This window comes from Bos grunniens, chromosome 3, assembly GCF_055505025.1.
Source record: "Bos grunniens cultivar Pamir isolate PY7600 chromosome 3, Bosgru_T2T1.0, whole genome shotgun sequence".
NCBI classification, from domain to species: Eukaryota; Metazoa; Chordata; class Mammalia; order Artiodactyla; family Bovidae; genus Bos; species Bos grunniens.
In genome coordinates, this window is record NC_141167.1 from 20141526 (window position 1) to 20200908 (window position 59383).

Consider the following 59383-nt stretch of genomic DNA (forward strand, 5'->3'; position numbering starts at 1 on the left):
TGAGAACCACTGGACACCTATTCTGGCTAAAGTATGGAGATTGTATGGTGGACAAGAAATTTGGAAAAATGATTTAGGACTGAGCACTAAAGCCAGAGAGAAATAAAAGGCAGCCTGGACCAGGGGATGGTCAGGACTGCTCAAGGAGAAAGAATGTAAAGTAAGGAGAGAAAACAAGGCTAGAATAAGTCCCTAGAGAACAGTGGCCTAAAGGAGGGGTACAGCAGAAACAGTGAAATTAGGAAGGCCAGAGGAAAAGCAGCAGTGTGGAAAGCATAGTCATCAACAGCAGAAAAGAAGAAATCCATCAGTTCCGTCAGATGAGTGATCAAGTGAGGTGGGGACTGAAAAGTTCATTTAGTAGGGATAGGGTTAGTTAGCTCAGAAATCCCATTAGGGCGTTTTGGATAGGGAGGGAAATTTAGGGGGTTTTGGGAGACCATAGTAAGTTAATGATCACTTAAGAAAGCAGGTTTGCTTAACCTTGAAATCAAGCAGGCCTGCTTAGCAACAAAACCATGGAACAGAAGCATGGGACATGCCCCCAAGCAATAAAACAATGGTGGCCTGAGACCCACATTCTGCCCAGTGAGCCCAGTAAGTTACTGACCCCTAGGACATGCTCTCTGCATACATGAAAAACAATAGCTTATGGAAAGGTGACATTTCAAAGTAAAGACCTTCACTGTAACTAAGATCTGAAGTAATTTTTCCATAGTGCCCATTACAGTCCTGGCTTAACCATGTAGGGACAAGAAAACTCCCTTGCCCATCCTGGAGGAGGAGCTAATGATGGAAGTGTGACACCTACTCAAGAATGAGGAAGAAGCTGTTTTTTCCCCTCCCCACTTTTCCTTTGGTTTTAAAACTGTAGCCCACTAAGTTCCCAGGGCCTCTCGCCCACCCACTTGTAAGCTTCACAGGAGTCCTATTCTGTTCATAGGAAGTCACTTCTTATCTATCGTTTTGCCTCGCTGAATTTTTTCTGCCCTGAGACATAAAGGACCAGAGTTCCTCAGAGCTCCCAAAATGCCACCTACTGGTCTCACATTGGATCCAACAGCAGGGCAGTCGCTGGTGACCACAGAGTGTGTAAACAGGGGCCACTGATGGAAGTCCAACGGCAGGGAGCCGTTGAAGGAGGCCATGGAGGTAGAGAAAGCAGGCAACTCTTCCGAGACATTGGCCCTAAAAAGCCAAATAGAGACTGTAGCTGGAAAGGGTTTGGGATTAAAGATAGCCTCCCTCCACCTCTTTTGTTAATATTATGTGTGGCTTGGTCACTCAGCTATGTCCGACTCTTTGCATCCCCATGGACTGTAGCCCACTAGGCTCCTCTGTTCATGGGGATTCTCCAGGCAAGAATACTGGAGTGGGTTGTCATTTCCTCCTCCAGGGATCCTTCTCAACCTAGGGATCAAACCAGTGTATCCTGCATCTCCTGCATTTCAAGCAGATTCTTTACTGCTGGGCTTCTCTGGTGGCTAATGTAGTAAAGAAACTGCCTGCAATGCTGAGGACCCAGGTTCAATCTGTGGGTCAGGAAGATCCCCTGGAGAAGGGCATGGCAACCCACTCCTGTATTTTTGCCTGGAGAATCCCATGGATAGAGGAGCCTGACAGGCTACAGTCCATAGAGTCACAAAGAGCTGGACACGACTGAAGTGCCTTAGTACACACGCATGAGCCACCAGGGAAGCCCTTTTGTTAATATTAGGAGAGTGTTAAACATGATTAAACCCCTTGAAAAGGAGTCAGTACAGACGGAGAGAGTGAAGATCCCAGAGAGAGGAATTACAGGACAGATAAGGGGGGTTGAGGAGTGAGAGGGGATGAGGATGGAGGTCCAGTTAGGTAAGATGAAGGATCCCGATGCCCTGGTGGCAGGAAGAGGGGAGCGAGAGGGTGCAGTATTAACTCCACCACAATGAAGATCTTTACGGAGTCGGTCCTCCACCCAATTGCTCACCAGCAGTTCCTCCTCGCATCACTCTGACCCGCAGATTCCCCTCCCTTTTCAGTATCTACCCTGCCACAGCTGAACTACTGGAAAAATCACACAACTGAGCCAGGCCTCTGATGAAGGTCCTGCTATTACTCGACAAGTCTCTACTTGGCTCTGCTTCCCACTCTCTATGTACCTTCTCTCACCGAAACCATCCCACACCTCCTCCCCAGCTCTGGTGCTCAGCAGATGACCTCACAGCAGAAGTTGCTGAGAAAGCAGAAGCCATTGCCATATCTTCCCATCCTCAACCTAGCAGTGCCCATCATCTGCCCCTTCCTGAGCCCTCCTCCCATCAGAGACCATCCCCATGCTGTGCTTCTTCCTCTCGGTCCCCCTCAGGGCACCAGCTGTTTCCTCCCCACCGGTTCATCCCTGCAGACCAAGTAGCCTCCATCAACTCCTAGCTGAAGAAGAAAGTGGGGGCAGGAAGTGGGGAGGAGGAGAGGGGAGGACGAACCTGCAGCATCCGCCAACGGCAGTCTCCTTTTGGAATATAGCAATCAACCACAACAGAGAAAAACTTTGTATTTTTTATTTCAGAGAAAAATTCTGGCAGAAATATTTTTTTAAAAAAACAAACTTTTCTACCTCCGCAAGAGAACAAGTGGAACTTTCATTCTAAACAATTAGTTTCCACTGAGCCTCATCCTCAAGAAGCTTAATAACACTTTACTGTGGATGCATTTACATCAACTGGTACCATTTTCAATTAGTTAATTTTCACACTAAATTTTTTAATGACTTTTGTAATTATCTAAACAATGCTTCACAAACCTTGAAGTTGATTCAAATGACAGAGACACCAGGTTACACTTAGGTGAAATAATTCCTGTATTAAAAAAGTTCTTAGTTTTTCCCCTTGTCTCTGCTTCCTCACTTCTTATTCTTTTTTATAATTTTATTTATTTTTGGCTGTGCTGGATTTTCTGCATTGCTGCACGGGATTTTCTCTAGTTGAGCAGAGGCTGCTCTCTAGTTGTGCTCAGGCTTCTCATTTTGGTGACTTTTCTTGGAGAAGGCAATGGCACCCCACTCCAGTACTCTTGCCTGGAGAATCCCATGGACGCAGGAGCCTGGTAGGGTGCAGTCCGTGGGGTCGCTAAGAGTCGGACACGACTGAGCGACTTCACTTTCACTTTTCACTTTCCTGCATTGGAGAAGGAAATGGCAACCCACTTCAGTGTTCTTGTCTGGAGAATTCCAGGGACGGGGGAGCCTGGTGGGCTGCCATCTATGGGGTCACACAGAGTCGGACACGACTGAAGTGACTTAGCAGCAGCAGCAGCAGCTTGTTGTGGGCAACAGACTGTAGGGCTTCAGGAGTCATAGCACACAGCTGTGGCTCTGGAGCACAGGCTGTTTTTGTGGTGTGCAGGCTTAGTTGCTCCAAGGCATGTGGGATCTTCTGGGATCAGAGATCAAACCTGTCTTTCCTGCATAGGCCAGTGGATTCTTTACCACCTAGCCATCAGAGAAGCCCTCATTCTTTATTATTTTAAAAATTCATCACGAACTATTTCTAACTCCACAGAAAAGTGTAGAGGACAAAAACATACCTGATACTCAGACTTGATAGATATAAACATTTCTTCAGGTGTGCTTTAGATATGTTTGGAAAGTAAAGAGAACCTTACATAGCTCCCTTTCCTCTGTTTTGGAGGCTGTGGAGCCCTCCTGGGAACAGGACTTTAAAATGAATAAGTCCGGAAGGCTTTGTGCAAAGCCGTTTTTGCTAGCTCTAAGCATGGTCTCCAATCAAAGAGAGCACACAGCTCTTCAGAAAACTGAAAATGTTTATGCTCAGGGTGAAACCAAATTCTCCTTAAGCAAGAGAAGTCCTTGTGTGTACAAAGCAAAGACAGCACAGTGACTCCTGGTGGCAAACCCAACGAATGAGAGAAATAGAGGAAACACAGTTTGTGCCTATGAAATCTTGGTTCCTGCCAAATTCTGAGGCAACCTTCCAGCTAAGGCCGTTAAACACAGAATTTGTGTGATGCTGTACTACTCAAGAATTTAAACTTATTAAAATAAATCAAAGTGTGAATGTTCTCTTGTAAAAACGAAACTAGAACCAAAACCTTATCTATATACAGTTGAAGCCTGCATTTGTTCCCCCCCAATCCCCTTTGCTCCCCTTCTATCCATGATACCTACTATTCTGAACTTGGTATGTCTTCCATCCACCAACAATATCAGTCTTGTGTTTTTAAAATTTGTATAAATATCATACCTTCCCATCCTTCTCTAACTTCCTTCCTTTTTTTGCTGGTGGTGGGTCGAGGGGCCGGGGGGCTGGGGGTGGGGGGGGGGGGCAGGGTTGGTGGTGGTGTGCTGTGCTGCAGGGCTTGCAGTATCCTAGCTCTCAGACCAGGGATTGAACCCAGTCCCTCTGCAGTGAAAGCACGGAGCCCCAACCACTGGACAGCCAGGGAATTCCCTGAAACTTCCTTTTTTTATTCCACATTACATTTTTAAGATTTGTGTTGGTATCTGTAAACCTAGTTTCAGCTCATCCACTTTATTTTCTGCACAATATTCCATTGTTTGAGTATACCACAATGCCTGGGACATCCAACAAAGGGACATATACTGACATTACTATATATATTAAAAAACAACAACAACAACCTCTCTCCAATCCCCATCTATTTATTCTAAGGTTTCTTAGATTTTTTTTAACTTTTATTTATTTATTTAATTTTGGCTGTACTGGGTTTTGTTGCTGTGGGGCTATCTCTAGTTGCTAGTTGCCATGTAGAATCTTCCTGGACCAGGGATGGAACCTGTGTTCCCTTCATTGGCAGGCTGATTCTTAACCAATGGACCACCAGAGAAGTCTGATTTCTTAGGTCTTTTGCTTGTGAAAACAAAAACAGGACTAGAACTGGTGACAAACTGTCTCCCTCTATGGAAGCCAACTGAAAAATAAAAGTTTGTTCATCTCATTAAGAGATGTATTTCCAATCAATTTTTACTTCTTAGGTTGAAAATTCTTGTTTCGATCAATCATGTACTTGGGATGATAAATAATTCAACCCAGAAGATGTGTGTTAACACTCAGAGACTTAAGGTTACAAGTAATCTTTTGAAACCTACATAGAGAGAAATACATGTGAGTATCGTCTCATTTATTGGTAATTCATTTCTCACCCCAGGAACTGCCTGTTCTGGTCTTTTATCCGTTTTTAAGTTGTTTTTGTCTTTTGCTTATTGACTTACAGGGCTTCCTTGATAGCTCAGTGGTATTTCTTACTCTTCATATTCAGAAAACTAAACCTTTGACAGTTCGTATATATTGCAAGTTATTTCCTGTAGACTGTCAGTTTTTTAATGTTTATCATACAGAAGTTTATTTAATTCATGAATTTTCACTTTATAGTTTTCCATATTTTAAGAAATCTTTCCCTACCCTCATGTTGTAAAAATATACTCATATTTTCTTCTAAAAGTTTTAAAGTTTTTACAATTGACTTCCAAATGACCTAATTTTTTTTTTTGTCTGCATGATGTGAAATAAGGACCTAATTTTATTTCATGGAGCATTACCTGCAGCATCCTTGGTGAGTGCAGGGGGTTGGAGACAATTTGATATTCATCACTAGGAGATTAGTAGGTAAAATGTACTATTATACACCAGTTGGAAATAATGTGTTAGATGTTCATATTGCATAAAAAACAGAATGTTTAGGTACTTCCAGGGCAGTCCAGTGGTTAAGACTCAGCACTTCCAGTGCTTCCACTGCAGGCGGCGTGGGTTCCATCCCTGGTTGGGGAACCAGGATCCCACATGCCTTGAGGAGTGGCCAAAATTTTTTTTAAAAAGAATGTCTAGTGACAAAAATAAGATGCATCATACAATATCATTAACATAACTTAAAAAATCCATGCACATAAATAATTTGTTGTTGTTCAGTCACTTAAGTCATGTTCACTCCTTGCAACCCCATGAACTGGAGCATGCCAGCTCCTCTGTCCTCCATTATCTCCTGGAGTTTGCTCAAATTCACGTCCATTGAGTTGGTGATGCTATCTAACCATCTCATCCTCTGCCACCTCCTCTCCATTTGCCTTCAATCTTTCCCAGCATCAAGGTCTTTTTCAATAAGTCTGCTCGCATCAGGTGGCCAAAATATTGGAGCTTCAGCTTCCACAAGAGTCCTTCCAATGAATAGTCAGGGTTGATTTCCTTTAGGATTGATTGGTTTGATCTCCTTGTTGGCCAAGAGACTCTCAAGAGTCCTCCAGCATCACAATTTGAAAGCATCAAATTTTTAAGCACTCAGCCTTCTTTATGGTCCAACTCTCACATCTGTATATGTCTACGGAAACTCAAACAAGATTTCAACCTGGAGGGGTGGGATGGGGAGAGAGATGGGAGGGGGTTCAGGAGGGAGGGGATAAATGTATACCTATGGCTGATTCATGTTGAGGTTTAACAGAAAACAAAATTCTGTAAAGGAATTATCCTTCAATAAAAAAAAAATAAAGAGGGCTGGTTGCCTGGGAGAAGAAGGCAAATGGGAGAGGGATATAAGAATAAAAGAAATAATGAAAGCTAAACAGATAAATGAATAAATAGCAAGAAGAAACTTCTACAGATCACTGATGATAATGTCATGAACCCAGGAGTATAATCATCTCATGGGGGCCAAAGATAATAGACAGATAGACAGACAAGCAGAACTGCTGTGAAATGTGACAGAAATAGAGGAAGAGAGGAGGCAGGCAATAAGAAAGAATGGAGAGTGAAAGAAGGAGGCAGGCTGACAAATCAAACTGAGTTGTCTTCAAAGAGCACACAATCCAATAAACAACAAGGTCCTACTGTATAGCACAGGGAACTGTATTCACTATCCCGTGATAAACCACAATGAGAAAGAATATGAACATACATACATACATACATACATATATGTATAAAACTGAGTCACTATCCTGTACAGCAGAAATTAACACATCGCAAATCAACTATACTTCAATAAAACGTAAAAAGAAAAAAAAAAGATCACACAGTCTAGAGGAAATTATTTGTGTGCCCAGAAAGATATAAATGCTGTAATCATCACACAAGCAGTGGAAGAGAGTGGTGTAAGGGCGTTGTGGAATCTGGAGTCGCAAAACACCTCGGAGGACACTCAAGACAGTGGAGAACAGTTTATTATGCCAGCGGGTCCAAGGGGAATCTGTTCCCAACAAGGACCCTGATGTTTCTGAGAGGCCCACTTTTATACCCCCCACTACATGACTGGTTACATGTTAGCAACCTCTTTGTTGCATATGATTGAGTTTTACAACAAGTAGGTGCTAGGAGAACAAACAGTTAAGGTTAAAGGGTGGGAACAATGATTATACATCAAGCGGGGATGTCTCCATGGTTAATCTAACAGGGGCAGCCTGACCTCAACTACAATCTCCGTTTGTCATCTTCAGGGAGGGAAGTCTCCAGGAGACCTGGTTTTCATTATCAACAGTTTCCTCACTCTTGGGCAGCGTTCAGGCCCAGTTCACATCCTGTCTTTAATATGGATGACAGGCTTCAAGATGGAGTCTCTCCTGCTTTCTCACACTTGCCCCAACAAGAGAAGGTGCGGTGCTGAATGGGAGCTGAATTTCTTCTCAGGAGTCCTAAACTGTAACACCTTGACTTGTCCCTTCATAGGCTCTATCAACATCTCCAGAAGCAGTAAGTGTGGTGGTTCAGATGGTAAAGCGTCTGCCCCCAATGCGGGAGACCCAGGTTCGATCCCTGGGTCGGGAAGATCCCTGGAGAAGGAAATGGCAACCCACTCCAGTACTCTTGTCTGGAAAATTCCATGGATGGAGGAGCGTGGTAGGCTACAGTCCACTGGGGTCGCAAAGAGTCGGACACGACTGAGCTACTTCACTTCGCTTCACCACCACCATGAGCAGTATTCAAAGCAGAAGGCAGATAGTGCTAAATAGCATCAAAAAACAAACAAACAAACAAAACCTGTTACTTTTTCTCTGCATCCCACCTCACACCCATTTCTGTTATCAGAAGCAACTATTGTCAACTCTCAGCTATTTCTTCTGCTGGATATAGGCTGTGTTTCAGAATAACAACTATACTGTTGCCTCTTAGATCACTAATTGTATTTATGTTTTTTATTTTTTAAAAATTTAAAATTTTTTATTGACATATACTTGATTTACGTTATATTAGTTTCAGGCGTACAGCAGTGCCTCAGTTATAAATATACATTCTTTTTCAGATTCTTCTCCCTTATGCTGCTGCTGCTGCTAAGTCACTTCAGTCGTGTCCGACTCTGTGCGACCCCATAAGACGGCAGCCCACCAGGCTTCCCCGTCCCTGGGATTCTCCAGGCAAGAACGCTGGAGTGGGTTGCCATTTCCTTCTCCAATGCATGAAAGCAAAAAGTGAAAGTGAAGTTGCTCAGTCGTGTCCGACTCTAGCGACCCCATGGACTGCAGCCCACCAGGCCCCTCTGTCTATGGGATTTTCCAGGCAAAAGTACTGGAGTGGGGTGCCATTGCCTTCTCCCCTTCTCCCTTATAGGTTATTACAAAATATTGAGCATAGTCCCCTGTGCCATACGGTAGGTCCTTGTTGGTTAAATCACTAATTTTAAACATAACTTCTTGATTTATATTAAAAAACAAAATTCAACTGAGTAAATTTTAATGACCTTATTGGTTTTTTTCAATGATTCATGAATTGAGCACTGTCCAAAGTAGTTAATAGTAAGAAGTTCGGAGGAGCTGTACAAGATGAAAGACGTAAAAAAAAAAAAAAAAAAAGATGAAAGACTTTTATAGGCAGAAGGGAGCAGAAACAAGGAAGCTGTACTAGGGCAAAAATCGGGTTGGTTATGGTAAGGTTTCTTTCCTTTAGGGGAGGGCAGGGGCCTATCCGGCAGATGACCTTACTAATGCTGATCAGGCAATTCCTGATTGACTGGTTTAAGATTCCAGTTCTGGGAGAGCCCAAACTGTAATTAAATCTCAGTTTGGGGTTTAGCACAAGCCATTACATTTTAGGCATTTTGTCTTGTTTTTGACACTTACTGATAACTGCTGCTAAGTCACTTCAGTCATGTCTGACTCTGTGCGACCCCATAGACGGCAGCTCACCAGGCTCCCCCGTCCCTGGGATTCTCCAGGCAAGAACACTGGAGTGGGCTGCCATTTCCTTTTCCAATGCATGAAAGTGAAAAGTGAAAGTGAAGTCGCTCAGTCGTGTCCAACCCTCAGCGACCCCATGGACTGCAGCCCTCCAGGCTCCCCCGTCCATGCGATTTTCCAGGCAAGAGTACTGGAGTGGGGTGCCATTGCCTTCTCCAATGAGTTTGTTTTCTCCCTCACATCCCCGCATCCCCATGCCCATCATCCTGATGCGATTATATTTCAATATTCAATACTGTTCGAGCCAAGGCAAGTAGACTTCTTTCTTACCATATATAACTTTTTATTTTCTTGGAGTCAGAAAGTGCACCCATTTTAAAATCTGCTTTTTCTATTTTTAAATTATGAGGTGTTTGATACATAAAAGAGTATATTAAACTTGTATTCTTGGAGCATAATAATAATAATAACAAAAAGCTAAATATCCCCAACAAAAATTAAGAAACAGAACCTGACTTGTTCTATTAGCATTATTCCCTGACCACTCCTCTCCAATGCCATCCCCTGCCTCTGTGGTCACACAAGTAACCAGTATCCTGAAGTTCAGTTTTCCTATCCAGTATCACCCTGTGGTTTTATTTGGCCTTGCTGGGTCTTGGCTGCTGTGCACAGATTTTCTCTAGTGTGGCCCATGGACTTAGTTGCCCTGAGGCATGTGGAATCTTCCCAGACCAGGGATCAAACCTGTGTCCCCTGCGTGGGCAGGCGGATTCTTCACCACTGGACCATTAGGTAAGTCCACAATTAGCTTTTTAAAATACTTTTAAAATTTTCTTTTTCACTTATTTCTAACGTTTCTCCTCTCTTATTTCTTTGAATCTCAGCTTTGTAATCCTTTTCCAAATTATTGAACAAGGCATCAGTCAGGAATACTTTAGTTAGGTATGTTTTCAGTTGCTGATTAAAGAAAACATGAATAATGGTGGCATAAATAAACAAGTGGAGTTTCGTTTTGCTTTGTTTTGTACTTGCATAGCGAGGAATCTGATTGGTAGGTGGTTGCTGGCATTAGTTCAACTGTTCAGCCACCAAGAACCTTCTTGGGCTCTTCCTGCCTTCCTACTTGGTTGTCCTGAGTATGATGAGTTTTTTTGAATTGATGACTAGCAACCTACCTCATGATCACAAGAAAGCTGTCACAGCTCCAGACAAAACATCCATATACAAGGCAAGTTAAAAAGGGGAGGAGATATAACAAGGAAAGGATCCTCATTGCATTCCCTTCTTTTTCAATCTCCAATGTGGAGAGGAGTAAGGGAGAAGGGGGCTGGGAATGACTGTGGGATTACCACCAATGTATGTCACAGACAATGAGCTCATTTGTTTTCTATCTTTCTTGTTTTCTTTATCCCTTCCTAATGCCTTTTGGATGAATCATCACCCTGATCTTATTGCTCATCATTTCATTTTGGCTATAACTATTCTGCTATTCAATCCATGTATGGATTTCAACTATTAAATTTTTCATTCCCAATAGTTCCAACTGATTTTTCATCTTATTGGTTCTTATCTTGTTAATAATCAGAACCTTAAGTTAACAATCAGTCAGTTCAGTTCAGTCACGTCTGGCTCTTTGCCACCTCATGGACTGTAGCACTCCAGGCTTCCCTGTCTATCACAAACTCCCAGAGCTTGCTCAAACTCATGTCCATCAAGTCAGTGATGCCATCCAGCCATCTCATCCTCTGTCATCCCTTTTTCCTCCTGCCTTCAATCTTTCCCAGCATCAGGGTCTTTTCCAATGAGTCAGTTCTTCACATCAGGTAGCCAAAGTATTGGAATTCCAGCTTCAGCATCAGTCCTTCCAATGAATATTTGGGTATGATTTCCTTTAGGATTGACTGTTGATCTTGCAGTCCAAGGGACTGGATGAAGCACAAGCTGGAATCAAGATTGCAGGGAGAAATATCAATAACTCAGATATGCAAATAACACCACCCTTATGGCAGAAAGCAAAGAACTAAAAAGCCTCTTGATGAAGGTGAAAGAGGAGAGTGAAAAAGCTAGCTTAAAACTCAGCATTCAATGAACTAAGATCATGGCATCCAGTCCTATTACTTCATGGCAAATAGATGGGGAAACAATGAAAACAGTGACAGACTTTACTTTTTTGGGATCCAAAATCACTACAGATGGTGACTGCAGCTGTGAAATTAAAAGACATTTGCTCCTTGAAAGAAAAGCTATGACCAACCTAGACAGCATATTAAAAACCAGAGACGTTACTTTGCCAACAAAGGTCCATCTAGTCAAAGCTATGCTTTTCCCAGTAGTCATGTATGGTTGTGAGAGTTAGACCATAAAGCTGAGCGCTGAAGAATTGATGCTTTTGAACTGTGGTGTTGGAGAAGACTCTTGAGAGTCCCTTGGACTGCAAGGACAGCAAACCAGTCAATCCTAAAGGAAATCAGTCCTGAGTATTCATTGGAAGGACTGATACTGAAGCTGAAGCTCCAATACTTTGGCCACCTGATGTGAAGAGCTGACTTATTGGAAGAGACCCTGATGCTGGGAAAGATTGAAGGCAGGAGGAGAAGGGGATGACAGAGATCAAGATGGCTGGATGGCATCACTGACTCGATGGACAGGAGTTTGAGCAAGCTCTGGGAGTTGGTGATGGACAGGGAGGCCTGGCGTGCTGCAGTCCCTGGGATGGCAAAAGAGTCAGACATGACCGAGCAACTAAACTGAACTGCACTGCACTATTGATGACACTGTTTGATCCTTTGCTTATAATCGTCACTGTCACATTTCTCCATGTAAAGGTATGCTTTCCCTTTGGAAAATGTTAATGCAAATAATCTGTGGAGCAATGCTCTGGCACCAGACAAACATCCTGTACTCAGTAACCTTTTACCTAGCATCCACTGAATCACTAATTGGAATCACTGAATCACTAATTGGAAACTGCAGTACATACTGTTCCAAAGGTTTCTTTATTTCCCTGGCTGTATTTTAAAAGCTTTTCCAGGTGTCTTTTTTTTTTTTTTTAATGTCTGTTCTTTTTTACACATTGCGCTATCCTTTCACAAAGATCTTGTTATTTTTTTGATGTTAAGCATAACAATTTATGGGCTTCCCAGGTGGCACTAGTGTTAAAGAACCTGCCTGCCAATGCAGGAGACATGAGAGACATGGGTTCAATTCCTGAGTCGGGAAGATTCCCCTGGAGGAGGGTATGGGGACCCACTCCTGTATTCTTGCCATGGACAGAGTAGCTTGTCAGGCTACAGTCCATAAGGTCACAAAGAGTCAGACACGACTAAAGCGACTTAGCATGCAGGCATGGGTACCAGTTTTATAGAGTCCAATTGTTTTATTACCAGTTTAAGGGACGGCTTCTTTTTCTATAGTGGTGGTATGTCTACGGTAATATGTTGGAGACCCTGGCATATGTAAGCATCTCCAATTTAATGGTTTTAACCTCTAAAGTTCTAGAGGTTTCATTATTCTCATACCATGGGACTCTTCTTGATCAGTTCCCCTTGTTGCTCTGATTACTCTATTGATTTTTGGCACAAAAGGAATTCTTGACTTTGAAAACTCAGCATTTGCTGCAATTTTTATTGATTTTGAATCACTCGATATTAATTCCTTGATTTCAGGTTCCTGTAATAGGAGAATATTGGAATCAGAAACAAGTTATGAGGGCTAGAGTTTTATCACCCATGCAAGATCAGGAGAAATTCATTAGGTCTGTGCAAGGTTGAGGAACTGGAAGTAAGGGCACCTGCAAAACCCATGTGCCCCAAAGCCTTGGGAAGCAGCAAGGAAGTTTGCAACTACCTGGACCAACAGGTGGAAAAGAAAAAAAGCTGGGGATGGGTCTAAATATACATTGCCTTCCTAATTCAGGAGGCACAGAAAACAACATAATGAATACCATGTATACTCGTGACTCATGTAAAAAAACACAAGATTTCTATTTTGTTGAAGTACCCCTGTCTAATCATTTTACTTTCTCTTCCAGAGGCAGCTTCTCTCCTGAACCTTAGTGTTTATTGTGCCTAAGCATACTTTTATTCTTTTATTGCGTATGTATGTATCCCTAAACAATATCCAACTTGTCTCGCTAGTCTGATTTTCGATCAGCGCTTCACCAAGACTGCTTGAAGTCACCAATGACTTCAGTTCAGTTCAGTTCAGTTTAGTCGAGCAATTGTGTCCGACTCTTTCCGACCCCATGAATTGCAGCACACCAGGCCTCCCTGTCCATCACCAGGAGTTCACTCAAACTCACGTCCATAGAGTCGGTGATGCCATCCAGCCATCTCATCCTCTGTCGTCCCCTTCTCCTTTTGCCCCCAATCCCTCCCAGCATCAGAGTCTTTTCCAACGAGTCAACTCTTCACATGAGGTAGCCAAAGTACTGGAGTTTCAGCTTTAGCATCATTCCTTCCAAAGAAATCCCAGGGCTGATCTCCTTCAGAATGGACTGGTTGGATCTCCTTGCAGTCCAAGGGACTCTCAAGAGTCTTCTCCAACACCACAGTTCAAAAGCATCAATTCTTCGGCGCTCAGCTTTCTTCACAGTCCAACTCTCACATCCATACATGACCACTGGAAAAACCATAGCCTTGACTAGATGGACCTTTGTTGGCAAAGGAATGTCTCTGCGTTTGAATATGCTATCTAGGTTGGTCATAACTTTCCTTCCAAGGAGTAAGCGTCTTTTAATTTCATGGCTGCAATCACCATCTGCAGTGATGCTGGAGCCCAAAAAAATAAAGTCTGACACTGTTTCCACTGTTTCCCCATCTATTTCCCATGAAGTGATGGGACCAGATGCCATGATCTTCATTTTTTGACTGTTGAGCTTTAAGCCAACTTTTTCACTCTCCTCTTTCACTTTCATCAAGAGGCTATTTAGTTCCTCTTCACTTTCTGCCATAAGGCTGGTGTCACTCTGCATTTCTGAGGTTATTGATATTTCTCCCAGCAAATCTTGATTCCAGCTTGTGCTTCTTCCAGCCCAGCGTTTCTCATGATGTACTCTGCATATAAGTTAAATAAGCAGGGTGACAATATACAGCCTTGATGTACTCCTTTTCCTATTAGGTGCTGGCAAATATAAAGGATATTTCCAAGTCCTCATCTTGCCTGTCCTCACTGCAGCTCTCCAGTTACTTCCTCCGACACTCTTTCCTCTGCTTGCTACTCCCTGGTTTTCCTCATCCCTTCAAACCACCCTCATCTCATTCCTTTGCCTCCTCCTTTGCCCTCCCTCAAGATGTTGGCATGCTCTGTGGCTCCGTGATGGTTCTTCTCATCTCAATCTATACTCTCTCTCTAGATCATATTTAGTCCCAGGACTCTGAATATATCTACCTAAAATGACTGCCAAATCTCTATCTCTGGCCTGGATCTCTCCCTGAGCTCCTAACTTTCCTATCCAACTGCTCACTGACACCTCCACTCTGAAGTCTTCATACCTCAGACTCAACATAACTACAGTAAAACTTTTTACCTAACTCCCCAAACTGTTTCCTTTATAACCCCACTCCCCTATTTTAGAAAATGGTCCACCACCTACCCAGCTACTCTAGCCAGAAACCAACAGTCAATCACGATTATCCTTTCTCCTTCACCGGCACATCCAACCTGTCCACCTAGAGGTAAACCAAGGCAAGCTCAAATTATCAGAAACTGATTTGCAGTTGGAGAAACACATGCTGTAACAAGATACAAGCAAGTCCACTAAGGGTTTGGGTGAGTTGTATTCATGGGCCAGGAGAACAAAAAGGAGAAAGACTGGCCAGAGTCCCAAAATATTAAGTTCATTGGTTTGACGATGGAGAATAATTTTTGGTGGATGTTCCTTTGATCAGGAAGTAAGTGTTTTTTTCTGTAAGCTAGGCAATTATGGGAAATTAGTCTCTAAGTTCCATTCTGTGGAGGGTGGATGTGTGAGATTCTCCATTTCATATCCTCCTGTTTCATTTAAGACTGAAATTTTTTCACAAACCCCATCAGCAAAATCCATTCACTCCACCTCTCCAATAAGGTACACCTTTAATCCATTCTCTTGGCTACATTTCCAGTATTACAACCACAGGCTAGGCCAGCATAATCTTTTGCCTACTAAATGGTCACCTCACTTCCAGTCTTGCAACCTTCAAATTAGTTCTCCAAACACAGCAAGCCCAATAAATAAAATCAAATGTAACTCAGATCATGTCACTCCTCTGCTCAAAATTCTTCAGTGATTTCTCATGAGGATAAAAGTCAAAATTATTAGTATGGGATACAAGATGCTAAATTGATCTCACTCCTTTCCCACTCACCTATTGCCTTCCAGCCACGCTGGCTTCTTTCTTTAAGACCGTTCATTTTGACATTCCTTCTTATTCTCTAGACTCAGGTTATCACTTCAAATATTTCTCTCCTGGCCATTTTACCTAATGTGGTTTCCTCCATTTTTATGTATTCCAGTTCTGTTTCCCTCAGAGCACCTACCACATTTCGTTACTTACTTGTAATTTACTTCTTTTTGTTCCCTGTTCGCATTAGAAATGTTAGGTCGAGGGCAAGAACTATGGGTCCTGTTCACAATTACTATTTCCAGCGCTTAGGACGTGATAAGACACTCGATAAAACCTAGTGAACCAGGTCTTTCAGGCACTCCAAACGTAGTCCCCCATTATCAGAACTTAGCAATAATATCACAAGGGAGAAAACATGCTCCCCATCGTGCGAAGAAGGAAAGTTTGTTAACTTGTATGAGGTCACCGAGTAGGCAACTAATCAAGCTGAGGTTCGAACCCATGACTATAGGACCCCAGAACCCTCCCTCTCACACATCACCGTGAGGTTTCTGAGTTTAAAGGACCCCAGCAGCGATACCGCTGGTTGAACTCATGGAAATAGAGACCTCCCAGAGGGCGGGTTCCCAAAGCTCCCAAGAGGCCCTGCGTTCAGCGGTCTGGGCAGACGAGTGGGCGGTTCCAGACGCCGGAAGGCGTCCCGGAGACTACGTATCCCAAAAGGCTCCGCAGAACGCCGCTGATTGGCGGAAGGGAGACCGGCGACAGTGTGATGACGTTTCGGGACGCTGGCGCGCGGGATTTAAACTTCGGCAGTTTACGCAGCGTTAGGATTCCCAGAGTTGTGGTTTTCTGGCCTTTCGCGTGTCCCTCACCGGAGCTCCGTCCTGCCCATGGACTCGTCGCTTCAGGCTCGCCTGTTTCCTGGTCTCACCATCAAGATCCAGCGCAGTAATGGTGAGGGGCGGGGTCCTGAGACCATAGGGACCCGTGGGCTGAGATGACTGAAATTACCGCCCCTCCCCAAATGGCAGGCCCTGAATCACTATTAGGGATCCCCGCACACCCCAGGTCTAGGTCTCCTCACTGGCGGTCAGTCTTCCCTACCAACGGCCAGGGGCCTCTGTACTGACCATGCGTCTCCTTTCCGTCCTCCAGGAGTGGGCGGAGCCCCCGTGTCACTGGACCTTTCCGGGAAGTCAGGATTCCCTTCCCCTCCAAAGTTCTCCCCTGAAACTGCCCTGCTCTTGCAGGGACCTCGGTTCTCTGACCCCTCTACTCTCCCATTAACACTGAGCACTTACAATATGTCAGACACCGGATTCAGGGTAATGGGACAAATGATGAGATCCCTGCTCTTCATTCAGGAGCTTGCAATTCTGCCCTCTCCTTTTCAGTTCAGCAGGTATCTCAACTATGGCAGGTCTGATGATTCCAGTACCAGTATCATTAGAATGGTCAGACATAAAGGTCAGGAGATAGGGAAACCTGAGGGCGCTAGAGCCTCAGTGCTGTCTTGAAGAATGGCTCACCTAAGCACTAGAGAGACTCTCCTGCCCAAACATACCTTCACTATGCTGTAGGCTCTCTTTTGAGTCGGGGTGAGCCCTTATCCTCTACAGCTCAGTTTTAAGAACTGTTCCCTGCCTAGTTCACTGAGGGATATTCCAAGGGTGGGGTGCCAAGAGGTTTGTCTGCTGAGATTAGAAAGAAAGTCAACTGTCCCTTCCTTCAGGTCAACTTGACATTTGAGCCTCTGGGATCCTAACAGTGAAAAAGATAGGTAACTCTGGCCTTTTCATACTTTAGGCATAATTCACAGTGCCAGTATAAGCACTGTGAACTTGGAGAAATCCTGCGTTTCAGTGGAATGGAAAGAAGGAGGAGATACAAAGGGCAAAGAGGTGGGTTCTATGAGTGTGCCTCTACTACAGTTAAAAAGACATGTGTGGAAATGGAACTTGTGTCAGCTTTGTTTTCCATCCTGACTTGTCCTCCCCAATCTTAAATATGGTCCTCTTTGAATGCTTTGGGACTCTTTTTAAGGCAGCCTTGTTCTAAATTGAAGCAATCAACAGTTTCTGGTGTGTTTGTAGAAAGCAAACTGCACAGAATTCTAAAACCTTACTCACCCAAGCTAGCTTCTGAGTGCACACTACCTATGATACTGATTTGGAGAGTAAAATTGATAATCTCTTTGGGGAGACAAAAGTATGTTTCTGAAACACCCAAAAATAGAAGGCAACTACAGATGGAATAATGCTAGAGCAGGTCAGAGATGGAAACTCACTGAAGATGAGCTTGTGGGGGTGGGGCCAAAGACACTGAGGTGGCCCTCATGGGGACGGGTAAAGAAACTGGCTCCAGGCACAGAGGAAGGCTTAGTATGCTTGGCAGCAGCAAAAAGACTGGAAAAGGAGACTAGAAGGCCTTTGTCTCTGGCACTAAGATGTTTAAGATCTTATTCTGCAGCCAGTGGGAGCCTTGGAAGGATTTTGAGAAGTAGGAGGGATATCCCTAAGACATTGATGTTTTAGAGGCATGTGGTGTAGTGAAGAGGTCACCAGGCTGAGTACGAAAACCTGGATTCTAGAGTCTGGCCCTGCCACTAAATGTTCTCAAGCACATTTCTGCTCCTATGAGAAATTCTCCTCGTTTATGAAATGAGCATGATAATAATATCTACTCATAGGGTTGTTTGAGGACTTATTCAACAAATCCTTTTGTACTGGTTCCAAAATGCCAGCCAGTGTGTTTGGTGTTGGGGATACATAGGTGAGTAAGACAAACCTGGACCCGCTTCATGAAGCTTAATGAGATAACAAATGTAAAGTGCTTGCTTAGCGTAGTGCCTTATGGTAGACACAGGTTTATTTAGGTGGTGTATTTGAGAAATAGAAGACCTGAATTCTTTATATTATGTCCTTGAATCAAGAGGTTCCTAAAATCCCTTTCAACCATCTATTAGCAGTTCCTCATGACTTGTTTTTGTTGTTTGTTTAGAAATACAATTCTTATTGCGTCTTAACTCCAGCTCAAATGTTGCCTGTGGAATAAAGTTCAACCTTCTTAGTGAGGCATTCAAAGCCTTTTCAAGATCTGATCCCAATCAACTTTTGTCCTTTTTACCATACACTCCTCCCAAAGTATCCTGTGCCAGGGACAAATGAGGCAGTTCCCCACTCTGTGATCCTGCCCAGTGCCTCGCTGCCTGCACACTCTTATCCCTTCCTGAATCATTAATGTGAGAATCAGTTAATGTCGGAACTCTGGTTTTCTGCATTGTTTATGCTCTCTGTAGTTTAGGGATTGGAATTGGGGTGGAGGGGTAGTAGTAAGGGTTTGTAGCTGTCCAAGAAAGGTGAATAGAAGTGTGACTACTAAAGTACTTACCAGCTTTTGCACTTGATCATCTGTCCTCCTTGTCTATCCCATGCTGCTTGGGTTTCCAGCCCTTTATGTGTATGGCTTCTCTCCCCTACTAGAATATGAGCTCACTGAAGGCAAGGGCAATACATGTCTTTTTAATTTTTTGGTTGCACCAGGTCTTCGTTGCTGCATGTGGGCTTTCACTAGTTGAAGCGAGTTGGGGCAACTCTCTAGTTGCAGTGCGTGGGCTTCTCGTTGCAGTGGCTTCTCTTGATGCAGAGCATGGGCTCAGTACTTACGACTCTAGAGCTTGAACTCAGTAGCTGTAGCATACAGGCTCAGTTGCCCCCCAGGATGTGAAATCTTCCCAGCCGTCCAACTATGGGACCGCTAGGGAAGTCCAATACATGTCTTAGTTCAGTTTGAGTACCTTCCCCCTACTGCCTTACTTATGCCTAATAAGTGTTTGAAGAAGCTGTTAATACATAAAAATTGCATATGTAGGAAGTGAAGTTCTCACCTGGGAGTACATGCTGCAGCTCTTTCACATTTTATCACAAATGTGAAACACAAATAATCAAGTTGGTACTATTTTGGTGTGTTTGAATCTGCTGTGAAATATGCTGATGAAGCCTGAGTTGTCCCTGGGTTTCAGGACTCTGGTGATGTAAACCTGGAATTGTGACCTCATTGCAGGCATGCACAGGAAGTAGGGAAGGCATGAGTAGGATGCTGTGACTGGGGAAGAAGTTTCTGGGCCCGGTAGAAAATGTAGGTAGATTGAGGACTAGGTAACCGCTCTCGGGTACTTGTCCCCGCCCATAAGATCCTGAAGGGCCCTCCACTTGACTATCAGTGGAACAGTTAGAATTGTTTCCCCCTTGGTGGCAGGCAGCAAGAGGTGTTCAAAGGCTGTGCCCAGCAGGACCCCACTGCCCCACAGAGCGGTAGGGAGCCAAGTGGCCAAGATCTACTGTGGACTATCTGACTGTTGGCCTTCCTCTTCGCCTCATTCTCATCGCTAATGTCTACCATTCATTGGCTTGGAGATCAGAAACCAATATCCATCTAGATGGTAAAACACAATCAGGGAATAAATATTTGTTTATAGCTGTTAGTACTTGGCAGAACTCAAAGTTTATAAAATATGAATTTAGGGGTAGCCTTGATTGCAGAAATGCAATTGAATTGAACAAGCTATGTTGTTCATAGAAACTTTTACTTTCTTCTTGCAGGTAGATTTTGATGATGTGGCTGCAATAAACCCAGAACTCTTACAGCTTCTTCCCTTACACCTGAAGGACAATCTTCCCCTGCAGGAGAATGTAACGGTTCAGGTAGCTGCCAGTCATCTGACTACAGCCAGTGCCCAGAGGAGGCACTTGGCTTGTTTGGGTCTTTGCTGGTTTGTTTTCTGGGCCTGCTTAGTACTTCAGCACAGTACATGGGCCCAGGATAGGCCCTTGAGAACTGATAAGACCCATATGTCATGGTGGTTTGTTTTGTTTTTCAGAAACAAAAGCGCAGATCAGTCAGCTCCAGAATTCCTGCTCCAAAGGAAGGTAAATGGATTTCTGCTGGCTCACTGTCATGGGATTTGTGCCAGAAATGATGTTCTTGGGGCGCAGGAAGCTGTGAGTAGACTCATGGTTCCAGTTAGAAGACCGCTACTGTGTAGGCTGAGTCCTGCCCTGTGTTCCACGCCTCTTTCTCAGTGAGGAAGAATTCAACCTTCAGGGAGGAAGAAATGGAGAGGTGTTGGTCGAAGGGTACAAAGTTTCAGTTAGGCAAGATAAAGAAGTTCTGGAGATTTAATGTATATCATAGGGCCCATGATCAGTGAGTGTATTATATACTTAGAAATTTACTATGAGGGTAGATCTTATGTTGAGTGATTTACTACAAAAGGAGAAAACAAAATATAAAATGAAGGGTACAGGGGGAAACTTTTGGAGGTGATGAGCAGATTTATAGCATTGATTATGATGATGGTTTTATGGGTGTATGCTGCTGCTGCTAAGTCGCTTCAGTTGTGTCCGACTCTGTGCGACCCCATAGACGGCAGCTCACCAGGCTCCCCCATCCCTGGGATTCTCCAGGCAAGAGCACTGGAGTGGGTTGCCATTTCCTTCTCCAATGCATGAAAGTGAAAAGTGAAAGTGAAGTCACTCAGTCATGTCCGACTCTTCACAACCCCATGGACTGCAGCCTACCAGGCTCCTCTGTCCATGGGATTTTCCAGGCAAGAATACTGGAGTTGGGTGCCATTGCCTTCTCCATTATGGGTGTATACTTACCTCCAAATCCATCAAGTTGTACACATAAAATACCTCCAGCTGTTTTTATGTCGATCCTACCTCTGAAGCAGTTAAAAAAAAGAAAAAGAGAATTCAACCATTCAACCTACAGCTCTTAACTTAGACCAATCTCTTTGGATCTGGTGCATTTGGGAAATTTGCTAACTGGCCTGGGAGCCTTTCCTGTGGAATCCAGAGCGGTAATCAACCGTGGTGGGCTTGTTTTCTCTCCCTGGGGAAATGACATACCTTGGAGTGAGGTGGTGAGTGGGCTGTCAGAAAAGCTAGGTCAGGGCCATTTAGAGGTAGAGTTGGTAGTGCTATGGTGATCTGGGGGTAGGGTGGGATTGGACAAATAATAGCAGTGCTTTGAACTCCAGAGAAAGTTAGGCTTTCTGTGCAGGAATCAGCATAAACCTACTTTAACTATGGTAGGCTGTGACGGGTGCCTATATGCACAAGCTGCCCAAATAATCCAGTTTATAACCCAAAGCTAGCTATACTTCACAGCCTGCACAACCTGTCCTAGTCGGGGGGTTATCTCTGTCTCAACATAATCCAGCCACCCTGGGCCCAGAGACTACTTGACTGGAGCTTCAGGCTTCCCAGGGGCCCGAGGTGAAAGGTGGGGTGGTTTTGAGCTTGAGCTAGGCAGGAATGGTGTAATGCTGGCCCTCTCTTGCTGGCTGTACCACTCCAGTGGCCTCCAGGAGAAATATGGGTGGCAGTGGTCTCTCTCCACGTGCACGTCCCAAAAGGATATTGCCACTCTTCCTTTTTTCTTTGTTTTGACTATGCCACCTGGCTCATGGGATCTTAGTTCCCTAATCAGGGATTGAACCTGGGCGCTTGGCAGTGAGAGCACGGAATCCTAACCACTGGACCCCTACTGCTCCTTTTAATGGGAAAAAAATAACGATTCATTATTGAATGAATGACATTGAACAGTAGAAGTGAAACATAAGATCACAGATCTTTTGAGAAATAGGAATATTATAATAATTCATGCTCTTTATGAAAAACATAGATTGATTATATAGAGTCATCATATCAGCCTAAACTTAGGAAACTCAAATTCCATATAGGTTGATATTTGTTTATATGACACTAGTGTTTTATTTCCAAATTTACTACTTTTATTTTATAGGTACATTATTTCTTCTTATGGAGGGAAGCAATATAGATGAGTAGAAATTGACAGGAATTAAACTTGTTAAACAACTTAATTGTATAAACTCAGTTAAATTGTTTCTGTCAGTTAAGCATTCAAGATTCCAGAAAAATCAGTTGCTGGTCCCATGGCTTCTAATGCTGTGGCCCAGGTCTGGCTCTGTAAAGCATCTTAGAGCAGTGGAAAAAGCCCTGGTCGTGAAATCTGGCAGTCTTGGGTTCACATCCTGACTCTGACACTTACTAACTGAGTGACACTGGGCAAATTGCTTAATTTCTCTATGCCTTAATGTCCCCTTTTATCAGTTGGGAATACTAGTATTTACCTCTGGATGTTTGGGAAGATTGTAGAATGGTAGGTGCTGCTGCTAAGATTAAAATGCTTTTTTTCTGGGATTAGGTCTGTGTCTCCAGAAATGATCTCACATTGTCTGTAGGTTCTTCCATTTACTCCAGACAGATGCTCTTGTGGGATCCCTCAGGAGCTCTCAGACTGCAGAATGTAACAAATTAGTTTTGGGGTCACTGGTACTTGGCCTTTCTTTCTTGGATGGAAGGAATGGGAAGTTGGTGGGCTCCTTTCCAGGTATCGGGACCCATCTCACCCTGTATAGAATCTTGAAGGGTTACCCTCGACTGTCCCTCTATCTGTTTTGCTCTTCTGATCACAATGCACTGACTGGCCACGGCCCTTGGTCCTTCAGGTCTCCGAGGCCGCTCCACTCGCATGTCCGCTGTCTCAGAGGTTCGAATCACCACTCAGGAAAATGATATGGAGGTGGAGCTGCCTGCATCTGCAAATTCCCGCAAACAGTTTTCAGTTGCCAGTGAGTAATGAATCTGTTCTCCCTGTGTGAGGCCCTAGAGCAGCTCTTCACACATTGCCCTGAGCCTGTTTTGGAATATCCTAGAATTCCTATACTCCCTGGCTTTCATACCGTTCTGCTCCTGCACCACTGCTCCCTTATCTGAAAATCGTCTCACTTTACTTTTTAAACTTTAAACATTATATATATATATACACACACACATATATATATATGTTCAGGAAAGTAAACCTATCATTGACTATATAGTTCACAAAGTAAACACACTCATATAACTGACATCTAGATCAAACAGCATTACCAGCACTCCAAAAGTCCCCTTCAGGCCCCCTCCCAATTCCTAAGCCCCAAGGGTATCTATGTCCTGACTTTGGATCACATAAATTAACTTTATCTTCTTTTGGACTTTATATAAATGGGATTTTAAAAACATTTTTAATTGTCAATTTGTACTAGTTATTAGTAAATTAAGTGATTTAAAGTCAAGGTAAACAAAAGGGTCATGGCCAGCTATGGGAAGTTGCTGTGGGTTGTACCTCTCTGGTTGTACCTTTCTAGGTTGAACCAGGTTCCCATTATTCCTAGTTTTCAGTCCTTCCTCCTGTTAACTACTGGGGTTCTGAAGTCAGAAATTTTTCCCAAATGAGCTGAAAGGCCTGGCCTGGCCTAAGAACCCTTACTTGGTCAAGCCTAAAGAGGTCAGACCTTTAAAGGCTTTTCCCTTCATAGTGAAGCGCATACTGAGCAACTCACATAACCTTTAAGATTTCTTGACACCAGGAGCCAACCCCTGCGGCGGGGCTTACTGGGTTCAAGGTGTGGATTGAGATGAAGGGAAAAGCCTGAGCTCTGCTTACGCAGTAGAACCTGAGCCCTTGCTGAGCTGGCAGTCAGTAGCCATCCTCCTGGCCTGTGACCCTCTAGAGCTCAGATGAACACAGCTGCTGTATGCCTGCCTGCTTCTCCAATGACTCTTGTTCCCCCACAGCCGGGCCCTCTAGGCCCTCCTGCCCTGCAGTGAGTGAAATACCATTGACGATGGTCAGCAAGGAGGTGGAAGAACAAGTCCACTCCGTCCGAGACAGTTCTTCTGCAAACTCTGTGAAGTCAGGTAGACACACTGAGCTGTCTGGTACCCTGCTGCTAGTGCAGGATAGGAATTACAGCTTGTCCCAAACATGGCTTGCTTGGTACCTGAGTTCAAACCATGTCTGTCTCATGGGGACATGTTGCCCTGTGGCCACGGAATCGATCTTTCACAACAGGTGACCCTGTCACTCACTGCCAGCTGGCAGAAGCTCTCTGATGTAACTGAGGTGTTGTTACAGCTAAAGTCTTGGTCAACACCTGAACAACAGCCCAGAGTGACCACCAAACAGGGACAATCTCATCTCTACTGATTGTTGAGAAAAAGGCCACAGAGGCATAGAGAGAGCTTGGGTTAGACCTGGAGTGCTCATATTAGCAAGTTTCTTGTCAGCTTGGCCATCCCAAGAGTCATAGCTGGTGCTTCTTCTCTTTGCATGTGGTGATGTAAGAGCAAGGGTCTAGAGAAGGTCTAGCCATGAGAAAGGCCCAGGACTCCACACAACAGCCAGAGAAGAGCAGGCTGGCCTAGACAGGTAAAAGAGAGGGCTTCTTTTTTTTCTCTTCCACTAGTTCGGAGGAAATCATGTATTGTGAAGGAAATGGAAAAAATGAAGAACAAGAGAGAAGAGAAGAGAGCCCAGAACTCTGAAATGAGAATAAAGCGAGCTCAGGTACCTTTCTTGGGAAGCAAGGGCAAGGGTTTTTGTATAGACATTCTTTTTTTTTTTTTTAGAGGGGCTTTTAAAAATTTATTTACTTTTAATTGGAGGATGATTGCTTTACAATGTCCTGCTGGTTTCCGATGTACATCAACACGAATCAGTCCCTGGTATACATGTCCCCGCCCTCCTGGGCCTTCCTCCTACCCCCCACCCCATCCCACCCCTCTGGGCTGTCACAGAGCGCCAGGTTGAGCTCCCCAAGTTACACAGCAGCTTCCCACTAGCTGTCTATTTTACATATGCATGCGTGCATGCTAAGTTGCTTCAGCCGTGTCCAACTCTGTGCGACCCTGTGGACAGCAGCCCACCAGGCTCCTCTGTCCACAGGATTGTCCAGGCAAGAATACTGGAGTGGGTTGCCATTTCCTTCTCCATATAGACATTCTTAACTGCAACCTTGTCAGCAATGGAGATAGATAACGGTTCAGCCCCAGCATTTCTGAGGCTCCAGTTCTGATAACCAAGAATTTTAACCAGTTTCTCATCAGGATTCAGAGAACAAATAATTCAGATATTTTTCTGAAGACCTTCAGATGATGAATATCTCCTACTGGTTATCCAGTGGGCATGCCCATCACACAGTTCAATGGCAGTTGCCTGTTCCCCTGACCTCCTAGTTGCGCATATGTGGGGTGCCACAGTGGAGTTCAAGTTTGGGTTATTACCCTTTGGTTGGGTTAATGGCACAGGAGAATCCCAGCCTGCTGGTCTCCTAAGACATGGGGCAGTGGCTCTTGCCCTGCTTCCTAGAGTGGTTGCTGCATGCCTAGGCCCCCCTGCCAATCTTGTTCCCAAAACTTTGTGCCTGAATTCTCTGCCCAGAGCCAGAGTCAAGGGCAATGAGATCGTGTGGGGGTTTTGTCAGCCCTGAAGGGGCTGTGTGCATAGGAAGGGCTGCTGTTGCCACTGCCTAGCACTGAGGCCTACGAACACCTACACCTTGGCAGTCAGTCCTTCTTCAATCTTACCACAAACAGGAGTATGACAACAGCTTTCCAAACTGGGAATTTGCCCGCATGATTAAAGAATTTCGAGCTACTTTGGAATGTCATCCGCTTACTGCGGCTGATCCAGTAAGTAATCCCAAAGGGCTTCTATCTCTCCTTCCTGAGTAGGCGTACAATTTTTTTAAAAAATATAGTTGATTTCAATATTGTGTTAGTTTCAGATATACAGCAAAGTGATTCATTTTTTAATATATATAAAAAGATTCTTTTCCAGAGTAGGCGTATAACTGAGAGACAGAAACATCTCTTAAAGGAATGAGAGCACACAGGAATCGTTACTCACCCTTAAGGGCGTGAGGGTGGGCTTTGGTGGGGTGGAGCTAGCAAGGGCTAGATAGGAGACTCTGATCTTTATAAACTCCCTTCCAGCCCCCATCCTCCCTGCTTCAATAGATTGGCTAAATTCTTACTGCTAATCATGAAAGTGTGCTGAAACCTCCTATAGGCAGCAGAGTGAGAAAACTGAGAAGAAAATTCAGAGCTTTCTTGTGCTCTAGAGTAACTATGAGCACAGTGGGTCCCAGTGTTAGGTCTCAGCCCCTGACTGGGCCAGACATATGATTAGTAAGGGAGGGGCTCTGGACCAGCTTTCTTTCAATATTACACTGACCTTTTTGCTGACGGTTGTCTTCTCTCCTCCTCCTGAAGATCGAAGAGCACAGGATATGTGTCTGTGTTAGGAAACGCCCACTGAATAAACAAGGTAAGCCCCACCTTACCTTAGCCCCAAGGTAAGTTCAGTCAGAATGAGGCTTCAGACTGAGGGTCCCCCGTGTCCAGGGAGCATCGCCTGAAATACTGTCCTTCTGCAGAGTTGGCCAAGAAAGAAATTGATGTGATTTCCGTTCCTAGCAAGTGTGTCCTCTTGGTCCATGAGCCCAAGTTAAAAGTGGACTTAACAAAGTATCTGGAGAACCAAGCATTCTGCTTTGACTTCGCATTTGATGAAACGACTTCAAATGAAGTTGTCTACAGGTTAGTCCCTTGCCTCTGTTTCCCCCCTTCCTCCTGACACTTTCCTTTTTCCAGTGTGGGACATTGTGGTAGCACTTGCACTCTCAGGCGTGCTGACTCTGAATCCCTTCCTGGCTTCCTCTTGTGTCTTCTTTGGATGGACCATGATGCAGAGCTGGCTCTGGCTTCTAGCACAAGGAAGGCCCTGTTGGGGCTGTCACATCCTATGTTTCAGCTTTAGTGGCCCATGCTTGAGTAGACAGAAGTGAAATATTCCCACTGCGCTCTTTGAGGCTGGGCTGGGCAGGCCTCAGGGGTTCTTCCTGTGTCTGTGTCCTGTACAGCCACCCATTACCCACTGGACTTAGCAGACTCAGCAAACTCTGGAGCTGCTTGGTCCAGTACAGCTCCCACTAACTTCATGTGACTGTTTAAATAAAAGTTAAATAAAATTAAAAGTTCAGTTCTTCAGGGGCTTCTCTGGTGGTCCAGTGGTTAAAAACCTGCACCTCCACGGCAGGGGCCACGGGTTCAATCCCTGATTGGGGAACTAAGATTCCCACGTGCTATACAGTGCAGCCAAAAACAAATTCAGTTTTTCAGTTACACGAGCCACATTTCAAGTGCTCAGTAGCCATGTGTGACAGTGGCTACTGTTGGACAGTACAGATAGAGATCATGTCCAGTATCCATCCTCAAAGTTCTACTGGACAGCGCTGCTCTACACTGGAGGCTGATAAACTGTAGCTCACGGGTGAAAGTTGGCTTGCAACCCTTTTTATATGGCTCTCAAATTAAGAGTGGATTTTGTGTTTTCAAAGAATCATTAAATATATATCTATATATATATTTCGGACTTCCCTGGTGGTCCGGTTGCTAAGATCTGAGCTCACAATGCAGGGAGCCCAGGTTCGATCCCTGGTCAGGGAACTAGATCCCACAAGCCACACTATGCTGCAACTAAAGATTCCACTTGCCACAACTAAGACCCAGTGCAGCCAAATACAGACATTTAAAAAATGTCTATATATGTATACTTACGTATGTGTATATATGGAAGAGACCTATGTGGCCCACAAAACCTAAAATATTTTAGGCTCTTAAAGAGTTTCTTTGATCTTTGTAGTGTTTCATATGCTGGAAGTGGGCTGCTAAGCTCAAGCTTCCCTCTGTGTCTCCAGGGTAGAGGAGGTGCTGGTGGCTCAGTCAGAGTATGGACCAGCCTGCTCCTGGCCAGTTGGTCCAGCCCTCCCCAGGTGGTTAGGAGAATTTCAGATTTGTAAGTGGGGCTGGGGTCAGGTGGGACCACTTTGCTTGGAAGGAAGCCCCCAGGAATCCTGCTTTGGAAGGGTAGCAGAACCACGTTCTAGGAAGCACATTTAAGCAGAGATATGCATGCTTCCCCATGCTTTCTCTTAGGTTCACAGCAAGGCCACTGGTACAAACAATCTTTGAAGGTGGAAAGGCAACCTGTTTTGCATACGGTCAGACGGGAAGTGGCAAGACTCATGTGAGTATTCAAGCCTGGCAGAGAGTAACCTGCCCTTAGTGCACCTCTGGGCCTCTGAAAAGGAGGACAATGAGTTTCTTACAGAAGGTCCCTTCAGTGCAGATGCCCCACCTCCAGATGCTCTTGCTGTGCCAGGGGCAGGGAAGGGCCTTAGCAGGTCCAGCTCCCCTCCTGGCTGTAGTATGGCCCACGGTGGTGGTGGAGCCAGAAATGCTCTGGCCTAGGCCAAGGGCTCTTTAGCACAGTCTCCTGTCCTTTCCCTTTGCAGACAATGGGTGGAGACCTCTATGGAAAAGCCCAGAATGCATCCAAAGGGATCTATGCGATGGCCTGTAAGTAGTGTGTTCTGCCCCAGCAGGGTTGGGCACAGAAGGGCAGGTTGCTTACTTAATCCAGGTTCTCCCCACAGCCCGGGACGTCTTCCTCCTGAAGAATCAGCCCCGATACCGGAAGCTGGACCTGGAAGTCTATGTGACATTCTTCGAAATCTATAATGGGAAGGTAGCTGGCAGGGAGCCCTCTGTTTATGCTGCTGGGGTCCCTGAAGTTTTCTAAAATCTTGAGGTTGGCTAGAAATTGTAGAAGACAAACACCCTGTGTGTTGTCACGCCTTTGGGCCACTTTGCCCAAATGTGTGGGAGGTTTTCATCCGATGGTGGAATGGGAGGCACGCTCAACAAGTAAGCAGGAACACGCCTCAGGGCTTCCTCCCAGACGGGAGGCTTGCTTGTGTGTGCCCTGTGCTCCCTCCGTGCACCTCCCTCTTAAATCTCTCTTCTCCTGATCGCACACATTCATTCTCATACTCGTACTCTCTCTATATTTCTATGTATCTCTCTACGCTTTTGGAGAGTCACCTTCCCCGAGTGGGGTCTAGATAATAGCTAATGTGGCTAATTAACATGTTACTAGGTACTGAGCACTATTCTAAGCACTTCTCTCAGCTCTTTACCACAACCCTACTGGGAAGTATCACCGTTACTGTCGCTATCGCACAGATGAGAAATGAAGCTGGGTGGCTAAGTACCTTCCCAGGTCACGCTAGTAAAGAAGCAGGGTCACATCAAACCAAGGTGGCCCAGTTCAGCTCCCAGATGAACTGCTCGCTGCTCATCTGACATCACCCAGTGTAGCCTCTCCCGCCTTTCCTGTTCCCAGCCATTGTCTAAGCTGCGACAGGCTCTGAAGCGGGGAGGGATCAGTGGGTGCCTGGCGCCTGACAGCCTTGGCCTTGTTCCCCTGCCCGGCACAGCTGTTCGACCTGCTCAATAAGAAAGCCAAGCTGCGCGTGCTGGAGGACGGCAAGCAGCAGGTGCAGGTGGTGGGGCTGCAGGAGCGCCTGGTGAGCTGTGCTGATGACGTCATCAAGATGATCGACATAGGCAGTGCCTGCAGGTCAGAGTTTGGCCGGAGGAAGGGGCCACCTTCTAATGCCAGGTCAGGTGATAGATGAGCACTGAGCCCTTTGCTGTTTCCACAGAGCACCACTTCCCCCAGCTTGGTGAGGGCTCTGAAGGCCTCTGCCTTAAGCGGTCGCAATGGGGCCAATGACCCAGGGTCAGGCTCGTCAGGGACGAGTCAAATCATCTTGAATCTGACCAAGGCAGGCTTTATTACCAGACTTATCCAGAGGCATGCTTCCTGACTTCTCTGAGTTTCTTCTTACTGTTCCCTCTCTCTGTGGTGGGGGACAGAAGCTCTGGGTATGCTCTAGCTGGAAGTGATGGGACGAGAGCTCCTGTGTAGAGGGAGGAAAGTGCTCTTCTATCAGGGCCCTCAGCGTGGTGCAGTGGGGTGCTGAGCAGCATATGGAGGACCAGGGAGGGACTATCTCCCCAGGGCCCTCGAGTTTAGCATGTGGTTCATGACAGCCCCTCCTTCCCTGCGTGCCGTGCAGCAGAGGTAACTCATGCTTCCCCATGGCCTATGGCCCAGGGTCTGGCCAAGGCCCTCACACAGAATTCAGTACTTTGGCTGCCAGGGTAAGCCATACCCAGAGTGGCTGGAGGGAGGGCTGCTGCCCAGGGAAGGAAGGACAGAAGTGGGACAGGATGACTCAGAACGTCTGAGTCCTGGCCCTTCTCCCTTTCCTCCTGGAGAACTGACTGCCTTGGAGCCTCAGGTGCCATGGTGGCTGGTGACCGCCCGCCCCCTCAAGGAGCTCATAGCCCTGCTTTGTCCTCCTTTGCCACAGGACCTCTGGGCAGACATTTGCCAACTCCAACTCTTCCCGCTCCCACGCCTGCTTCCAGATTCTTCTTCGAACCAAAGGGAGAGTGCATGGCAAGTTCTCTTTGGTGGATCTGGCAGGGAATGAGCGAGGTGCAGACACTTCCAGTGCTGACCGACAGACCCGCATGGAGGGTGCAGAAATCAACAAGAGTCTCCTGGCTCTGAAGGTAGCCAGGCCCAGCTACATGGGAGCCGGTAGCCCTGGAGGGCTGCTGGGAGGAAAGGGTGGGAGGGAGAGGGCATCTTGAAAGGAAGGAGGGGACCTCAGCTTCCCCTGCTGTCCCCCAGGAATGCATCAGGGCCCTGGGACAGAATAAGGCCCACACCCCATTCCGCGAGAGCAAGCTGACACAGGTGTTGAGGGACTCCTTCATTGGCGAGAACTCAAGGACCTGCATGGTGAGTTGGGCCCTTTGGAGTGGTGCAGTCCTGTCCCTGGGCAGGAGGCTCTGTATTCTTGGCTAGCTGGGTTTTCAGGCTCTGATTTAACTGGGCTTCACCCCTGCTTTTGGGCAGCAGGCTCCTCTTTGCCTGCGCAAGCAGGGAGGAAAGGATCTTCTCCCTTTACTGTGTGTCTGTGCACCTCTTGGGTCGGGGAGGTCGTTCCTCCCATACCTAATGAAACGGGGGCTGCAGGATTCAGGAGGAGGACCTTTGGGGAAGCAGGAGAGGCAGTCCTCGTCCCTCTGTGACTTCCCTCAGGGGTCACTGGCTCCCAGCCTAGGAAATTGAAGAGGGCCTCAGCCTTGAGTGACTTTCTGTCCCCTTATTTTATCCATAATGCTTTCTAGCTCAGATCTGCCCTCCTTCCTCAACAGGGAATATCCTCTCTCCTGCCTGCTGAGGAAGGTGGGAATTTCTGACTAAGCTCTAAACCCTTCTCCCTAAGGCAGTATGTCTGAGCCCAGGTGAACTAAAGTTTCCAGCAGGAATCACAGAGCCTTGCATTGTGACCTTGGTGAGAGGAACGGGTCAGTAAAGAAGTAAAGAAGCAGGAGTAATTAGATATACCAGCAAAGACAGGGGACCAACTTTTATTTATTATTATTATTTTTTTAATTTTATTTTATTTAACTTTACAATATTGTATTGGTTTTGCCATATATCAAAATGAATCTGTCACAGATATACATGTGTTCCCCATCCTGAACCCTCCTCCCTCCTCCCTCCCCATACCATCCCTCTGGGTCGTCCCAGTGCACCAGCCCCAAGCATCCAGTATCATGCATCGAACCTGGACTGGCGACTCGTTTCATATATGATTTTATACATATTTCAATGCCATTCTCCCAAATCATCCCACCCTCTCCCTCTCCCACAGAGTCCAAAAGACTGTTCTGTACATCAGTGTCTCTTTTGCTGTCTCGTATACAGGGTTATTGTTACCATCTTTCTAAATTCCATATATATGCGTTAGTATACTGTATTGGTGTTTTTCTTTCTGGCTTACTTCACTCTGTATGGGGACCAACTTTTAAAGAACCTTAGTTTGCAGGGCCCACGAGGCAAGTTGCCTGGCACACAGTGGGTATTTAATGAGCTCTCCCCCCAATTCCTGGCAGCCTCTCCAAGAGCACCCTTACCCTGGGATCCTTGACCATTAACTAACTGCCCATTCCTTCTTTTGCAGATCGCCATGATCTCACCAGGCATAAGCTCCTGTGAATATACTTTAAATACACTAAGATATGCAGACAGGTACTGGTACCTGTGCCAAGTGGGATGGGAAGGAGCAGGGTTGGGGAGGGAATGGCAGTGATGAGAGTGGGGAGGGGGCTCTGGGGACTCAGTGCCTATTGTCTCCTTCTATGACTCACTAAGTCTGAGGCTTGGGAGTTCATGTATGAGGCTACTAGGTTTTTTTCTGATCCCCTTCAGGCTCTGGTGGGGAGCAGTGTGAATAAGAATCCTTCTAGGTCAAAGCAAAGCCACTACTCCATCTCCTTGAAGTCTCGAAATCTGAGTAGTGCTGCACACTTGTGAGTGCCAAAGAGGCTGCTGTGGGAGCTGTGACCTTCTTGTTTTCTCAGGGTCAAGGAGCTGAGCCCCCACAGTGGACCCAGTGGGGAGCAGCCAATGCAGATGGAAACAGAAGAGATGGAAGCCAGCTCCAATGGGGCCCTGAGTGCAGGCAATGTAAGGGGAGGTGGGCCAGGCAAGAATGGAACATGGCCAGCTGAGATGGGGACCCGGCCACACTGTCATCTGTCTCCTTTTGCCCCCTTAGTTCTCCAAGGAAGAGGATGAACTGTCTTCCCAGATGTCCAGCTTCAATGAAGCCATGACTCAGATCAGGGAGCTGGAAGAAAGGGCCATGGAAGAGCTCAAGGAGATCATACAGGTGGAGAGCTGACCCTGGGCTCAGCGTCATTCCTTGAAAGTGACCTGGGCTTTACATGCACACATACACCCCCTCCTCGGGTCTTCTGGCTGGGGTGGCAAGAGGCAGCCTTCTAGATCAGCATTTCTTAATTCCCCAGTTAGTTATTCAGCTGCTTTTATAGGGCAGCTAATTACCACACCTCCTTCTCCAGCCTGGCACACAGAGGCTTTCCCCCATCCTCCTGGCTGGAGCTAGTCTCTCTTTCCTGTGCTCCTGACTGAGGGTTTGGAGGGTAGCCAGGTCTCGTTTGTTCATGAATGTTGGTGAATACTTTCTATATACCACCAGCTCCTGTGCTGAGACCAAGGGCCAAAATCATGAAGGATGGATAACAGGCCTAAAGAAAGACTTGATCAATCCTGACTCTTCTATTTATGAGCCAGTTTCCTCAGGAAAGTCGTTGAGGCTCACCAGGCCCCAAATTCTTCATCTCCAAAATGGTCAAGACAAGATGGTTACACTAAGGATTAAGTGATATGTTGTTAAACACTCAGCCTTCCCCAGCATGTGGTCAGCCTTTAGTAGGTGATAGATGCTACCACTGCCATGATCCCTGCTGTGGAAGTGCAAGTAGGGGAGAGGCCTGAAGGGCATCCTAACAGTGGGGCACTCCAAGTGTGGAGCAGCGAGGGCAGCGAGGGGCACTTAGAACGGAGGAGGGGACGTGCAAGGTCAGTGTCTGCACGAGCCCTCCCCGCCTCAGGTGCTCAGGGTCCAAAGGTTTGAAAGGACATGGTACTTTCAGGAAGAGCAGTAGGTTTGCTCTGGCCATAGCAAAAGGTGAGAGCAGGTGAGGGAGGGAGATCAAGGCTGTGGGCGGGTCAGCCGGGACCTGATGCTAAAGGACATTATGGTTCACACCAAAGGCCTGGACTTCGTTATGAGGGCAGTGAATGCCTTTGAAGGGAGTAAAGCAGAGTGGTGCCTTGGTCACGTGAGAGCTTTTAGGGACCTTACTGTGGCCACAGCACAGAGCCCGGCTTCAGGACCCAGGGAGAGCATGAGTAGAAACGCTAAGGAGTTAAGAGCAGTTAGGAGATTAGTAGAGTTCAGGAGAGACACTGGTGCCTAGACTAGCTGTGACCATGGTCTTGGGATTGACAGGATGACATGAGATTTAAGAACCATTTCAGGGGTGCAATTGTTAGGATTGAGGGACAAGGTGAAAGAATTTTTGCTCAGATTTCTGGCTTGGGCATCAAGATATGCATTTGATATCAGGGACAGGGACAAGTTTTTGGCAGGCAGGGGAAGGATAGATTCAAGCTGAGAGTTATGGGGGAAGGGTCAGGAGGCAGGGCCAGGGCCATGGCTAGAGGAACAGGCATCTGCATTGCAGATGGTAGAGCCCTGGGAATGATTTGCTAAATTGGTTTGGTCATTATTGACCTGACAAGGTCCGTCTTGTGTCGCTGCAGCAAGGGCCAGGCTGGCTGGAGCTCTCCGAGATGGCTGAGCAGCCAGACTACGACCTGGAGACCTTTGTGAATAAAGCAGAGTGTGCCCTGGCCCAGCAAGCCAAGCACTTCTCAGCCCTGCGAGGTGGGTGCAGCTGGAGGGTGGGGCCTCTGTGGGTGGTGGTGGCTCTGCCTGAGGGAACAGGGTCTCCAAGAGACCTGCTGACTTCAAGTGCACCACCCCTGCCTTCCAGATGTCATCAAGGCCTTGCGCCTGGCCATGCAGCTAGAAGAGCAAGCCAGCAAACAAATAAGCAGCAAGAAACGGCCCCAGTGACGACTGCAAATAAAGATCTATTTGGTGTCATACCCAGCCTTTCCCCTCCCCTTCCCTCCTCAGCAAACTCTGGGCACCTGGTGGGTCTGAGCTGGGACAGACTTTGGTAAATGCCAAGTATGGGCGTATCAGGGCCCAGGGCAGCTGGGAGGAGTCAGTGTGCATAGGACACAGCTTTCCTTTTCCTCACTTGCAGCCACGGAGCGAAAAAGGATGGAAGGAAGGAGCTTTTAGTTACCCTGTGCACTGCCCTTCTCTCCCAGAGGGGGAGGCTCTCCATCGTAGAGTTTTCCCGTAGGCAGCAATCTGCCTGTGTGGACTGGCTGCTGGGGGAGAGCTCCCTGGGGCTGTCCTGGCTCTGTGGGGAGAGAAGGAGCCTATAGTTCAGCTCTGCTGGCTCTGGCCTGCCTTCCACACCCTTGGTCCGGCCACTAATATATCTTGTACTTTAAAAAAAAAAAAGTTTCCCAGGGCCTCTTCCTTCCCTGCTGGTTTTTGAGGCCCATGAGGATCCCTGCTGTTTTCTGTTTTATGTGTTTATATATTATGTCTAATAATAAAGAGAAAAAAATCAGCCTGTTGAGTGGTGTGTGGGAAGAGCCTTCTGGGACTCAGACACCACCGCAGGGGTAGCGCTGATGCTGACTCTCCCCAGGAGGCCACATCCACACCTGCGGTTTCAGTGACATGGTGAAGATGCCAACCTCTGCCTTGTTCAATGCCGACTAGGTCCTAGGCCTTCTCCTGGACAGGAGCTCGAAGCAGAAAGGAAATGGTGCTCTGCCATTTACAGTCTGCTAAAGACATGTTAAAAAATTCTGTGGGAACACTGACGCGAAAGCACTTGCTTTGCTAGACAGGAAAGGATCTGACAGGTTAACACGTTTGCTCTTGAAAAATGAGAAATTTGCCATATAGACTGAGGAACCAAACACAGGGCATGGATGGTTTGGGAACTAGAAGACTCCAGATCCCACGTCACAGAACATGAATCAGGTAAATGGTGTATGCTCAGTTGCTCAGTCATGTCCGACTCTTGGCGACCCCACAAGACTGTAGCCCACCAGGCTCGTCTGTCCATGGGATTCCCCAGGCAAGAATACTGGAGTGGGTTGCCATTTCCTTCTCCAGGTAAATGGTAATGCACCATTAAAAGGTTTTTAGCCTAGCACCACACAACCAAACACATGTTTTAGAAAGGCTCCAGTCAGGGAGACACGGCATAGGACACATGGGCTGCTGCAGAGACTCAGAGGAATGGGATCAGATGGGCCAGGTTCTAGCCCTCTTTCTCAGCCTCAGGATTTTCACTGTAAAGAAGGAGCATTCTCTATCTTGTGGTGAGAAAATCGCATGAGTGAGGTGCCATCAAATAACCAAATAGAGGACCTAGATTCAGAAATTCACCTTGGACTTCCTGGTCATCCAGTGGTTGGGGGTCTGCCTGCCAATGCAGGGGACACAGGTTCAATCCCTGGTCTGGGGAGACCACACGCTGGGAGGCAGCTGGGCCCATGCACCACAACACCTGAACTCAAGCCCTAGGGCTTGTGTTCTGCAACAAGAGAAATCTGCAATAAGAAGCCCACACACCACAACTAGAGTAGCCCATCCCCACACACCACAGCAAGAGAAAGCCCACAAGTAGCAACGAAGTCCTAGCACAGCCAAAAATTAAATGAATAAAATTTTAAACATTCTGTAATGACATTTTTAAAAATTCCGCTAAATCAGTTTGACAGAGCACGCATTTCGGCAACACATGTACTAAAATTGAACTACAGGAAGATTAGCATGGCCCTCGTGCAAAGATAATAGGCAAATTCATGAAGTATTCCATATTTTTACCTGTGGTGTTCAATAATGAACCACCACTACTAACCATTTACCATGATTAAAATTAATGAAATGAGAAATTTAATTTCTCAGACATACTAGTCACATTTTAAGTGCTCAAAAGTTACATGTGATTGAAAAAAAAAGTTTGACAGAAATGGCACTAACTCTTGAGGCCTTAAAAGCTTCCAGCTTGCCACATCTGTAAAATGAGGCCACCTATACCCACCTCAGAATTGCAAAGATCCAATGAATGCTGCCATCCCAGACCTGACCACCTTCCCTAACTGGCCCCCTATCTTGAAATCTTGACTCACAGAGACCCATTCTCCCCAACCAGCCAGAGGAAGCTTTTAATAAATCCCGAATGCCCTCCCATGGCATTAGACCCCACCTGGTACCTGGTCAGCTCCTTTCTGTTGGTCCAGTGGGAACATAATTTGAGCAGAATGACTTGGAGACTAACAGCCCAGCTTCTAAAGCCATAGTGTAGGGTATGATCCAAGATCTGTGACTAGAAACTTAAGTGGGTTATTTACCTCGTGCTCTCTGTAGAATAAGAATAATACTGGTATAGTGTTTGGGAATTCTCTGCCTATCCAGTCATTAGGACTCAGCACTCACTGCCAGGGGCCTGGGTTTGATCCCTGGTTGAGAAACTAATGCCACAAGTCATGCAGCACTGTTAAAAAGAAGAAAGTTGAGTTCACACACCCAGCAGTAAGTACAATGTCTCACATTTAATAAGTGCTAGCTATTTAAGCACAGAAGAACCAAGATTTTTGTTTTCATATTGTATCTACAATATCTTGAGCAAGCACACAGTGTGTATATATCAAATGGATAAATGAACTTTTCTCTAACTTCTCATGATTCTCCAACCACATTGGTCTTTCTTTTTTCCTTTTTTTATAGTTTAATGTATTTTAATAGCAAACTTACAGGAACAGCACAGGAGACAGACAACATTAAAAACATGTCTTTCCATGTAGGACAACTCAGAAAAGTATAGTGAATGGATGGAATCTACTGTGTGATAAAAATGCTACAAACACCATTTCAGTTCAATTCAGTCACTCAGTCTTGTCCGACTCTTTATGACCCCATGGACTGCAGCGTGCCAGGCCTCCTTGTCCCTCATCTCCCAGAGTTTGCCCAAGTTCATGCTCATTGCATCAGTGATGCCGTCCAGCCATCCTATACCGAAGCCCTCTTCTTCTGCCCTCAATCTTTCCCAGCACCAGGGATTTTCCAATGAGTCATCTGTTTGCATCAGATGACCAAAATACTGCAGCTTCAGCTGTAGCATCAGTCCTTCCAGTAAATATTCAGGGCTGATCTCCCTTAAAGTTGATTTATTTGATCTTGCTGTTCAAAGAACTTTTAGGAGTCGTCTTCAGCACCACAGTTTAAAGGCATCAATTCTTTGGGATTCTGACTTCTTTACCGTCCAGCTCTTACAACTGTACGTGATCACTGGGAAGACTATAGCCTTGACTATATGGACCTTTGTTGGCAATGTCTCTGCTTTGCAACACACTATCTAGGTTTGTTATCGCTTTCCTGCCAAGAAGCTATCATCTTCTGAGTTCATGGCTGCAGTCACCATCTGCAGTGATTTTGGAGCCCAAGAAGAGGAAATTCATCACTACTTCCACCTTTTCTCCTTCTATTTGCCATGCAGTAACTGGGGCCGGATGCCATGACCTTAGCTTTTTTCATATTTAGTCTTAAGCTGGCTCTTTCACTCCCCTGTTCACCCTCATCAAGAGGCTCTTAGTTCCTCTTCACTTTCAGCCATTAGAGTGGTATCATCTGCATATCTGAAATTATTGATGTTTCTCCCACCTATCTTGATTCCAGCTTGTAATTTATCCAGCCCAGCGTTTCTCATGATGTGTTCAGCATATAGATGAGTACGTGTACTCCTTTTTTGATCTTAAACCAATCAGTTGGTCCATACAGGGTTCTAACTGTTGCTTCTGGACACACATACAGGTTTCTCAGGAGACAGGTAAGATGGTCTGATAGTCCCATCTCTCTAAGAGCTTTGCACAGTTTGTAATGATCCACACAAAGGCTTTAGCGTAGTTGATGAAACAAAGATGTTTTTCTGAAATTCAATCTTTATCCCAATCCCCAAGAAGGGTATACCAAAGAATGTGCTAACCATCAGACAATTGCACTCCTCTCCCATGCTAGTAAGGTCATGCTTAAAATCTTGCATGCTGGGTTTCAGCATTATGCGAACCAAGAATTTCCAGATGTCCAAGCTGGTTTTAGAAAAGGAAGAGGAACTGGAGATCAAATTGCCAGTATTCGCTGGATTATAGAGAAACCAAGAGTGCCACCATACCAGGCATGTAAAGATGATGTTTCTTCACTGCTCCAGTAGAGGGCGCGCTCTTGCGAGCGGCTTTTGTAGCCAGCCGCTTCCTCCGTGCTTTACCACGCGTCGATTGCGGGCAGTCGGCTTTGAACAAGCGGTGGTCCAGAGACCCTTACGCTGCTTCTCCTTCGGCTGGAGCTCGGCGAGCTAGAGGCGGCCCTAGAGTTGGAGAGCGACGGAGGCGCGGAGGCGGCTGCGAACGCTGGTCTTTATTTCTTAAATATGCCAGGGCTTTTTAATATTTATTTATTTTTTAGGGCTTAAAAAAAATAGCTGCTTTATTGAAATGTAATTCACATAGTATAAAATTCACTCTTTTCAAGTGTACAATTTAGCGGGCTTTTTTAGTGTACTCATTTATCACTAATTGGGCAATCATCACCCCTAATTCCAGAACATTTTTATGACTCTCCAAAGGAAATCCTGTTGTACATCAACCTCAATTAAAAAAAAAAATCCATTACCCATGAGCAGCCACATATACACCACCACTCACCTCTCCCTGGAGCCCTAGGCAACCACTAATCTATTTTTCTTAAACTATGGATTTGTCTATTCTGGACATTTGGTATAAACAATATCATAATATCAAATGTGGTCTTTTGTGTCTGGCTTCTTCGTTTAGCATATGTTTTAAAGGATCATGTTGTAGCATGTATCACTTCACTCCTTTTATGGTCAAATAATATTCCAATCGAATGGCCATAGCAGTTTTTGTTTATCCTTCAGTTGATGAACTTTTGCGTTGCTTCCACTTTTGGGCATAATGAATAGACCATTTGTGCTATCAGTATTCGCATACAAGTTTTTGTGTGAGCAAAACTTCAATTTTCGATTCTCTTGTCTATATTCAAGCCCTTTGCCCATTTTTAAGTTGGCTTGTCTTTATCATTGACTTGTAAGAGCTATTTATAAAACATCTTCTAGATACTGGACCTTTATCAAATTATGAGTTGCAGATATTTTTCCTCACACCATGGGTTGTCTTCTCATGTTCTTGAGGTATCCTTTGAAGCACAACAGTTTTCAAGTTCGATGAAGTCTTTTAACTTTTTGTTGTTTTTCTTGTACTTTTGCTGTTATATCTGAGAATCCTAGGCCAGATCCAGGGCTGTGAAGATTTACTCTAATGTGTTCTAGTAAGAGTTTTGTGGTCTTATATTTAGGCCATTGATCCATTTTGAGTTAATTTTTGTAGCCACTGTAGGGTAGGGTTTCAAAATTCATTCTTTGCATGTGGATACCTAGTTTTTCTAACATCACTTATTTTAAGACTGTTCTTTCCCTTATTGAACTGTCTTGACAACCTTGTTGAAAATCAATTGATGGCATGGGGACTAAAGGATTGAATGAAAGCAGTCAAAAGGTAAAAACTTCCGGTTATGAGATATATGTCTGCTAGAGATGTAATGTACAACATGATAAATATAATTAACACTGCTGTATGTTACACATGAAAGTTAAGAGTAAATTCTAAGAGTTCTCATCATAAGAAAAAAATTTTTTTCTAGTTTATGTTTATATGAGATGATGGATGTTCACTAAACTTACTGTGATAATCACTTCATAATATATATAAATCAAATCATTATGCTGTACAACTTAAACCTATATAGTGGTGTACCTCAATTATAGCTCAATAAAACTGGAAGGAAATACAAACATAAATTTTTTTAAAAGAAAATGAGGACTTCCCTGGTGGTCCAGTGGTTAAGAATCCACCTGCCAATGCAGGGAACATGGCTTTGATTCCTGGTCCGGGAAGATTTCATATGCTGCGGGGCAACTAAGTCGCAACTACTGAATCTTCATGAAACAATTACTGAAGCCTATACTTCCTCGAGCTTGTGCTCCACAAGAGAAGCCACCACTGTAAGAAGCCTGCACAGTGAAAATAGAGAATAGGCCCTGGCTCACTGCATCTAGAGAAAGCTGGAGCAGCAATGAAGACCCAGTAGAGCCAAAAATATATTAACTAAATTAAAAAAAGAGAATGCACTTATTTATGAGACTTGAAATGCCATTCCATTCGTCTTTGTGCATGCATGCTCGGTTTTGACTGACTCTTTGCAACTCCATGAACTGTAGCCCACCAGGCTCCTCTGTCCATGGATTTTCCAGGTAAGAACACTGGAGTGGGGTTGCTATTCTCTTCTCTATGGGATCTTCCTGACCCAGGGATTGAACCTGGGTCTCCTACATCTCCTGCATTGGTAGGCAGATTCTTTACCACTGAGCCACCTGGGAAGCTCTTCCATTAATCTGTATGTCTGTCCTTATGCCAATACTTCGCTGTTGGTAACTGTAGTTTATATTTTTTCTGTTTTGGGTCATGCTGTGTGGCTTGCAGGATCTTAGTTCCCTGACCAGGGACTGAACCTGGGCAATGGCAGTGAAAGCTTGGAATCCTAACCGTTAGGCCACAAAGGAACCACCATAAGTTTTGAAATCCTCTAACTTGATTCTTTTCCAATATTGTTTTGGCTTTTTGAGGGCCCTTGTAATTCCATGTGGATCTAAGGATCAGGTTTTCCATTTCTGCAAAAAAGGCTGATGGAATTTTGGCAGGAATTGCATTGAATTTGGGTTGTATTGCCATCTTAATATTAATCCAGGAATGCAAGATGTCTTCCCATTTATCTACGTCTGTAATTTCTTTCAACAATATTTTATAGTTTTCAGTGTACAAGTCTTTTACTTCCTTGGTTAAATATATTTCCTAGGTATTTTATTCTTTTGGATGCTATTGCAAAAGGGATTGTTTCTAAGTTCCTTTTCAGATTGTTCATTGCTGATATATAGAAACAACTGATCTTTTGTGTGATCTTTTCTTTAAACTTAAAAAAAAATTGAAGTATAGCTACTTTACAACGTTGTATTAGTCTTAAATGTACAGCAAAGTGATTCGGATATATATATTTTATATATACATATGAAAGTGAAAAGAAAGTGAAGTCGCTCAATCGTGTCCGACTCTTTGCGACCCCATGTACTGTAGCCTACCAGGCTACTCTGTCCATGGGATTTTCCAGGCAATAGTACTGGAGTGGATTGCCATTTCCTTCTCCAGGGGATCTTCCCGATATTTATATATATTGTATATAAGTATTCAGTTCAGTTCAGTTCAGTCGCTCAGTCGTGTCCGACTCTTTGCGACCCCATGAATTGCAGCACGCCAGGCCTCCCTGTCCATCACCAACTCCTGGAGTTCACTCAGACTCACGTCCATCGAGTTGGTGATGCCATCCAGCCATCTCATCCTCTGTCGTCCCCTTCTCCTCCTGCCCGCAATCCCTCCCAGAATCAGAATCTTTTCCAATGAGTTAGCCCTTCGCATGAGGTGGCTAAAGTATTGGAGTTTCAACTTTAGCATCAGTCCTTCCAAAGAACACCCAGGACTGATCTCCTTTAGAATGGACTGGTTGGATCTCCTTGCAGTCCAAGGGACTCTCAAGAGTCTTCTCCAACACCACAGTTCAAAAGGATCAGTTCTTTGGCGCTCAGCTTTCTTCACAGTCCAGCTCTCACATCCATACATGACCACTGGAAAACCATAGCCTTTACTAGACTGATCTTTGTTGGCAAAGTAATGTCTCTGCTTTTGAATATGCTATCTAGGTTGGTCATAACTTTCCTTCCAAGGAGTAAGCGTCTTTTAATTTCATGGCTGCAGTCACCATCTGCAGTGATTTTGGAGCCCAAAAATAAAGTCTGACACTGTTTCCACTGTTTCCCCATCTATTTGTCATGAAGTGATGGGACCAGATGCCATGATCTTCATTTTCTGAATGTTGAACTTTAAGCCAACTTTTTCACTCTCCTCTTTCACTTTCATCAAGAGGCTCTCTAGTTCTTCTTCACTTTCTGCCATAAGAGTGGTGTCATCTGCATATCTGAGGTTATTGATATTTCTCCTGGCAATCTTGATTCCAGCTTGTGCTTCTTCCAGCCCAGCGTTTCTCATGATGTACTCTGCATAGAAGTTAAATAAACAGGGTGACAATATACAGCCTTGACGTACTCCTTTTCCTATTTGGAACCCATCTGTTGTCCATGTCCAGTTGTTGCTTCCAGATCTGCACACAGGTTTCTCAAGAGGCAGGTCAGGTGGCCTGGTATTCCCATCTCTTTCAGAATTTTCCACAGTTTAGTGTGATCCACACAGTCAAAGGCTTTGGCATAGTCAATATATATATACATATATTTTTCAGATTCTTTTCCATTACAGGAAAAGAATTTTGAATATAGTTCCTTGTGCTAAACAGTAGATCTTTGTTGTTTATCTTATATTTAGTAGTGTGTATATATTAATCCCAAACTCCTAATTTATCTCCTCTCCTCCCTGCCCCCACTGACTGTTGACATTGTACCTTGCAACTTTGCTGAATTCTTTTAATAACCCTAATAGTCTTTTTAGTAGATTCTTTGGGATTTATTCTATTTATTTATTTATTATAAATAGATAATATAAATAGGGGGTCATCTGTATATAGATAGCTTGACTTCTTCCTTTTTAATTAACATTCCTTTTATTTCTTTTTCTTTTCCTTTTATTTCTAATTTCCCTGCCTGAATAAAACACCCAATGTCATTCTGAACAAAAGTAGTGAGAATGGACATCCTTGTCTTGTCCCTGATCATTCATTATGATGTTAGCTGGGGGCTTTCTGTAGGTGCCTTTAAGAGGTGAAGAAGTTCACTTCTGTTTCTAATTTGTTGGGTGTTTTTATCATGAAAGGATACTGGATTTTGTCAAATGCTTTTTCTGTGTTTTGAGGTGATCATATGTTTTTTCTGCTTTATTATTAATAAGGCATATTACATTAATTGATTTTTCAGATGTTAAACCAACCTTGCAAACCTGAAATAAATTCCACTTGCATATGGTGTACAGACCTTACTTTCTGCTTGTGCAGAGCTTGGTCAGTCATCTCTCACTGACACTAGGGGGTTTTCAAGTCTCCTGGGTATGTACTCATTCCTGAACACACATGACTTTCTAAATTTTTTGGATTTTCAGGAAAATGTGGGAACTTAAAAAAATTCCCATATTCCTTTATTTCTTTTTTAAAAATTGTTAATTAATTAATTTTTGGCTGTACCTCATGGATCTTATTTCCCTGACCAGGGGTTGAACTCATGCCCCTTGCAGTGGAAGTATGGAGTCTTAACCACTGGACCAACAGGGAAGTCCCTATTTCTTCTCTTTAAATTTTTAACAATTTTTAATTTTTTTTATCAGCCTCTTGTTGACCCCAACTTGTTATTTTGAAAAGTAATTTATTTTCCAGTAATTTCAAATTGACAGTTGTACATACATAAAAGCAAGTCTTGTATCTTGATTAAATATATATTCCTAAATATTAATGTTGACATTATTTAAAATGAAATTGCTTTCAGAAATTCTTTTTCTGATGATTTATTGCTGCTGCTGCTGCTGCTAAGTCACTTCAGTCCGACTCTTCACGACCCCATGGACTGCAGCCTACCAGGCTCCTCAGTCTGTGGGATTTTCCAGGCAAGAGTACTGGAGTGGGGTGCCATTGCCTTGTCCGATTTATTACTAGTATATACATATTAGATAGAGTGTGTGAACGGATTCCGCCTCTTATAACTTTGCTGAGTTAGTTGACTAGCTCAAATAATTTTTTGTTGTTATGTGTATGTATGTGTGCTGAGTCATTCAGTCGTGTCTGACTCTTTGCGACCCCATGAACTGTAGTATGCTGGGCTTCTCTGTTCATGGAATTTTCCAGGCAAGGATACTGGAGTGGGTGGCCATTTCCTACTCCAGGGAATCTTTCCAATGCAGGAATCAAACCCATGTCTCTTACATCTCCTTCATTGGCAGGCAGATCTTTACCACTGTACCACCTGGGTTATAGTAAGTTTTATATATAATATGATGTGATCTGTGTTCTGTGAATAGACAGTGTTAATTTTTCCATTCACCCATGGATGTCTTTTCTTTCTTTCCTCAGGACTCTGGGTAGAACTTCCAGTATACTACTGAATAACAGTGGTGAAGGCCAGCTTCCTGGCCATCCTGATTTCAGGAGTGACTCTTTCAGCCTTTAACATTAAGCATGATGTTTGCTGTGGCTTTGTATACTACTCTTTTCCATACTAAATAAATTTCCTTTTATTCCTACTTTGTTTGTATTATGAAATAGCACTGGGTTTTAAAACATATTTATTTAGTTGACTGTGTCAAGTCTTCGTCATGTCATGCAGGATCTTTCATTGCAGCAGCTGGGCAGGCTCCAGAGAGTGCAGGTTGCAATAGCTGTGGTGCGCCAAGACGTGTGGGATCTTAGTTACCGGACCTGGGATTGAGTCCCCAGGACTGCAAGGAGGATTCTTAACCACGAGACCACCAGGGAAGTCCCAGCACTAGACTTTAATGATTGAGCGACATAGAAGAGTTGATGGGGTGGACACTGGGTTAGGTGGATAGAGACCATGGTGAGTGGGGGTGGGAAATATCAGTCCCATTCTCTTCCAAGCTTCAGACTCATCTTTTCAACTACTTGCAATACAAATAGCACCTATATGTCCCACAGGCAATTCAAACTTATCCTAAGATTGACTTTCTAGAAACCTGCCTCTCCTGTGTTTTCTAGTGATGTCACTCCACCATTAATGTGTTTTCCCAGGGGAGGAACCTCATGTTGCTCTTCTGTCATCCTTATAATCTAGTCTATCACAAAATCCCATCACCCAACACGTGTACCTTGATTCCAACTTCCCCCTTTTTTTTTTCCAACTTCCCCTTTTTATGTCCAACACAATTGCCTTTTCTTGTACCAAGGGACTGGGAATAGAGATGTATGACATATGTGCACTATACTCTTTTAAGATGTCAATCTACTGGTAAAACCCATTGAATACAATGTAGTAAGCAGAAAAATAATTTGCTCAAATATTTGAGTACCACTCAAATATTTATTGAGTACTTATTAAATGCCAGAATGATTATTCTAGGTGTTGGAAATACAGTAGTGAACACAGTTCCTACTTTCATGCTTACTGTATTTTAGTGGGAAGACAGATAATAAGCATGTAAAAACAATGTTAGTATAGAGTTGCTACTTTACAAAGCAGGCTCAGAAAAGGTATATGGGGGATAGGCGTGGCAGTGAGAGACCTGAAGTGAGGAGGAAGCCAAGCTAAGCCCTAGGTGAAGAGCCTTTTCAGTCAAGAGAAGGAAAGCCTGAGATAGGAACAACAGGTTGAGTGCCTGCAGATGAGGGAGGGGAACAGGTAGGAGATGAGGTCAAATTGATAAGGCAAGAGATAAGCAAGGGTCCAATACCCCTGGGTCTCCTAGGCCATAAGGAATTTAGGTTTTATTCTGAATGTGCAGGGAAGCCATGGAAGTTTGAAGATACAGAAGAGAGAATGGAATAATGGTGGGAGAATCCTTTCGGCATGGGATGGGATAGGATCTGGAGCCAAGTGCAAAAGAGTCTTATCAGGCAGTTTACTCTATTGAAAAACTTCCCTCTGTTTGAGTTTCTCTTTAGCCACCAGCTAGCTTCTCTCCTCCTCTTTAAAGTCATACTTCTTAAAAGAATTATCTACATGTACTGTATCTTTTTAAATTTCCTGTTTGAATTTGAAAAATGCAGTTTCAAATTTTTCCCCACTCCAATGTAGCACTCAACCCAATAATCACTAGTGAGAGTTGGACTATAAAGAAAGCTGAGCACTGAAGAATTGATGCTTTTGAACTGTGGTGCTAGAGAAGATTCTTGAGAGTACCTTGGACTGCTAGAAGATCAAACCAGTCAATCATAAAGGAAATCAGTTCTGAATATTCACTGGAAGGACTGATGCTGAAACTCCAATACTTTGGCCACCTGATGCAAAGAATTGACCCATTGGAAAAGACCTAGATGCTGGGAAAGATTGATGGCAGGAGGAGCGGATGACAGAGGATGAGATGGTTGGATGGCATCACCGACTCAATGGACAGGAGTTTGAGCAAGCTCCAGGAATTGGAGATGGACAGGGAAGCCTGGCATGCTGCAGTCCATGGAGTCTCAAAGAGTCAGATAGGACTGAGCTTACTGAACTGAACTGAGTCCTCCTTTTAACTAGATGTCACAGTAGCATTAGACAATGACCTCACCCTGTGCTGGCCTTCCTCTGGCCGCTCTAATTGCTCCCTCCAGCTCCTCTTCTCTACCTGGCCTTAAATGTTGCCATTCCTCAAGCCTTGGTACTAGATCCTCCTTGTGTGCCACCAGTTGGCACACTACTGTATGCTGATGGGGCCCGTGAACTAAGAATAGTTTTCCTGTTTTTTTTTTTTTTTTAAATATTTATTTATTTGGCTTACTGGGTCTTAGTTGTGGCACTCGGGATCTTTAGTTACTGCGTGCAAACTGTTACTTATGGGACGTGGGATCTAGGTCCCTGACCTGCGTGGAGAGCAGTCTTAGCCACTAGAATACCAAGGAAGTCCCGGGTTTTGTTTTAAATGCTGGGAGAAAAAAAATCAAAAGTACGTTTCATGACAAGTGAATGCTAGTATCCCTTAAATTTTATTGACACACAGTCACATCCATTCGTTTCCTATTGTCTATGGCTGTGTTCACACTACAGCAGCAAAACTGAGTAGTGGTGACGCAGAACCTAGAGCCCACAAAGGCCAAAGTATTAACTCCCCGTTTCCAAGAAGTTTGCTTTATGCTTTCTCCCTAGGTTTCATTCATTCTGGTAGCTTTGGTTACCATGTATATGCCAAGGAGTCCCAAAGCAGCAACTTCGGTCCAGATTCCTTCTCTACGGATGACCAGACATGAACATCCAGCTGCCTGTCATTCCCACGTGCAGGAGTCACCAAGAGACCAGAATGAACAAGACCAGACTAGCTCCTACCTCAGCGTACCCCTTTTCACTAAGTAGCACCAATATCCATCCAACTGGTCACGTGAGGAATTCGGAATCCTTGACACACCTCCTTTCCCCTCAATCAAACGAAACCTAAGTCCCCCTCTACTGTCTTCAACGCACCCGCACCCACAGCTCTCACATAAAACGGGTCTTTTCAAAACGTAAAGCCAGGCAACCCTCGCCCGGCGTTTGTGCCCCGGAAGCAGAGGCGCCCACGCACGCCAGACACCGCGAAATCCCCGCGCGGCCCTAGGTCGCGGCGCAGAGTTCTCAGGACCCTCCTAAACCCGAGGCCTCGTCGCCGCCTCAGAAACGTAAGCAACACCGCCCTCCCGCCCCAAGCCGCTCTCTGCGGCGCCCGGAAGATACGTAAGGAGGCGGGGCTACGTATTACAAACCGGACCGTGACGCGCTGCGTTTTCTCTTTCCAGCCAGCGCCGAGCGATGGGTGAGTGGCGCTCTGCTTTGGGGCCGGGATTGGGGAGCGAGCTCAATCCGGCGCCATCCTGCTTCGGGGCCCAGCCGGCAGCGCGGGCTCCTGGGCCCCCGGACACGGAACCCCCGCGAGGAGGGTGGTGCTCAGGCTTGGGCCCCCGGGACCATCCCAGGGGCCATTCCTGGAGCCGCAGGACTCGGGGCCGCGAGCGGCACCATCATGGCTGCCGGGGTCGGGACGGGAAGGGTCTGGGCTGCGTCGCACGTGCATGATGACACCTTGGAAATGCTGTGACCTCCCGACTGCGCTGTGGGGGAGCTAACCTTGGAGAGCTGAGCGTGCGACCGCCGGCGTGGGGCGTTGGGCTGGCGGCCTCGGCTCCGGACTCCCTGCCTCAGGCTCCCGCCCCCCCGCTTCCACACGCAGGCATCTCTCGGGACAACTGGCACAAGCGCCGTAAGACCGGGGGCAAGAGAAAGCCCTACCACAAGAAGCGAAAGTATGAGCTGGGACGCCCCGCTGCCAACACAAAGGTGCGTGCGGGTCCTCACCGCCCGGGAGGTCGCTTCTGCGGCGTCGGTTGAATCTTTGTGGGGCTCTGCGAGTTGCTGTGGGGACTAGGCGGTCTCGCCTTCGCGTGCTGGGTAGATACTGAAAGATCGCGTGGAGACTGCTGCCGTGTCCTAGTAGTACCTGCAAGGGCGCACGGAGCGAGTGGGCTCCTCGGTGCACCGAGCCTTAATTTTCAACGTTTGGAATCGGGCTTTCTCTCTTGGAGGTGACTGGAGTGATGAAAAAGTATCCTTAGGCGTGGTTGTGGCCGTCTTGGTCACCTATGTGCCACTTGCCAATGCTAGGGCTTGTCATAGTTACACTGACTGTTACCTCCGTCGCGCCCGGGTTCCCTTCTCTCTTACTTTTCCTTGATAACCTAGTTTCTGTCTCCTTGTGTTTTCTAGATTGGCCCCCGCCGCATACACACAGTCCGTGTGCGGGGAGGCAACAAGAAGTACCGGGCCTTGAGGCTGGACGTGGGGAACTTCTCCTGGGGCTCGGAGTGTGAGTGAAGTCCTGCAGGCGCGGGTGGGAACTCAGCAGCTAATCCTTGTTTTTAAGCTTCAGTAAGTGCTTTTAGCAGGAAGTCCATGGCCTGGACCAAGATACTAAAGTTCTCCTGTTGAACAGCTTTGAGGTTGTGGAGACTTACCTCCAATCCTGTCCTGCCACTTAACTCGAATAGCCTCAGAGATTGGGGTTGAATCTGGAGACAATGTGGGTGCCAGCCACCTCTGGAAGGATAGGTTTGTGGAAGATGAACTGTTGCTAGAGTTTCCCTTCTTAAGCCTTACTAGGGTAGGGATGGAAGATTGTTGGCATCAGGTTTACTTGGCTTGATTCTGGATTTCTTCTGTGAGCAGGTTGTACACGCAAGACAAGAATAATCGATGTTGTCTATAATGCATCCAACAACGAACTGGTCCGTACCAAGACCCTGGTGAAGAACTGTATTGTGCTTATCGACAGCACACCGTACCGACAGTGGTACGAGTCCCACTATGCACTGCCCCTGGGCCGCAAGAAGGGGGCCAAGCTGGTATGTGTTTGGCGAGCAACTTCCTGTAGGGGGTGCAGGGGGAGGCCAGCCTGATTTCAGCCTTCTTGTGATGAAAACTCTGTCCAGTTCTGCTACTGAAGGGAGAGAGATGAAAGCCTTTAGTGCTGAGGAAGGTGGCAGGGCTGTGGGATGTGACACTCCTGAACTAGGGTTTGGGGGTCCCCCTCTAAGCCATCTGTATTTCCTTTATTCAGACTCCTGAGGAGGAAGAGATTTTAAACAAGAAACGATCAAAGAAAATTCAGAAGAAATACGATGAGAGGAAAAAGAACGCGAAAATCAGCAGTCTTCTAGAGGAGCAGTTCCAGCAGGGCAAGCTTCTTGGTAAGATGACTTCTGCATTTGGGGAGGAGGCGTCTCAAGATATGGTGTGCTCTCTGGAGGCTAGAGAGTTCACCAGAAGGATTTGGTAACAGTGAACAAGCACAAATCAGAATATTTGGTCATCTGGTTAGTTTGAAGCGGAAATGGAAGATAGTGGGCAGGAGCCCATAGGCCTGAACTTGGTCTAGGCCTCTGAATTTCAGTAGTATCTTGAGAACTCGTCTGTGTCCAGGCTGAGGGGATTGTCTCAGTGATGAAAACTTTGTCCAGTTCTGCTACTGATTTTCAAAGTGATGATAAAGTATATCTGAGGAGACATTGGGCTTTGTGTCTGCCCCAGGATACCTGGGCGCTTAAGGGGATACATAGATATGGGTAGGCCACAGTGTCATTTTCCTGAGGACCACACTCTAATCTTGCAGCATGCATCGCTTCAAGACCAGGCCAGTGTGGCCGAGCAGACGGCTATGTGCTAGAGGGAAAAGAGCTCGAGTTCTATCTGAGGAAGATCAAGGCCCGGAAAGGCAAATAAACCCTCTTCTCTCCTGTCTTAGCTCATCTAATAAAGGCGTTTACTGTTCTATGCCATGTTCATGTTCTGAGAGTACTTCATTGTTTGGCACACTATAGAATGCCCCAGTTCCCCCTGCCTGAAGGCCAGGCCTGTTACGGGCTGTGACTCTAGCCGGAGGAACAGTTCTCGCTCCTGAGGCTGAGTTTCAGTGGCAACAGGGATGTGTTGTGCAGGCTGAGCAGAGACTGAGGGAGGTAACCCAGCTTGGGGCCCCTGCAGTATTGGGCTGTTGCCTGGACCATCATTGGAACCAAAGCCATGTTGCCTCCCTAAAGTTCTTTTAGAGACCCTGTATGCAGACTTTGGTTTGGGGTTTTTTTCAGGCTCCTGGTCTAGAAACCTTGAAATTGTGTTCTACACTTAAGCATTGTTGAGCAAGTTATACATATTAATTATCTCTTGAGCTCTAATCCTTTCCCCTCTCCTTACTCAAAAGTTAGTTTGTTTAAATTGTTGAATTGGTTTCTTCAGCTTTCCCTTTTCATAGTTCCTCAGTTATTTGATTGTAGCAAATAGTGGTCTTTTAGGTTAAAGACAGGTTCAATCTTAGCTTATCCTTGGGTCATAACTCCCACATCAAATGTCACCAAATTTTGTGTGGTGCTAATAGTAAAGAACCTGCCTGCCAATGCAGGAGACATAAAGAGACGCAGGTTTGGTCCCTGGGTTGGGAAGATCCCCTGGAGGAGGGCATGGCAACCCATCCCAGTATTGCCTGGAGAATCCCATGGACAGCGGAGCCTGGCAGGTTGCAGCCCAAGGGTTAAAAACAGCTGGCAACTGAGCACAAAGCACAACTGCTGCTCTGATCGCTTTTCTGCATCCTGCTTTGCTCTTCTGTTTTCTCTAACACAATCCCAGCTCTCTGTGATCATTTTAAAAAGCTAAGATTTTTAAACTTCTTTTGGATATGAACCATTTTTAATGGTATTTGTTACAATACTGCTTTTATGTTTGGTTTTTTGCCTGCACAGCTTGTGGGATCTTAGTTCCCTGACCAGAAATCAAACCTGTGCTCCCTGCATTGGAATGTAAAGTCTTAACCACTAGACCACCAGTGAAGTCCCTAAAAGATAAATTTTTTTACACAGCATCCCATCTCAAAGTTGGAACCAGAAGCTATGGAACTCAATGAGACTAATCCCTTCTATGATGACTGCCATCCTTTACATGTGTTCACTTACTATTCCTTTGGTTGGGAATACTTTCTGTCAGATGCCCACGTTGCTCACTCCTTTCAGATCTTTGTCAGTCCAGTGAGTTCCCTGATCACAGAATTTTAAATAGCACTCCCTTCCATGCCATATCTTTTGCCCCTGTTTTTTCCCTTATTTGGCATAAATTTTGTTTATTTGCTTATTTTGCACCCTCTATTAAAATATATCTCCTGGGGAAATGGGTATGTTTACTGCTGCATCTCTAGTATCTGGAAAGGCACAGCAATATACCAGTCAAATATGTACTTTAAGGAGTTCTAAAGAAAAGGTTTTATCCAATTTAAAGTGGTTGAAAAGTACTTGTCTTAAATGAGCTATAAATCAAAATTGGTTCATCAACTTGGCTAATTGCAGACTTCTGTAATTCCGACTTCTGGCTAAGCAGTTGGAAAAGGTGGACCACTAAGACCAACCCTTTAAAACCTTATGGTTGACTCTGGGGAGACCTGACCTCTGCCTTCCCACCCAGTGATCTGGCAACACATGGTCATTAGCTGATGCTCTGAGAGCTGTGTGTTGGGCGTGGCACAGCAACAAAAGAGCTGAATGCATCTACATCTCCACTGCTCTCCCTGATGAGCACTCAACCTGAAGCAAGGCTTCCTCTCAACCCTTCCAAAACACTTCGGGTGCCTTCTGAGTGAATGGTGACCACAAGGTGCCTTTTCTGGACAGTACAGGTTTGTCAACCAAGGCTGAGAAAAGTTCATCATCCCGTCACTCAGCAGGAAAGTAGAACCCAGCATTGTGATCCTGTCAACAATGCCAGAGGCTGCATGTCCTCAAGCTCTCCCTACATTCGCCATGCCTCCCATTTTTGAGTTTTGGCGGTTGTTTTCCCTTGGCTTTAGCATTCAGCTTTGGCATTTACCAATTGTTTAGAAGGCAGGAATCTTAGAGAAACTCAGTTTAGGAGCAACTCTAGTACCCTGTGGGGTCAGCTGAGTGCCCCAGTCTCACCACAGAGATGGACCACCTGCAGTTTTCACCCCTTAAATTGTCCTTTCTCCTTGTTTGGTGGGAACAGAGAAGGGCTTGTTCAGATGCCGCAAGTCTAGGCTGGGTGCCTTCACATCTCAGTGTCAGCTTCCAGGGCAGACTCTCAAACCCTCTCCGCCCACCGCCACCCCCCCCCCCCCCTGCACCAAACCCTTATCTTTAACCCACTTCAGAGTATGCCAGTTCAGTTTTAAGCAATTTTAATTGCACAAATAATAAATGAATACATTCTCATTGTAAACAAATTGAACATAACATAAAGTACCCAGTACACACTTTGGCCCCTCTTTGGGGTGAGGTTATCAGAATAAGGTATATTCTAAACATTTTTATGTGACCTTGGGGGCAGCAGCAGCATTCCCTGGAACCTATTAGAAATACGCAAATTCTTAACCTCCATCCCAGACTTAATGAATCAAATGCCAGGGGTGGTAGGTACCCAAGACTTTAACAAGCCCTTCAGTGATACTGATGCTCCAAGTTTAAGAACTGGCCTAGCCCAAAATCACAGTGGAAATAAACCGCGCACCTGGGATCTAGTCCTCTGTAACTCGCCCTTGTGTCCTAGCTAAACTGCTAAGCCAAACTGGAAGCATCCTCTACCCAAATCAGGCCCTTATGCCATCCGGGGCGGTCCCTAGGTGCCCGGCCTTAGGGCACGTGGGAATGCTGCTCTAATAACTCCGCAGGGCCCGCAAAGTAGGCGGGGGCGGGCCTGGGGGAGGCAGCTGGACTGCCCACCCCGGCTGGTTTGGCTCAGGGCTCCTGGGTCTCGTCCCCTGACCCTGACGCCTCCTCCTCAATGCGGTCCGCTGCCTCGATGTCGCCGCCCTCTTCGGCCCGGAAGCGCACCAGATGCGGGGTACGCGGGGCGCGGATGCGGCCGAAGTTCCGGAGGCTGATGGCTGGCGAGGGAGCGCCTACGCCCAGGAAGCGGCCGAGCAGCGGGGTCTGCGCGGTCACCGGCCGGGCTGGCCCAGGGGACGCCTCCACCTGCAGGCTCTGCTCAGGGTCATCGCTCATGCTGCGGGCAGGCAGGAGGGCTGCGTGAGCAAGCCTCTGACAGCAGGTGGACCCGGAGGGACCGAGTCCTGGGCGCCCGGAGGGTGGGTGGGGAACTGGAGCCTGGCTACTGACTCAGGTTCTGCCTCAGCCGGCGTAGGCTACTCACCGCAGGTTGAAGGTGGAGCCCAGGAAGGAAGGCCGCAGCGACTCGGCCACCGTGGCCACCGTGTAGGGCGGCTGCGCCGAGTCCTCATCCCAGTACGCGTCCTTCTCCGCGGGAGGCAGGTTCTGGTACATGTCATCCACGGAGAGCAGGGATACCTGGGAGCAGCAGGTCACAAGAATCCCCTTCTCTGCAAACCCAGACTGAGAGCTGGCAAGGAGGGAGAGCCCGACTGCCGGGAGCTGCCACCAGACCCTGAATCACCTGCAAGTTGCGGTCTATAAGCTGGTTGGTTTCAAAGTCGTCGTCATCCTCACCAAAGGGATTGATGATCTGTTCTGCCACCTGCAGGTGGTAAGAGAGTGTTTTCTGGGCTCAGAGCCCTACTTTCTAACTGCAAAGTGTGGGTGGGTCCTGGGTCCATATCCCCACCCCCTGAAGTGCCCACCTTGAGCCAGCCGGCATAGAAGAAGAACTGCAGCAGAGTGGTGAGAGGCACGTACATGTCCAGGTCCCCTGCGGCTTGCCCTGGCTCCAGAGGCTCCCGAGGTGTGGCAGCCCCTGCCACTGGCTCCACAAACTGGCGGCCCACCAAGGAGAGGGCAAAGAAGGAGTATACCGCTATGGTCACCACCTGGAGGAGGGAATGCCAGGCTGAGTGGGACAGGTTAAAATGCTGTCTCTGCCCCGAGGGTCAGTGGTAGATCTAACAATTAAAGCATGTATCGGGGACTTCCCTGGGGGTGAGCTCCCAATGTAGGGGGCCCAGGTTCGATCCCTGGTCAGGGAACTAGATCTCACATTGCTGCACCTTGAGTTCACATGTGCCAACTAAAGCTTCCCCATGCTGCAAATAAGACCCAACCCAGCCAAATAAATAAATATTTTAAAAAATAAATTAAAAAATAAATACAACATGCAGCAAGGTGTGGCAACACCAAATGGGAGGGGATCATCTTAGTGAGGGCCCAGGGAGGCTTTGAGGATGAGCCCTTGGCTATTTAGTGTCTCACTGAACTGAACTGCCCCTGGGCAGGTACCGTCTCTAGTTCTCAGTGTCACACACAGCACAGGACATACAGTAGGCACTGGGACTGGGAGGTGAGAGGCAGTTACTTGGGTGTAGACGAGGGGGATGCTGATCCAGTCATAGTGGAAGAGCATGCTGCACTTGGCCCGGTACTTATTCAGCTCCTGGTGGAACAGCAGGAAGAGGAAGTCAGTGGAGACAGAAAGGAAGAAAGGAGAAGGGAGTCCAGTACACATTAGGCCTGGGCTAGGTCTCATTCTGCTTGCAGAGGTGTTGTCGGGCTGGGGTGCCTGTGATGGAAGGCAGCTCAGCACAGTGACTGCAAGGACAGACCCTGGAGCCGGAAGTTCTGAGGATGAATCTCGGCTCCACTAGCTGTGTGGCTTGGGCAAGTTTTTTTTTCCACTCCTTGCCTCAGTTTCCTCACTTCCTCACACTTGCTGCGCTACATAATAGACACCATGTAGGTGTTAAGCACTGAAATTATGGTTGCTGTATGCAAAAGTAGGGGGAGGAGGGCAGATGGGCCTGTCCTAGGTCGACTCACTTCCAGGAGCAGGCAGAGAGCAATGTCATCACGGATTCGCCCATCCCTCCGGGCCTGGGCTGCCAGGTTGGTGAACCAGACGCAAGGAATCCAGTACTTATTGAAGTCAGATTTCAGGCTCTCAAACTTTTTCCTCTCTTCCTGGGACATGAAACCTGGAGATTGAAGAGAAAGAAATGAAGTCTCATCCTTGTCCTCTAGGACTCACCGCTCTGGGGTCCTGGAGCTCCCCCTGGTGGTCAAACCTCCCCGCCTAGGAGACCCTCGGAGCAGGTCCGGTTCAGTCCCTCCCAGGGCTCCCTGAGCGCCGCACCTGCGTCCACCACATGCTCCATGGTGGGAAAGCGCTTGAGCACGCGCGTGCTGACAGAGCGCAGCACCAGCACCGACGCCAGGTTGGCGTAGCGGATGAGGGTGCGGCGCAGCAGACGGCCACGCTGGTCCACGCCGTGCACGGTGGCTGAGATGACGCACATCAGCTGGTCTGGCAGCGGGATGCTTGTGTACTGGGCCCACCAGCGGTTCACCACCATGGTCACGTAGAAACCTGGTGGCCGCCGTGGGTAGTGGGGACGGAAAGGGAAGACGGAGGGCTTGGAAGTCAGTGTGTCCTGCCGGCAACCAGAACGCCTGGTCCAAGCCGGGTGGAACCAAGGCAGAGGGAAGGACACATTGACTCCAGCACCCTGCCTCGCTTGTCAGAGGGACAGCCTCATCCTCTGATCACGCCCTGATGGACCAAACCAGGCAGGGAGGAAGAAGACTGCAGACCTCCTCAGGCAGAGGAGACATGATGGTTCAAGTCCAGGCAGTGGTTAACTCTGAGCCCTGCTTCCCATGAGGGTGTGGAGGGAAGTGTCACCTCTCTCCAGTTCCCCTGCAGGACGCAGGGGGATGTGAGGCCAGCAGCAGGCTGGGGCTGTGTTTGGAGTGAGGGTCAGGCTGGTGATAGGCAGGGCCTGCTGCTGCTGCTGCTGCTCCTAAGTCACTTCAGTTGTGTCCCACTCTTAGTGACCCCATGGACTGCAGCCTACCAGGCTCCTCTGCCCATGGGATTTTCCAGGCAAGAGTACTGGAGTGGGTTGCCATTGCCTTCTCCAAAGCAGGGCCTAGTCCTCTGGAAATCCTAGACCCGGCACACAGCTCCCATGTCTGCTGAGCCTGCTCTGGTTGACCTTCAGATGTGCCGCTGGGCTAATTCTGACCCTCAGCGCTAGCAGCCCAGCCCAAAGGTCAGGAAAGATGGCTAGGAGGCTGCAAGCGAGAACCCCTTGTCCTTTGAACTTACCCAGTACAAAGGACAAGGGGATGAGGTCCGCAGAGCGGTTGCAGTATCGGGCCACCTGAGCATACACACGCTTCTGCTCCTGGGTCAGCAGCAGCCTGGGGAAGGTCAGGTGGGGCCTGCGTTAGAGGGAGGTGGCCAACCTAGTCCCCCGCAGGCCAGCCCTGAGACCCTGCCCTCACCCTCGCACCGGTAGGTGACGCTGAGCAGAGCATACAGGGCGATGAAGAGGAGGAACTCCTTGTAGAGGAGCTTGTAGATGCTTCCCCGCCAACGGAGAAGCAGGCCAGAGAAGCCTCCGAAGCGGGCCTCTGCCACTTTGAGGGTGTAGGAGACCGTCATGGTGCTGGTGACCTGGGGCAGAAGGTCGTGAAAGCTGCCCTTGGAGCTGTCCTTCTCTCCCCATAAACCTCCTCCTTAGCCTGCCTTCTCATCACCCAGCTTAGGTCCCCAAGTAACCTCCTACAACTCTGGTCACCCCCCGACCCCAGCCTTCACCCTTTCAGTAGGAAGGAAGCAGACAAGCAGATAGAGCACACCCCCAGCCCCCTAGGACTCAGTGGCACATGGGTTAAACCAGGATGAGATGGGGCAGAGGGGAGCTGAGATCTACATCCTCTCCTGCCTGAGGCTGCCCCAAGCTCCTCTTCCACTTGCAGGACTAGGAGGAACCCCTGAACTGCTGAGGACAGGAGACTCAACTGTAGCCCAGCCCCATACACCGTGGGGTCTTGCTCTCGAAGCTGATAGTTGGTCTCTCAAGGCACAGGGCACTCTGACCCCCATCCCACACCTACCTACCTGCTCTGGACAGCAGCCTGTGCCGAGGAAGGGGAACTGAGCTAGGCTTCACCCCACAACACTTAAGTACCTCCTGGGTCCATAAAGTTTGGCCGGACTGAGGTTATCATTGATGGATTGAGGCTGTCACCCGACTTCCCCTGGTGCTGGGAACTGGCTGTGTCTTCCTGTGCCTGCAGGGCTGGGCTGGCCTTTGAGTGCTATAAATGCCTCTGCATTGACCCCACAGCTCACACCATATCCTTGGAGCCAAGGTGACAGAACTGACTGTCCCACGCTCCAGGTGAGAAGACAGATGCATGATAAAGTGTCATAACAGCTGCTGATGGCAGGGCACTGACTAAGTGGCAGGCACTGTGCCAGAGCACCAGTCCATCAAATCTCTGGCCTGTCCTGGGAAGCTCCCTCCCCACGCTGTGAGCTGGTTCTCCCTGCAAGTGGTTCCTGAAGAGAGGAAGCATGGAGAGGTGGTTAGGAACGTAAGTTTGCGAGGCCGACACACCTGGGGTTGAATTCTGCCTCTCTGTGGCTTTGTCCAAGATACCTAATCTCTCTAACTTCAGTTTGCTCCTCTGTAAAACAGTATCAATAACCCCTTCCTCACAAGGCAGTGGGGAATATTCAGAGCAAGAATGCCCGGAGCCTGGAGCATGCAGGCATTCATCCTGAGCCAGTGAAAAGCCAGCCTTTTCCCTTTGGTTTCCACCTACTGGTCCACTGTTGCTTCTCAGAACCTGGGATGCCTGGCTGGCCTCTCCCCAAGCCAAACAGTGCCAGGTCCTGGCTTTTAACGTGGCCTATGAGATGCCCCCACTTCCACCTGCTGTCATCAGCCTCTGACCTCGCTCCTTTTCACTGCTCCTTTGAGGTCCTCTCTCGAATCAGTTAGTCATACCGCCCTAAAATCTTCTACAAAGAGGTCTCCCCTCCAGCCCACAAGACCTTGGACAGGATTACGTCTGATTCATCTCAATAAAGCTGAGGACTTGAACCCAGGCAGGCTTTTCTTTTCTCTTTCTTTCTATTTTATTAAAAAATTTTTTAAATTAGAATACAGTTGATTTACAATGTAGTGTTTCTGCTGTACAGCCAAGTGAATCATTTATGCATATATCCACTTTTAATTAGATTCTTTTCCCATATAGGCCATTACAGAGTACTGAGTTCCTTGTGCTATACAGCAGGTCCTTATTAGTTATCTACTTTATATATAGTAGTGTATATATATCAATCTCAGTCTCCCAATTTATATCCCTCCACCTTCTCCCCCCATAACTAAAAGTTTGTTTTCTACATCTGTGATTCTATTTCTGTTTTGTAAATAAGTTCTTTTATACCATTTTTTTAGATTCCATATATATGTGGTATCATATATTTGTCTTTCTCTGACTTCACTCAGCATGAGAATCTCTAGGTCCATCCATATCATTATTTCATTTTTTATGGCTAAGTAATATTCCACTATATATATATATATATATATATATATATATATATATACACACCACATCTTCTTTATACATTCCTCT

General features: G+C 46.3%; 3 protein-coding genes, 1 long non-coding RNA gene, 4 other non-coding genes and 1 pseudogene across 9 annotated transcripts; 7 read left to right on the plus strand and 2 right to left on the minus strand.

Annotated features, from left to right (window-relative positions):
• Positions 1-9437: 9437 nt before the first annotated feature.
• On the minus strand, positions 9438-16099 carry LOC147375204 (uncharacterized). Its single transcript, XR_015157983.1, has 2 exons — positions 15649-16099; positions 9438-11056 (listed from the first exon to the last, which is right to left on the minus strand). It is a non-coding gene; the product is annotated as an uncharacterized LOC147375204 (long non-coding RNA).
• On the plus strand, positions 16062-34764 carry KIF2C (kinesin family member 2C). 2 transcript variants are annotated; one of them, XM_086385107.1, is made up of 21 exons: positions 16062-16395; positions 17248-17342; positions 20043-20144; positions 20321-20369; positions 22979-23101; positions 24090-24212; positions 24761-24861; positions 25890-25985; positions 26568-26622; positions 26732-26894; positions 28293-28383; positions 28652-28715; positions 28793-28884; positions 29636-29778; positions 30578-30782; positions 30904-31014; positions 32246-32313; positions 32646-32751; positions 32843-32956; positions 34417-34540; positions 34650-34764. In XM_086385107.1, exons 1-21 carry the CDS (start codon positions 16332-16334, stop codon positions 34730-34732), a joined length of 2172 nt encoding a protein of 723 aa, XP_086241233.1. In that variant the 5' UTR covers positions 16062-16331; the 3' UTR covers positions 34733-34764. The 2 variants fall into 2 exon arrangements, with proteins under 2 accessions (XP_086241233.1, XP_086241242.1); XM_086385116.1 differs by lacking the exon at positions 24090-24212.
• Positions 34765-36479: 1715 nt separating this feature from the next.
• LOC147375206 (U6 spliceosomal RNA) lies at positions 36480-36578 on the plus strand (annotated as a pseudogene).
• Positions 36579-48279: 11701 nt separating this feature from the next.
• On the plus strand, positions 48280-50821 carry RPS8 (ribosomal protein S8). The gene is made up of 6 exons (XM_086385154.1): positions 48280-48306; positions 48721-48827; positions 49254-49353; positions 49713-49888; positions 50104-50233; positions 50656-50821. The coding sequence occupies exons 1-6, from the start codon at positions 48303-48305 to the stop codon at positions 50763-50765; spliced, it is 627 nt and encodes a 208-aa protein (XP_086241280.1). The 5' UTR covers positions 48280-48302; the 3' UTR covers positions 50766-50821.
• LOC147375208 (small nucleolar RNA SNORD55/SNORD39) lies at positions 48558-48637 on the plus strand. The gene has a single exon (XR_015161726.1). It is a non-coding gene; the product is annotated as a small nucleolar RNA SNORD55/SNORD39 (small nucleolar RNA).
• LOC147375209 (small nucleolar RNA SNORD46) lies at positions 49075-49178 on the plus strand. The gene has a single exon (XR_015161729.1). It is a non-coding gene; the product is annotated as a small nucleolar RNA SNORD46 (small nucleolar RNA).
• On the plus strand, positions 49952-50021 carry LOC147375210 (small nucleolar RNA SNORD38). The gene has a single exon (XR_015161728.1). It is a non-coding gene; the product is annotated as a small nucleolar RNA SNORD38 (small nucleolar RNA).
• LOC147375211 (small nucleolar RNA SNORD38) lies at positions 50479-50549 on the plus strand. Its single transcript, XR_015161727.1, has one exon. It is a non-coding gene; the product is annotated as a small nucleolar RNA SNORD38 (small nucleolar RNA).
• A 2385-nt stretch (positions 50822-53206) lies between the features above and the next one.
• BEST4 (bestrophin 4) lies at positions 53207-57499 on the minus strand. The gene is made up of 9 exons (XM_086385139.1): positions 57244-57499; positions 57057-57151; positions 56082-56315; positions 55769-55923; positions 55308-55385; positions 54640-54825; positions 54456-54536; positions 54195-54349; positions 53207-54047 (listed from the first exon to the last, which is right to left on the minus strand). Exons 1-9 carry the CDS (start codon positions 57393-57395, stop codon positions 53780-53782), a joined length of 1404 nt encoding a protein of 467 aa, XP_086241265.1. The 5' UTR covers positions 57396-57499; the 3' UTR covers positions 53207-53779.
• Positions 57500-59383: the final 1884 nt, after the last annotated feature.

Bases quoted from the DNA above. Each gene is read 5' to 3' on its own strand.
- RPS8 (XM_086385154.1), top strand. The intron at 49,354-49,712 runs GTGAGTGAAGTC...TTCTGTGAGCAG, and splicing joins CTTCTCCTGGGGCTCGGAGT to GTTGTACACGCAAGACAAGA. The intron at 49,889-50,103 runs GTATGTGTTTGG...TCCTTTATTCAG, and splicing joins GCAAGAAGGGGGCCAAGCTG to ACTCCTGAGGAGGAAGAGAT.
- BEST4 (XM_086385139.1), bottom strand. From the start codon at position 57,395: ATGACGGTCTCCTACACCCTCAAAGTGGCAGAGGCCCGCTTCGGAGGC. The intron at 54,537-54,639 runs GTGGGCACTTCA...TACCACCTGCAG, and splicing joins TCTATGCCGGCTGGCTCAAG to GTGGCAGAACAGATCATCAA. The intron at 54,350-54,455 runs GTGATTCAGGGT...TGCTGCTCCCAG, and splicing joins TTATAGACCGCAACTTGCAG to GTATCCCTGCTCTCCGTGGA.
- KIF2C (XM_086385107.1), top strand. From the start codon at position 16,332: ATGGACTCGTCGCTTCAGGCTCGCCTGTTTCCTGGTCTCACCATCAAG. The intron at 28,384-28,651 runs GTGAGTATTCAA...TTCCCTTTGCAG, and splicing joins CGGGAAGTGGCAAGACTCAT to ACAATGGGTGGAGACCTCTA. The intron at 28,716-28,792 runs GTAAGTAGTGTG...TTCTCCCCACAG, and splicing joins AGGGATCTATGCGATGGCCT to CCCGGGACGTCTTCCTCCTG.